The sequence below is a fragment of the Drosophila nasuta genome, chromosome 2R (genome assembly GCF_023558535.2).
Source record: "Drosophila nasuta strain 15112-1781.00 chromosome 2R, ASM2355853v1, whole genome shotgun sequence".
NCBI lineage: Eukaryota > Metazoa > Arthropoda > Insecta > Diptera > Drosophilidae > Drosophila > Drosophila nasuta.
In genome coordinates, this window is record NC_083456.1 from 8,502,994 (window position 1) to 8,563,941 (window position 60,948).

The following is a 60,948-nucleotide window of genomic DNA, read 5'->3' on the forward strand; positions in this document are numbered from 1 at the left end:
CAATTAAGTAATGGCGAAAAAGGAACCCCTCAAAAAGCTTTGACAACTTTGCTTTGCCCGAACGAATTCATTTGAATTCTTGACATTTCGTTAGGCATACGCATGGGGGAGATGTCAAGCATGGAATGCACGAAGTATCCTCTGGATTTGAAGCTCCTTTTGCTGTCTCTCGAGTGTCCTAGGCGAAAAAAGAGAGGGAGCGAGAGGAATGAGAGACTTGACTCTGCTTGACTTCTCCATCTCTCCGCTCCTTTCTTTGCTCGAGTTTAAAGCTAGCTTTGTTTTGTTAGCCTGCTTTCCGAAATGTCAGTTACATGTGTTGTAAGTGTTATGAGAGAAAGTCAACTGGAAGTGTATGAGACAGAATCAACATTACACATACGCAGCGTGGGCTGCGCACAACACAGCACAAAATTTTTGAAAATTTAAGAAGTTGCTTTTTATTGCTCCAACTTCTTATCTGTAATGAAACATACGTCCCATACCCATTCTATATACACTTGCAGTACGCCATCTATTTGGGTCTAATCAAAGCTAAACAAAGGTCTAAAGAAATTCTCATTACATGCGCACACATTTCATTTTGCGCGCGGGGGGTGGAACACTCTCCGGGCCCATAAAAGTCAAATGTGGCACTTAAAGTGGTCCATTTCACTAGACACGAACGAGGGTCCCACAGGTGTGTTCCCCACACAGCGTCCGACGCCCTTCAAATTAAATGAAATGCGTAAAAATGGCAACAATTTGATTTTGTCAGATTTTTAGGCCAGACATGTTTTGGGTGTCTGTTGTTCTGTTGGACACGTAAATAGCACAATGGTCGAAATCGAGCAGCCGCCTTCTCCTCCTCCCCTCGCTGGAAACGCATCTTTCCTGCCTGTCTGCCTTTCTCCTCCTTCTCCTCCTCCTCCTCTGGCTAACTCAAATTGCACGCGCGGCTCCCAAGTTGCTAATTTAAGTGTAATAATCCTCAAAGCCAAGGAAACGTGAGCCAATTTATATGCAAGCATTAGAGGCCAGTCGAGAGCTGCGAACTCAGGGGATGTCAGACTGGGGTAGCTCGGAGTTTGGGCTTCGGGGTTGAAAGATGCTGCAATCACCTGCTCTGCTGCTTCGGCATTTCCGCACACGGATTTCACTTTGGCTAATAATATGTAGTGCGGCAGCCTTCAGCTCCAACTCCAACTCAAACTCCAGAAAATTATGAAACAACACAAACAGTAGACAGGCAACCGCAACAAAACAGTTTGCTGCCCCTCCTCTCGACCCCTGATCCCATGTTAAAATAAATTTAATATTGATTCAGCTTTTGTAATGAGAAACGCGACGTCATCAAAAGTCCACTTAATATCCCCTCGGCCTAGTTTAAAAGCGTTTCGGAGGGAAATGTTTGTCATGTTGTTGTTCAAAATTATATCTAGGGCTGGGCCTTTGTCTATATTGTTGTCTATGCTGTTGACCAAAAGCTCCATTGTCGCTGTTGTTGCATTTTTGCTGCCAAATTAAAAACCTCTTAAATTATGCTGATGACCATGGATACATTTAGCAGCTCCTCTCCGTACAGCTACAGTGTGTGACAGGTGGGGGATTTTATGTTATGTCAGGATAGGCTTGGGCTTTTCATTATACGTAATGCTGGTCATTGAGAGCAGACACCAAAAGCACTTAACACGTTGCCCGTTTTCATTACATTTCCCCCTCCGTCATAACAGGAATGCCAAAAAGGGAGCAAACACACACCACGCAACCAATCTAATGAAAGAAAGAGGTAGCTGTGGGTAGCGAAATGTTGTTATTATGAATATTGCTGAGCGTCCCTCTGAATTCTTCCCTTCCCTGGTAGAGTAGACTTTCCAAAGCGTAACTATTTCGGTAACCATTTCTGATCGTATCTCCTTTGAAACCGGTTCCATTTGTTGCCAGAATTCCATTTATTGCAGCTTAAAGCGCTGCGGGCGTTTGTTGTTTACCGTTAAGTATTATGCCACGCCCACACGAAAATCCAGTTATTTACAGAGCAGCTCATTAGCCAGACACACACACACACACAAACACACACAAACCACAAAAAGGGTTTCAGTTGCCGCAAACGCTGAGGAACTTGAGGATTCAACTCGGCAGTTGTCGCATTCCAATTTTCAGATTTTTGTGAAACGCCACCCGCTGTGTCAGCCCAAAACGAGTTGACAGTTGTCTATCGGTCTGACTGTCTGTCTGTCTGTCTGTCTGTCTGTCTGTCTGTCTGTCTGTCTGTCTGTCTGTCTGTCTGTCTGTCTGTCTGTCTGTCTGTCTGTCTCTCTGTCTGCCCCTTTTAATGATGGCAAATGCTGTGCTGACAAAACTATTGCCCAACGTTTCTTAATTTTGATAGCCCCAACTCCAGCTCCAACTTCAGCTGCTGCTCGAGAGGCATGAATACCTAAAATAAGTCCTTCAAGTTTTGTTGGCAAAAATGCAATTAATTTGAACGCCAAAACTCATTAATATCTGTGAAGAAGACACTCGAAAGTTGTTTGTTTCGTCCTGTTTCGTCCCAAAAAAAAGTATGCAAACCCTTTTCCCTTGTTCCTTTCTCATTTCAGTTTTTTTTCCTGATTTTCGTTTGGCCCTTTTGCTATTTACCTCAGGTTAATAATAAAGCAGCCAAAGGCTTACGTATTATTTGCACACAAAGATGAAAACAAACTTGTTGCTTCACTTGCCACTTGCCACACACTACGCCTTCGACTTGAGTTGAGTTGAATTTAGTTGAGTCAAAAGCGAGCTAAGCCCAGCTGAGTTTTCATATAAAATTTACCTTTTTCGGCGCAATGATTTATGGCCAAAGGGCAGGCCAAAGCAAAAGCAAAAGGGCCAAGGATCTTAGGCTGGGTGGCAGCCTGGCAAGGAAATGAAGTTCAAGCCATCGTAAGTAGTTTCGGAAACGAAGTAACGTTTCGAAGTGTAAAAATTCTCATCGTCTTACCTTACTCAAATTGAAAAGCGCACTTGACGCTGTCCAGGTTTGTATTTTCTTTATTTTCCCTCCTGTTCTTTTCTTTTTCTTACGTTTCTTTGCATTTTTTCTCTCAGTTATTTATAAAGAGTTTGGAGACCCTGCCGCTAGGCATTGGGAAAGTTTCATTGTAGTCCTGGGATTTGGGCAAACAAAATTAAGCAGTCTGCAAGTTTTTAATTAAAAAAGGACGCGAGTGTGCATTAAACAGCTAAGACACGGTGAAACGCTAAGGAGAACTCAGCTTTAAAGCCAATGATAAATAAAAATACTTTAACGAATCAAAAGCTTAGCGAACTTACCTAGAAAATGCAGATACATCTTCAGGGAGGTCTGTCGTAATATTAATTAAGAAAACCTACACAAATGGTGTGATATAGTTTTCAAAGACTTTATAAGTCCAAAATTTCATCAACTTTTAAGGAAAAACTATTACAAAGTCCAGAATAATTATCTTTTACGAAAATTACCTATGAAATGTTATTATACTGCAAGTAAGTATACAAAAACAGATATATTTCTTTATAAAATTAAAGTTGTTGATTATAATTCTATTCGATTTCCCCATATTTATTTATATTTCGTACATATTGTGATTATTTTTTTTAATTTTACTGTACTATATCTTATTAAGTAGATTATCAGAATAGTAAATTTAAATATAGATACTATATTTATTCCAATACAATTTAACAAAAATAAGTAACTCAGATCAGTCAACTAAGCTTAACAAATTTTGGGCAAACCATATTTTGAATTTTTTTTTTTTTTTTGATTTGGATTTATGCAAAACTAAAATCAATAGATAAAAATACCATATATATATATATATATAAATATAGAAAATCAAGAATCAAATCATTATTAAAGAATTTAAATATAGTTAGCTAACCAAATGCGAAACATATTTTGTAGTAAGAATTTTGCTAAGATCGATTCTTAATGATCAAATCAATAATGTTGAGAAATTGCTTAACTTCCTCGATTCACGCCTGATAATTATTGAAAATCACAGCCAACATAGAAGAGGCTTTTTTTTTTTTTAGCTAATAGGAGAACTGGAAACAATCATTCAAATGTTTGGACTGCGAGTGTGCAATGATCACACAAACGAGTGCACGTGAATAAATTGCGTGGCTGTTGGCAGGAAATTTGTTTAATCTGACAACAAATTGTGGAAGACACGCAATTGGAATCGCCACGCCAGGTTCGTTCGACCAGTTTTCTTAACCAAAGCCAAACCAAAATGTGTGCTGAGCTGAAAGTTGATGAGATGCAAATGGATTGGCGCGATAAGGCGCCAGGTGAGACGACCACAAGACTAAGTCAGACTAAGAGTTTCTCAGTCTCAGTCTCAGTTTAGGTCTCTGGCTGAGTCTGAGTCTTAGCCTGACTCTGAGTATGAGTCTGGGCTAAAACCAAAGACTTGGACGTGGGCTGTCCTCGAGCTGGTAACGCCAGCTTATTATTAACTGTATAATTTAATGTGTAGGCAGGAAATTGATTTATTATCAGCGTCAGTTAATTTTTTTCTTGCCTCTTTCCTTTTTGCGCATTTTATAAATTAAGCAACTCGCATGCCGTATGGTGTATGCTGTATGCCGCATGCCGCATAAATCTTGCCACTTGGAGGGCAACAAAAAAAATAAATTACAAATTAAGTTGTTGGCTCCCACAGTTAACCAACCGACCGGGTGACAGCAACTTCAGCGGGCTGCAATAACGCTTGTCATCTGAAGATAAGGATAAGGCGACACTGCCACTCGCCACTCGCAACTCGTGAAGCTGTGTGGCAACTTCTCCGTTCTTCATATAATTTATTGCGCCCACTTTTTCTGCTGCTTCCTTATCAACGTTATCGTTGAATTTAGCTGTTTAACGCCCAAACCTATCTGCATAGGAAGCCAACATTTTGATTAACTAAAGCTACAACAGATTTAGCCAGGTTAAAAAAGTATTAGAAGCAGTTTTGTCTTCTCCTGAAATGCGACTAGACACAAGGAAGTTACACATCAATTTCTCCAGCTATCACATCGGAACTCAACTCAGTCTCAACTGTCAGTTGGCTTTCCAATAGTTTGTCAATGTTGTTCCAAATTATTATTGTTGCAGAAGTTGTTGCCATTGTTACGATGTGCAGTCAGTCATTCAGTCAGTCAATCAGTCAGTCAGTCAGCAAGCTAGTTATTGAGTGAGTTGTCCCATGCACAGGCCGTGACTGTTTCCAATTGCATTTCATCAAAATTTCGTCAGTTTTTGTGAGTTTCCGTTGCGAAGGGACAAATTGCTATTAAATTGCCTCACAATTGCGAAACACCATAAATCGACGAGTTACCAATAAGAGTCGATATATGTATGTATATAGTTGATAGACCAGACAGTCAGTCAGACTGTTGGAATTGGTATAGTAGACACCCCCTAAAACGATCCAATTTTAATAGTCTGGTTTTCCGCTTGGTTAACTCAATTTGCGTGGCTACTTTCAATTAGATTTCCGTTCGCTTTTCCCGTCGCTACTTTTTTTCGTTGTTCGTTGTCGTTATTCAGTCGATTTCAGTTAAATGAAAAGCTGTAACTATTATTTGTTTATTTGTCGCAAATAAAATGTCAATCGAAAGAGAGAGTTCAGGGTTCACAAGTTGCGTGCTGTTTTCTTTTGTATTTATGGTCTTTTCGTTGAACTCGTAAAAATAGAATTGTTATAGTTCCCATTTAGTGCCTGTGCCGCAAATGAGTTTAATGACAGTTTGCTTCACTGCCTCGCGTGGGCGAAGATCGGGACGGGGATGGGGGCGTGACAGGTGCAGCTACCATGCCTTAGCTACTTTAAAGGGTGTGGAGTCGATTGCCAAAAACTGCATCTTGGTGGTCTCTCCTGAGTAACAAATGTGAAACCCAACTCGACCCGCCCAAGAGTCATCAGTCGATTGACTAATGAATCAATTAAATGCATTTTTAAGTGTGCCATAAAAACCTGAAATCTGTTCTCAAGTTCCTCTCAAAGTGAATGTTCGTCATGGCCACAACAAAGAAGCAAGTATGCTCGACTATAGACTACCTCAAGATATTTAGAGACTACTCAGTGTTGTCATATAATACATACATATATCTTAACTGCAATTAATATTTTAAAATAATGGAAATACTTAAGTTATTACCATGAGATTACACCCCATTACTTTTTTATGTCAAGTATACAGAATAAAAAGTTGAGGATAAATGCTCAGAATCGAATCTGAATCGGTGTCAATATCTGGATTATACCCGATTTTCTTGATGACAAAATTATAATTTTGAAATCCTGAAATTTTTAATTTTAATACAATATATAATATTTAAAAAAATTAAATAAAATCTTGTTCATTTTTATTTTACTGAACATGCAATGTATGTAATTTTATTAATTAACATTATTAATATTCATTATCACTAAATTCTTGGGACATACTTATCATCCAATCGGGTAGCATTTAAACCCACAATGTAGTCCACATAAAAAGATTGCATTAATCCGACAATGCTATAACCTAAATCTAGTATTTCAGCCAATCCGAAACTACTTTATTTTAGTAAGTATTTTTGTCCTGTGTATGAAATTGCAACAAAAGTCATCACAGACCTTATCAATGCACATGCATCACCCGAAACAGCAATTCGGCGAAAGATAATCGAGAAATTATTTCAAGCAAATAATGGAAACTTAATGTGGCATCCGACAAGCGACAAGAAAGCTGAGCCAAAAAGCCAATGAAAGCTGAATCGATAGGGAAACAGAACTAAGACAAGAAGGAAGAAACTGTTTGCTCAACATACCGAATTACGTATACTCTCTACTTTGCGTTTCACCCGTGTTGACGCAGCTGGCGACACTTGGAATATACCTTTTTTATTCTACCTGTCAAAGCACAAGACGGGGGGAAACATGTTCCCGCTGCTGACATCGGACCAAATGACGCATTATTGAACTGTCAATGGACGTGACAAAGGGTTAACAGTGTCAACATCGAGAAGTTGTTCATTCTTTAAATTGTCTCGCCCAATGCAATAATGGTTTTGACTTTGGTTCCATATTAAATATTAATGGAGAATGTACACAAATATTATTGTATTTTACTTGACATTTTTAGTATTGAAGCGCTTAGAAGTATAAATAATTGAAATTGATGATCGGGATTGAATTTGTATATGTGTTTAATTTCTCACCTCTTTCGATTGGCATCGACTCATGAATAATAGCTTAGCCCCTAACAAAATGGCAAAAAAAAGGAAGAAGGCAATCGCAACCAACAAATATTTATGGCAGTGGAGCTGAGACAAGGAACAGGCAACTTTTGTTGGGCTTGGCGGCTTGACGCTTTTGTGGGTCAGTGTCGCGAGACGTTGCGGGGGGGCTATGCTAACCTGGACCTGAACCTCAACTTGAATTCGAATCTGAACCTGGACCTCGACTTGAACCTATGTGCATCATCATCTTTGGTAGTTGGACACGTCACTTTTTTTGTATTTGATAAGGATCCGCAAAGAGAATGAAACTAAAGGCAAGGCGAAGGCGTGCATTCGAATTTTATTATGCATGACAGCTCCATGAACAACAAAAACTACAGCAACAATAACACCGGACACTCCCACTGCCCCGTCACGAACTCAGAACAGAACAGAACAGAAGTGAGGAGAGCTTGGGGTCTCTGGTTATGGATAGGGGTCTGGGTACCTGTTTGACAGCTGGATACCTTTTTTTGGGGGAGCTACACCCGAACTGAACTGAACCGAATGCTTAGCCATGTGAAAAAAGATTGCGTTTTTCATATTTTAATTTTACTTGTTTAACGTTCGAATACGATTTTGGAATATCGATAAGGTGCGAGGCGGAACGTTTCCTTTGTTATTGTTTGTTCTTGCTTGTTGTTATTCTCCTTCAGTTTGTTCTGTATGCATGATTATGTAACATTTACTCCAAGAGAGCGAGAGAGAGAGCGCATCGATTTATATTTTGACAAATGATTTCTAAATGAGTGGACAGTTTTTTTGCCTCCCTCTTTCATTTGGAGTTCATAAAAAGAGCCGTGTAAATATTTTTGACTCATCGGAAAACGAGCTTGTCTTTAATTAATTAAAACGCGTCAAGCCAACAAGATCAACGATAAGAATATCGGTATATCAATAACCCACAACAATTAATTTGATTTGATGCTGAATAATGCAATAACCAAGAATCAAGACAGTTTCTCTGTAACTCTGTATATGAAATATGAAGTGAATACAAATTTAAATTGACTCACATTAACATGCAATTTTCAAAACAAACTAAATCAATATTTTGAATTAAGATCATTATCGCCATAAGTATTGCAATTGTGTAAAATGCTTTAATATTTCAAGTAAGAGTCAATTGCACCTTTATATTGCACTGCAATTCAAATTTTAATAGCCTCGCGTGTTTGTTAATAAATAAATCTAATTCACAGCAGGCAGAATTTCCAATTTAACCGGTTGTCCAATTGCACTTCATTCTCTATACATACGAACAAACATATGTTTGTATGAATGTCTGTATGTTATTATATTTTTAGCATCAAATTAAATTACGCCGGCTTGCGTTCAAAACAAACTCGGAGAGTCTGCTGAATGATTCACCGGTAAACAGACACAGTGTCCGTTAAAAAAATTGTCACCCAAAAAAAAATATGACAAGTTGGAAAAAAGAAATGCCTTTTTTTCCATTTAAAAATATTAAAAACAAAATCTTTGTTGTTGAAGATATTTTAAACAATGGTTGGGTCAAAAAAAGAATACTATGTTCCTTATGGTACATTACTTTTCTTTTAATGTTTAATAGAAAAGCTTATTTACTTGTTCTTATAGTTTCAAAAACACATTCTTTTATTAAACTGAATTTTGCAATTATATTAATAAACTATTAAAGTTAATAAATCAAAATATTCACAAACATACTCTTTATTTTTACAAATGAACTTGATTAATATATATATTTTCTTTAAAACGCTAAAATATCTTGATTTTATTTAAATGAATATTGTTATATTATATAAAATAATCTTGAACTATATTTTAATATACAAATAAATACTATATATCTGTATGTTGTATGTTAAATAATATTACAAAACTATTATATTATTTGCAGATGATAAACAATTGTGTGTCACTGTAGTTGCTCTAATCAATGTCGTTGATTGTTGCTCACGTGCAGCATAAAATTATAACGAAATCTATATAACACAAAAACCTGCATAGATATGTGTATATGTATATATGTATGTATGTGGTATTGTGAAATCCAAAAAGTGGAATGGTGAATTAAAGCAAATTAGCAGCTAATACTCGTAAGCATGGAAAGTTTATAACAAAACGTATTCTCTAGTTTCATTGTTTACACACAATGCACACAAATACATAGGTGTGTGTATGTGTGTGTGTACGTGTCAGTAGCAATAAAATATAATGTAAATGTGGGGGAATAAATAATTTATGTGATTATTTGTTTGCAGGTGCCTTGCAAAGTTATTTTAAAATGTCCATTATTTGCAAAAACATACGTACATATGTAGTATGTACGTATAAATATGTGTTATCCACAACCAAATCGTTAAAATCAAAACTAGTCACACTACAGTTTGTGTTGTTGCTATTTTCGTGACTCCCAACTGACGAACGATAAAACAAAACAAACCCGAGCAAATTACAGACAGCATCACAACAACAGCAACAATAATATTCATTAAGGTTAAGCAACAACAGCGTTAGACGTTAGAATTTGAATGAAAAACACGTTAATTTATGCAACACAAACAATGTTTACATACATACAGCGGCGCATTGAATAAAAATACAATCAATTTTCTCAGCTGAGCAGAAAATTGCAGAATTGAAGCTGGCTCGTTGATCGTGAGTACGCAAAACGAAGATCAGTTGAGTGCAGACGATCGATGTGAAAAGAAGCAAAGTCAGAAGCTAACGGACTGTCTTCATACATAGAGCATTTACAACGGAACTATTTTTAGCAAAGAATAAACACTTCCATATTCATTTGACATTTGTCTGCTCAGACTGTTCCCAGCTGACGTTTGCCTAATTGACTGTTCCCAGCAGACGTTTGAAGGTTTGTACAGCAGCCAAGTTAACTGTTCACAGTTGACAGTGTCCCACTTTACTAATCACATTCGACAATTGCCTATTTGACTGTTCCCAGCTGACGTATACAAATATATAAAGTACTCAGCAGACTGTAGACTAATTGACTGTTCACAGTTGATATTTGGCTGTTGCGTACTAAACTATTCCTATGTAGCTGACGTATGCAAACTTCAACTGTACCCATCCTGCTCTTTAACTATATAACTGTACTCAGCAGTCATTTGCCAGTTTTTGCTGTGCCCTCCTATTGAGCGGCAAATTGCCTATAAGACTGTTCTAAAGTTTATTACTTGACTGACGTGTGCAAGTTTTTACTGTACCCATCTAATTGTTGCTTATTTAACTGTTCAAAATTGGCTCCTCCCGATGCTTACAATGGAAATTTCCTTTTTTATACCCAGCTAACGACGTTTATCTTATCCCAAGTTGCTGCACCAACATGTCGACGACATTCACCATCAATGGCCAGCCCTACACAGGTGAGTGGTTAAAGTCTGCTCAACTTTGAGTTATCCTAACTCACATTTTGTTACTCTCAGTCAATCTGAGCACTCTGCCATCGGACATCACGCTTAACACGTTCATTCGGGAGCATGCGCAGCTGACGGCCACAAAGTTCATGTGCAAGGAGGGCGGCTGCGGTGTTTGTGTGTGCGTGTTGCGCGACGGGAAGCGCACCTGGGCCGTCAACTCGGTGAGTATTCACTCCACGACCTCCACATCGATCATCACTAAAAACTCAATTGCAGTGCCTGACACTGTTGAATAGCTGCACCCAGCTGGAGATCATCACGGCTGAGGGATTGGGCAACAAGAGCAGCGGCTATCATCCCATACAGAAGCGTCTGGCCAAGCTCAATGGTACCCAGTGTGGCTTCTGTTCGCCGGCATTCGTTATGAACATGTACGGACTGCTTGAGTCCAATGGTGGTCAGGTAAGCATGGCCGAGGTGGAGAACTCCTTTGGAGGCAACATTTGCCGCTGCACCGGCTATCGACCTATATTGGATGCCATGAAGTCCTTTGCCGTGGACAGCAACATTGCGTTGCCATCGGATTGTGTTGACATCGAAGACTCCTTCGAATTGTTGTGTCCACGCTCTGGTGCTCAATGTTCCGGTAAATGCGCTAGGAAAACGATTCCCTGTGACGATAATGGCCATTGGTATTGGCCCAAGACAATGGAAGAGCTCTTTGAAGCCATCGACAAGGATCCCAGTGGAGACGAGTTTATGATCGTTGGAGGCAACACGGCACATGGTATCTACAGGCGTTCCATGGACATTAAGCACTTTATCGATGTTCGTGGCATCGAGGAGTTGCAGCAACATAGCATCGATGCGACTCAACTGAAGCTTGGCGCCAATCTGAGTCTCACCCAAGCAATGGACATCTTCAAAAAACAGCTGGCGGCAAACGGGATTTGAGTATCTACAGGAGCTGTGGCAACACTTTGATCTGATTGCTAATGTACCAGTGCGCAATGTAAGATTCGCATTCTTATCGTCGATCTTGATTTAATTTCTTGTGATACTGTGCAGACTGGTACACTGGCTGGAAATATTAACATCAAGAAGCAGCATCCTGAGTTCCCATCGGATATCTTCATATGCTTTGAAGCGCTCGATGTGCGTGTCTTGGTGGCCAAGAATGCCAAAGAGGAACAGGAAGTATCCCTGGCGGATTACCTCAAGTGCGGAAACAAGAAAGTTGTTCTCAAAACCTTTCTGCTGCCGTCATATCCGAAAGATAAATTCATCTACGATTCCTACAAAGTAAGGATATTTCTCTCTTATTTAAATATCTGAACAACTTTTTTTGTTTGAAACTCTTCTCAAGATCATGCCGCGTGCTCAAAATGCTCATGCCTATGTGAATTCCGCCTTTCTTCTTGAGCTGGATAATCCCACGAAAGTGAAGAATGCACGCATCTGCTTTGGTGGCATTCGACCGGACTTTGTGCACGCCAAGCCAATTGAAGAGCTGCTTGCTGGACGCAATCCCTTTGATGACACCCTGCTGGAGCAGATATTTACCAAGCTCTCGACCCTGCTTCAACCGGATGAAGTGCTGCCTGATGCTTCACCCGCCTATCGCTTGAGCCTGGCCTGTGGCTTACTGTACAAGTTTCTCTTGAAATACGCGCCCCAAGCGGAGGTTAGTGATGCATTCAGAAGCGGGGGTCAATTGCTACAGCGACCGCTGTCCTCGGGATCACAGGTGTATCAAACCCAGAAGAAGAACTATCCCGTCACCCAGGCAGTGAATAAAGTAGAGGGCATGATTCAATGCTCGGGAGAAGCGACTTATATGAACGATGTGCTGACCACAGCGAATACGCTGCACTGCGTCTTTGTGGGTGCCACCAAAGTAGGCGCCAACATCGAGCAGATCGATGCTAGCGACGCCCTACGTCAGCCTGGAGTGATTGCTTTCTACAGTGCCAAGGATGTACCAGGTGCGAACACTTTCAGTGATCCGACTTTTGGGTTTGAGGCTGAGGAAATCTTTTGCGCCACTCGAGTGCGACACTTCAAGCAACCCGTGGGAGTTGTGGTTGCCTTGAGTTCGGATTGCGCAGGTCGTGCTGCACGTCTGGTGAAGGTTAGCTATAGCCAGCCCGATCCCAAGCTAACAATTAGGCCCAGCTTAAGCGATGTACTGGACACGTTGCCCCGCGAGGATTCCCGCATATTGCGCATTGTCAGCGAAACACCCGGCAAACTGGAGTACTCAGCTACACCCGATAAAAGCGTTAGAGGCGTCTTCCAGATGGGATTGCAGTATCACTTCACGCTGGAGCCGCAAACAACAGTTGCACTGCCCTTCGAGGATGGGCTCAAGGTCTACTCGGCCACTCAGTGGATGGATCACACACAGTCGGTGATCGCGCATATGCTTCAGCTGAAGGCCAAGGATGTGCAGCTACAGGTGCGACGCTTGGGCGGCGCCTATGGCTGCAAAATATCCAGGGGTAATCAGGTGGCCTGTGCCGCCTCCCTCGCCGCATACAAACTGAATCGCCCGGTGCGTTTTGTACAGTCTATCGAGTCCATGATGGATGTTAATGGCAAGCGTTGGGCCTGTCGCTCCGACTACGAGTTTCATGTGCTGGCAAATGGCAAGCTGGTAGGATTGCAGAATGATTTCTACGAAGATGCTGGCTGGAATGGTAACGAGAGTCCCATCGATGGACACTCTACGGGCACGGCGTCCAACTGTTATGACTTCTCCGACAGCAATTTCAAGATCAACGGTAATGCTGTGCTCACGGACGCGCCCAGCTCGACGTGGTGTCGCGCACCTGGATCCGTTGAGGGAATCGCCATGATGGAGAACATTATCGAGCATGTGGCTTTTGAAGTGCAACGCGATCCGGCGGAGGTGCGATTGCTTAACATGGCCAAGGGTAACAAACTGGCCGAGCTGCTGCCACAATTTTTGCAATCAAGGGAATACGAAGCACGTCGCAAGGAGATCGAAGCGCACAATGCCGCCAATCGATGGATGAAACGTGGTCTTGGTCTTGCCGTCATGGACTATCCGGTTTTCTTCTTTGGGCAGTATCCGGCAACGGTGGCCATTTATCATGTAGATGGCACCGTAGTTGTTACCCATGGTGGCATTGAAATGGGTCAAGGTATGGCAGTTAATTCATATCTTTATTTACTTTCCCTATCTTTTCTGCTTTCCTCGGATAGGTATGAACACAAAGATTGCTCAGGTTGCCGCCTACACATTGGGCATCGATCTAAGCTACATCAAAGTGGAGGCCTCTGACACTATTAATGGAGCCAATTCAATGGTTACTGGCGGCGCTGTTGGTAGCGAGAGTCTTTGCTTCGCGGTGCGTAAAGCTTGCGGTGTGCTAAACACACGACTACAGCCCGTAAAGAAGGAGAAAGCGAGCTGGCAGGAAACGGTACAAGCTGCTTACACCGCCTCGATCAATTTGATAGCCTCAGATCATTATAAGGAGGGTGACATGCAGAACTATCATGTCTATGGCCTGGCACTGACCGAAATCGAATTGGATGTGCTCACGGGAAACAATCAAATCAAGCGTGTAGATCTTCTCGAGGATGCGGGAGAGAGTCTAAGTCCCTACATCGACATTGGCCAAATCGAGGGCGCCTTTGTCATGTGCTTGGGCTACTGGCTGAGTGAACAATTGGTTTACGATCGGCAAACTGGACGATTGCTCACGAATCGCACCTGGAACTATAAGCCACCGGGTGCCAAAGATATTCCCATTGATTTCCGCATTGAAATGGTACAGAACCCGCAGGCAAATGGAGCTGGATTCATGCGTTCCAAGGCAACTGGAGAGCCGCCTTGTTGCCTGGCCGTCAGTGTATTATTTGCACTGCAACAGGCTCTGCAATCGGCCAGAAAGGATGCTGGTCTGCCTAGGGAATGGGTTCGCTTGGGTGCGCCCACAACACCTGAAACATTGGTGCTCAATGCTGGTCACGATGTCAAATCGTTTAGACTTAAGTAATACCATATTTTTGGTATGCATATATTGCAAAATAGCACTCAACTGTAAAATGAAGAACTGAGCAAGCAAAGGCTACCAATTCATTAAAAAAAAATGGTTGCGGGTAAACTTAGATTGAATACTATTCATACAAATAAATATTATTGAAACTGTCTGTATAGTGTTTAATGAAAATTATAGTTGGGTAATTCTCTGGTAAATGTCGCGTGCGACCAGCTTTACAGTTACAAAAAAAAAACATACCCTGAAACAATTTTAAACATAAGTGAAGGTTATTCTTAAAGCTTCGGATTAGCACTATTTTTAGAGCTAAGATTGATTTTAGAAGCTTGTTCTGTTTTACGATAAAATATATAAATTCGTTCATTTTTTGGTTTTGCGTACGAATTTAGTAATTTTTGCCATTATCAGAACAGAAAACAAAACAGAAAAAAAATTCCAAAACCATTCTTAGCTCTAATTAAAGTACTAATTTAGAGCTAAAAAAATAACCTTTTCTTATTTTTAAAATCGTTTCAGTTTATGTTTTTTTTTGTAACTGTAAAGCTGGTTGCACGCGACATCCCTCAGAGAATTACCCAGTTGCAAATACCAAAATACACCAAGCTTTCAGTGTAGATACGAATCGACTTGTCAACAATATCTGTTTGCATATTACTTCAACGGAATGCTTAGACGATTCAACACCACCAATTTGATTATTAATAAGAAGTAAGGTGAAGACAACAGCATAAAATTCCAAACCACGCTCTGAATTCATTTAGCTTAGCTTCGAAAGAATTTATCTACACCTCAATATACTATGAAAACATCTGCTTGCTAATAATAAAGTGCAAGCTGTCGGTATATGCGCGGCTGCTGTGTGCTCTCTAGCATTCTACAAGTCTACAAGCAACTCTCACCAATACAATTTTAACACAAGACGCCACACTGTCCATCTGATCATTAGAGCAAGTGCCTGCATTGCTGCTGCTATTCTGCTAGTATTTCTCTGTTCAGTCAGAGCAGACAACAAAGCCACGCAATCTACAGAGCGATGGGAGAAGTGACAGTTGTAAATAATGCGCGATCATCAGCAAGCTTACGGTGAGGAGGGGAAATAAGTTATAAAATATAAAATACAGATTTTACCAAAAATTACATGATTGATAACGTTGTTATTACTTACTGTCAATAGAAACTAGGTATATATTATATTTTTAATCAGCAGGTCCAGAAAATCTAATTCTAAGTATTCGTGATAATACGACTGTAGCTTTTACTCTGTGTGCTATATAATTTGAAGGCGCCTACTTCCACCCTCTCAAATTACATATTTACAATCATTTATATGATTAGTTTTCATTACAATCACACTTTTTTTTAATATTTGTTATGTACATACTTAAACCTAAAATACATTGATTAATTCGAAGCACATTCTGGTTTTTATCAAAACGATTAAGTGAATGAAAAGATAGGTTTGCGCTGGAAATACCTTATGCATTCATAATTGTAGTACGACAAATGTAGTAAAAATGTTAAATATGCAAATCAGCATTAAAATGGAATATTATAAGTCGGAAACTTCGTATGCAAATTTTATGCAATTATTGATTTTATTGTTTTATTATTTACAAAAGAGGTATTCAACATTTGTCGCGCTTTTTGTAGCAAACTCAATACGTTAATATTATTTACTGAAAAGAAGTTGTCTATTAAAGTCTTTAATGCCGTCTAAAGAATTTAGCAAGATAAAATCGGACGTAATTAAATACATAAAATGAAACACATAAAACAAAAAAAAAGAAATGTATAAACTCGTATTATAAAATAAAATCCAAATAATATATTTGTCGTTTGACTTATTCTCAGTTCTAATTACTTGGGGTATTTAATTATTTTCGTTGTACCTCATACCTCGCAATTCTCAAGGCAGAAATTGTATTACAAACAGAAAAATTTTGTTGCTTCACTTAAGGTTTTTAGCTTTCAAACCTACATTTTCGATCCCAGTTGAAGTAAGATATATTTTTCACTTGCATTTTTTTAATAATTACCATCAATTAACGAACTTTAATTTAGCTTTTTTTAATTTTTCGTATTACTAAAACATTGTATAAGTATCTCACAGTCGAGTCCAATAGACTAACGTTTTTTTTTTGCTTAATTTTAAATACTTTAAGCTTAGGTAAGCCGAAACATTGCAAGAACCAGCATTTAAGTGATAAGCTTATAATTGAAGTTGAAACAGTTCTACATATGGATTCCGATGGGACAGAGAACACAAACAGAAAATAAACTTCAAAGACAAAGCAAGTTTTTTATTGTCTTGTAAAGTTTATGCACTTTTTTTTTGCACAATTGGTTTGTTTTATTGCTATTCACTATCACTGCGAACCAGTTTAGCTTTTGGCTAATTACTGCTAATCAGGTTTCACTCGGGGCTTTAAATAGAGGCGCTTGGTCAAGAGCTTCGCACTTTGCGATTGGATGCCAAACTAGCAGGAATGAGTATCAGATTCAACGTCAATGGATTTCCATACGAGGTCCAGCCGGCGGACTACGCCGTGGACATCACACTCAACACTTTTCTTCGAGAACATCTCCACCTGACTGCCACCAAGTACATGTGTCTCGAGGGCGGTTGTGGCTCCTGTGTTTGTGTAATCCAGCGTCGTCATCCCGTTACTGGAGAATTAAAAACGCACGCCGTCAACTCAGTAAGCAGCGAGTAATAAAATGTAATGCAATTATTTCAAGTAATCCCTTCTCTATAGTGCTTGATGTTGCTCAACACCTGCAATGATGTTGACATTATCACGGACGAGGGATTGGGCAACAAAAGCAGCGGCTATCATCCCATACAGAAACGTCTGGCCAAGCTCAATGGCACTCAGTGTGGCTACTGCTCGCCAGGATTCGTAATGAACATGTACGGACTCCTCGAAGGTAAGGGAGGCGTGGTCACCATGTCCGAAGTGGAGGATGCTTTTGGCGGAAACATCTGTCGTTGCACCGGCTATCGACCTATATTAGATGCCATGAAGTCCTTTGCCGTGGATAGCACCATTGAGGTGCCAGCAGAATGTATGGACATCGAGGATTCCTTCGAGTTGCTGTGCCCACGAACTGGTCAATGCTCAAGTGGAAGCTGCTCCCGGAAGATGCTTCCATGCCAAGACAATTGTCAATGGTATTGGCCCAAGTCGTTGACAGAGTTGTTCGCTTCCTTAGATCAAGTTCCCGCAGGAGAAGAGTATATTCTGGTGGGAGGAAACACAGCTCATGGTGTCTACAGAAGACCGAAGAGTATTCGGCACTACATCGATATCAATGAGGTGCCGGAGCTGAAGCAGCACAGCATCGAGTCTGATCATCTGCTACTGGGCGCCAACATGTCGCTGACAGATGCGATGCAGCTCTTCCAACAGGCCACAAGTCGCGCCGGTTTCGAGTATTGTACTCAGTTATGGCAACACTTCAACCTGATCGCGAATGTGCCAGTCCGAAATGTGAGTGCTGGCCATAAATCCAGATGATCCAGTTCGAAACTTGTTTTCTCGCTACTGACTGATCGTGATTGCAGTGAGAAAGTGAATTTGAACTAGAAAGTAATCGAAGTGGTGTTGCTCTAAACTCTGTATTCACAGAATGGAACTTTGGCTGGCAACATTTCTATAAAGAAGCAACATCCCGAATTTCCCTCTGATGTTTTTATCACGTTTGAGAGTCTTGATGCCCAAGTCCTGGTGCATCATAACGCACATACCCAGAGAGTGATGACCCTATTGGATTATCTTCAAGATCGCACTCCCAAATTGGTTATTGGTGCATTTATTCTGCGAGCGTATCCCAAAGACAAATACCTTTTCAACTCATATAAGGTTAGTTCATCATGTCTATGGAATTCATTTTAATATACTCTTCTGCTTGATAGATTCTTCCCCGAGCCCAGAATGTTCATGCATATGTCAATGCAGGATTTCTCATTGAATGGCAAAATATTCAACGTCGCATAGTCGGATCGGCTCGTATCTGCTTCGGAAATATTCATCCAGGTTTTGTACACGCTCAAAATGTAGAACAGTTCCTGGTGGGTCGTGATCTTTACGATAATGGCACAGTGGTGCAAGCTTTCGAACAACTTCTGACGATTTTGCAGCCAGTTGAAATGCCACCAGAAGCATCTCCTGAATACCGCCAGAAACTGGCCTGCTCTCTATTTTATAAATTTCTTTTGGGGTCCGCCCCTAAAGAGTTGGTTCGGGAGCGTCTTCGAAGTGGAGGACAATTGCTTGAACGTCCTCTCTCCTCGGGCAAACAATCGTTTGAGACTATTCCCAAGAAATACCCGGTTGGTCAGGTGGTTCAGAAACTAGAAGGTGAGTCTTAAATACTTTAATGTCTATGGAACTCAGCAATATTCTGTTCAGGTCTGATTCAGTGTTCTGGTGAAGCAAAGTATATGAATGATCTGATGACCACTTCCAATGCTGTCTACTGTGCCTTCGTGACTGCAAAAAGAGTCGGAGCCACGATCGAAGGCATCGATACCAAGGCTGCCTTTCAGTGCAATGGTGTTGTGGCCTTCTTCACACTGAAGGATATTCCTGGAGATAATAACTTTTACAATTCGAATTTACTGGCTGTTGAGCCCGAAGAAATATTTGTTAATGGTCGTGTCAAGTACTACGATCAACCCCTCGGGGTAATTGCTGCAACTACCCATGATGTGGCTGTCTATGCGGCTTCCTTGGTGCAGGTAACTTATGCTAATGATCAGGTGAAAATCTACACAAGTATAAATGCTGTGCTCGCATCCAAGAAGCAAGATCGAATGTTTACAATGACCAAGAAAGTGGAGGAAGTACAAAAACCAATGCCAGAGGCAGGTGATATAATTGGTCGAGGAATAATAGAGTTGGAGTCACAATATCACTTCACGATTGAGCCACAGACCACCATTGTGGTACCTGTCGAGGAGGGTATTCAAGTGTGGTGTGCCACTCAATGGATGGATGTGACTCAGACTAGCATTGCTCGTATGTTAAAAATAGAGTCGAATGCGGTGCAGTTGCATGTGCGACGTGTTGGCGGAGCTTACGGTGCAAAGGTGACTCGATGCAACCATGCAGCCTGCGCCAGTGCTTTAGTTGCTTACAAACTAAATCGGCCAGCGCGATTTGTGCAAACTATTGAGTCCATGATGGAGACCCTTGGCAAACGATGGGCTTGCAGATCCGACTATGAGTTTCAGGTTCGTCCGAATGGAACAATTCGTCGTCTAACAAACAACTACTATGAGGATGCAGGTTGCACTCTTAATGAGAATGTTGTCGACTTCCTAACCCAACCTGCATTGCCAAATGTCTACAATCTTAACAACACAAACTTCACAGCGAAGGGCACAGCAATCCGAACGGATGCAGCGAGCTCTACATGGTGTCGAGCTCCAGGATCAGCAGAGGGTGAGTTCACAGAACATTACTAAAATCCATATACAAACTTTTATTATTTATATCATAAAAAGGTATTGCCATGACTGAGATTGCACTGGAGCACATTGCCTTTACTTGCAAAATAGATCCAGCTGATGCTCGGCTGGTCAATCTTCGACCGGGCAACAAAATGATTCAGTTGCTTCCTCGATTCCTTGCTTCAACGGAATATCGCAAGAGACGCATCGAAATCAACTTGTTTAATGCACAGAATCGATGGCGCAAACGAGGATTGGGACTCTCTCTCATGGAGTTTCCTCTGAATGTGAGCATAGCCTTAGCTTATCCGACAACAGTAGCAATTTATCATGCGGATGGATCTGTGGTCATTACCCATGGAGGCATTGAGATCGGCCAAGGAATAAACACGAAGGTGGCCCAAGTTGCTGCTTTTGTTTTGGGTATTCCACTGGAACGTGTGCGAATTGAGACAAGTAATACAATTACAGGAGCGAATTCCTTTTTGACTGCCAACTCAATGGCTAGTGAACTGGTAGGAATTGCTGTTCGCAAAGCCTGTAATACCCTGAATGAGCGACTTGAGCCGGTGAAGCGTAGATTGGGCCCCAATGCAAGATGGGAAGAGATAGTTGAGGCGGCTTTCACACAATCGATCAGCCTCATTGCATCAGAAATTTATAAAATGGGTGATCAGCAAAATTACAGTATATTCGGATTAAGTCTCATTGAATTGGAGCTCGACATTTTGACTGGCAATCATTTGATACGACGCGTGGACATTTTAGAAGATGCAGGCGAGAGTCTCAGTCCCAGCATTGACATTGGTCAAGTAGAAGGAGCCTTTGTCATGGGACTAGGCTACTATCTCACTGAACTTCTGCTTTATGATCGCCAGACAGGTCGCATACTTACGAATCGAAGCTGGAACTATCATCCTCCGGGCGCTAAAGATATACCCATTGACTTTCGCATTGAATTATTACAGAAAAATCCGAATCCAGTTGGATTCCTTAGGTCGAAAGCCACTGGGGAGCCAGCCTTCTGTTTAGCTGTCGGAGTTCTCTTTGCAATGCAACATGCTATACAATCTGCGAGGGAAGATGCTGGACTTCCCAGAGAATGGGTTCGCCTTGGAGCACCAACAACACCAGAGACAGTTGTGCTCTCGGCGGGAAGTGATGTCCGTCAATTCGCTTTAAAGTAGATAATAAATTATAAAATAGTATCAATAAAGAAAATCAATAGGATAGGTTTTCAAATAACTATAGATTTTTGGATTATTACTTAATGTCTTCTATCTTAGTAAATTTATTTTAATATCTTTGTAATTACAAATAAATTCACTTTTATTATATTTAAAATTTTAAAGATTCATGTTTTAGGTAAATACTTTAATATCATATCAAATATAATATTTGGAACAATATTAGTCGTTGAGGGTTTAACCCAGGTAATCCAGGGTAAATTTAAAACTGAAAATAAATATTTTTGAACACAGACTAGCTTATGAAGTAGATAAATAATCCCCAATAAATAATACATTTACATGTTATTAAAATACAATAATATATAGCAAATACTTTTAAAGCATTTTTATAAAATTTCCTTACTTATGAACCTTAATATTGAACATTTCGAATTGCTCTCACGTTGTTGGTAATAAAATTTTATTATCATTTGCAAAAATGAGCAAAGAATATTGTACGCACAGTGGACTCTAACTTTTTATTTAATTAAAAATTAAATGGATTCAAAATAAACAAAAAAGAGCTTTTTCTCTTTAAAAATGTTACTACTGCTTCCGATTTCAATGAGTTAATACCTGGTGAATATCTTTTTGCAACAATTATATTTTGAGCAATTTATACCACACTAAGTTTATTGACTTCAACATGAACGGAGTTTTCGCCACTGTATCAGTTAGATCGTATTTGTCTATCGCTGCGAACCCGTTTAGCTTTTGGATAATTACTACTAATCAGGTTTCACTCGGGGCTTTAAATAGAGGCGAAAGGCTAAAAGCTTCGCACTTGGCAATTGGATGCCAACGGAGATGCAATGAGTATCAAATTTAAGGTGAACGGATTTCCATACGAGGTCCAGCCGGCGGACTACGCCGTGGACATCACACTCAACACTTTTCTTCGAGAACATCTCCACCTGACTGCCACCAAGTACATGTGTCTCGAGGGCGGTTGTGGCTCCTGTGTTTGTGTAATCCAGCGTCGTCATCCCGTAACTGGCGAATTAAAAACCCACGCCGTCAACTCAGTAAGCAGCGAGTAATAAAGTGAAATGCAATGTATTTTAAGCAATCCCTCCTCTATAGTGCTTGATGTTGCTCAACACCTGCAATGATGTTGACATTATCACAGACGAGGGATTGGGTAACAAAAGCAGCGGCTATCATCCCATACAGAAACGTCTGGCAAAGCTCAATGGCACTCAGTGTGGCTACTGCTCGCCAGGATTCGTAATGAACATGTACGGACTCCTCGAAGGTAAGGGAGGCGTGGTCACCATGTCCGAAGTGGAGGATGCTTTTGGCGGAAACATCTGTCGTTGCACCGGCTATCGACCTATATTAGATGCCATGAAGTCCTTTGCCGTGGATAGCACCATTGAGGTGCCAGCAGAATGTATGGACATCGAGGATTCCTTCAAGTTGCTGTGTCCACGAACTGGTCAATGCTCAAGTGGAAGCTGCTCCCGGAAGATGCTTCCATGCCAAGACAATTGTCAATGGTATTGGCCCAAGTCGTTAACAGAGTTGTTCGCTTCCTTAGATCAAGTTCCCGCAGGAGAAGAGTATATTCTGGTGGGAGGAAACACAGCTCATGGTGTCTACAGAAGACCGAAGAGTATTCGGCACTACATCGATATCAATGAGGTGCCGGAGCTGAAGCAGCACAGCATCGAGTCTGATCATCTGCTACTGGGCGCTAACATGTCGCTGACAGACGCGATGCAACTCTTCCAACAGGCCACAAGTCGCGCCGGTTTCGAGTATTGTGCTCAGTTATGGCAACACTTCAACCTGATCGCGAATGTGCCAGTCCGAAACGTGAGTGCTGGCCATAAATCCAGATGATCCAGTTCGAAACTTGTTTTCTCGCTACTGACTGATCGTGATTGCAGTGAGAAAGTGACTTTGAACTAGAAAGTAGACGAAGTGGTGATGCTCTAAACTCTGTATTCACAGAATGGAACTTTGGCTGGCAACATTTCTATAAAGAAGCAACATCCCGAATTTCCCTCGGATGTTTTTATCACGTTTGAGAGCCTTGATGCTCAAGTCCTAGTGCATGATAACGCACATACCCAGAGAGTGATGACCCTATTGGATTATCTTCAAGATCGCACTCCCAAATTGGTTATTGGTGCATTTATACTGCGAGCGTATCCCAAAGACAAATACCTTTTCAACTCATACAAGGTTAGTTCACCATGTCTTTGGAATTCATTTTAATATACTCTCCTGCTTGACAGATTATTCCCCGAGCCCAGAATGTTCATGCATATGTCAATGCAGGATTTCTAATTGAATGGCAAAATATTCAACGTCGCCAAGTCGGATCGGCTCGTATCTGCTTTGGAAATATTCATCCAGGTTTTGTACATGCTCAAAATGTAGAACAGTTCCTGGTGGGTCGTGATCTCTACGACAATGACACTGTGGTGCAAGCCGTCGAACAGCTTCTGACGATTTTGCAGCCAGTGGAAATGCCACCAGAGGCATCTCCTGAATACCGCCAGAAACTAGCTTGCTCTCTGTTTTATAAATTTCTCTTGGGGTCTGCCCCTAAAGAGTTGGTTCGGGAGCGTCTTCGAAGTGGAGGACAATTGCTTGAACGTCCCCTCTCCTCGGGCAAACAGTCGTTTGAGACTATTCCCAAGAAATACCCGGTTAGTCAGGTGGTTCAGAAACTAGAAGGTATGTTCGGAATACTTTAATTATCTAGAAATTTATTAATTCTTCTTTTAGGTCTTATTCAGTGTTCCGGGGAAGCTAAGTATATGAATGATTTGATGACTACTTCCAATGCTGTCTACTGCGCGTTTGTCACTGCAAAGAGAGTTGGAGCTACAATAGAAGACATTGATTCCAAGGCTGCCTTTCAGTGCAAGGGAGTAGTGGCCTTTTACTCACTGAAAGATATTCCTGGAGACAACAACTTTAACAACACAACGGTATTTACAGTAGAGCCAGAGGAAATATTTTGCGCTGGCCTTGTCAAATACTACGATCAGCCCCTTGGAGTCATTGCTGCAACCAGTCATGATATTGCGATTTATGCAGCCTCATTGGTACAAGTCACTTATGTCAACGATCAAGTAAAGATCTACACAAGTATGAATGCTGTGATTGCAGAGAAGAAGGAGGATCGCATGTTTACAAACTCCATAAACATAGAGGAAGTATCTCAACTTATGCCAGAAACAGGCGACATTACAGGCAAGGGAATCTTACAGTTGGACTCCCAGTACTATTTTACTATTGAGCCTCAGACCACCATAGTTGTGCCTATAGAGGAAGTACTTCGTGTGTATTGTGCCACACATTGGATGGATGTAACTCAGGCTAGCATTTCACGCATGCTTAAGATAGAAACCAATAAGGTGCAATTGGAAGTCAAACGCGTGGGAGGCAGTTATGGTGCAAAGCAAACCCGGGCTAATCAGGTGGCATGTGCTTGTTCACTTGTTGCTTTCAAGCTGAATCGACCAGCTCGGTTTGTGCAAACAATCGAATCTATGATGGAATCGAATGGCAAGCGATGGGCTTGTAGATCGGACTATGAGTTTCAGGTGCGTGCCAATGGATCCATTCGACGATTAACGAATAACTACTACGAGGATGCGGGATGTACTCTCAATGAAAATGTCGTATTTTATTTAACACAAGCAGCTATTAGAAATGTTTACAATTTAACTGATGCCAACTTTTATGCAAATGGAACGGCCATTAGAACAGATGCTGCAAGTAATTCCTGGTTTCGTGCACCAGGCACAGCAGAATGTAAGTTTACATAACAAGCAACATTAAAAAGTGCTATAATCTCTTAAACTCCTTCTTTCAAATAGCCATCGCAATGACCGAGACTGCGATAGAGCACATTGCGTTTGCTGCCAAATTAGATCCAGCTGATGTTCGCCTGGCGAATCTTCGGCCGGGTAATAAGATGCTACAATTACTTCCTCGATTCCTCGCATCCACGGAATATCGAAAGCGACGAACCGAAATCAACTTGTTCAATGCACAGAATCGATGGCGCAAACGAGGATTGGGATTATCAGTGATGGAGTTCCCTCTGAATGTGAGTTTTGCTTGGTGCTATCCAGCAACTGTTGCCATTTATCATGCGGATGGATCTGTGGTTATTTCACATGGAGGTATTGAGGTTGGACAAGGATTAAATACAAAAGTTGCACAAGTTACTGCCTTTATTCTCGGAGTGCCATTAGATCGTGTGCGTGTCGAAGCTAGCAACACAATCTCAGGTGCCAATTCTTTTGTGACAGCTAACTCAATGACCAGTGACTGTGTTGGACGAGCTGTTCGTAAAGCATGCGATACCCTCAATAAGCGTCTACAACCCGTGAAGCAGAGGTTGGGAGCCCAAGCCCAGTGGGAGGAGGTGGTGGAGGCTGCATTTTCACAATCGATCAGTCTGATTGCAACCGAGTCATACGAACAGGGGGATCAACCTAATTATAGCGTTTTCGGTTTGAGTCTCAGTGAACTGGAACTGGATATTTTGACTGGCAATCATTTGATTCGACGCGTGGACATTTTAGAAGATGCAGGCGAGAGTCTCAGTCCCAGCATTGATGTTGGCCAGGTTGAAGGAGCCTTCGTCATGGGATTAGGCTATTATCTCACGGAACATTTAGTTTACGATCGTCAGACAGGGCGCATTCTGACAAATCGTACATGGAACTATCATCCTCCAGGTGCTAAAGATATACCTATCGATTTTCGCATTGAATTGTTGCAGAAGAGTCCTAATTCTGTTGGATTTCTGCGTTCGAAGGCAATTGGAGAACCACCTTTCTGCTTAGCTGTCGGAGTTCTCTTTGCTATGCAGCATGCTATACAATCTGCGAGGGAAGATGCTGGGCTTCCCAGGGAATGGGTTCGTCTTGGAGCACCAACAACACCAGAAACAGTTGTACTTTCCGCAGGGAGCGAAGTTCGCCAATTTGCACTAAAATAGAAATCGAAATATTTTTACACGCCTTACTTATAAGACATGTCTGCAATTTATATCATTATCCATTTGCTGTTCATTCATTTTACCCATACGGTAGAAGGGTATTATAACTTTGTACCGGCAAGAAATATATGTCACAGGTAGAAGGAGGCATCTCCGACCCTATAAAATATATATATTATTGATCAGCGTCAACAGCCGAGACGATCCAGCCGTGTCCGTCTGTCCGTATGAAACACTGGATCTCAGAGACTATAGAGCTGTAATTTTTAGACAGCATTTGTTATGTTTGCACGCAGATCAAGTTTGTTTCAAATTTTTGCACGCCCACTTCCGCTCCTTGGTAAATCAACAAAAATCGAATAACAAGCGCAATTTTAAAGCTAGAGTGGTATATACAATAATAACCATAGTATGTTAATTGTGATTCCTGAAATTTGGTTGCGATCAGATACAAAGTCTTAAAGCCAAAACGCGTCAGAGCGTCAACTCTTGCTTCAGGAAAAAGCTAATTTTTGAAAAATTGAAATTAAATATCTTAATTGTTCTGTTAGTTGGATAAGTCGATTTAAGGTCAGGCATCGTCGACGGAACAGTCAGTGCAGAATCTTTGTCTGTAACTTTCGCAGAACGTATTTTTAAAAATATATTAGATGACGGACATGATAGCGACGACAACGTCGATGATCAAAATAAAGATGTATCAGCACCTAGCGTTTTGGAGCCATTCAAGGCTGCAGAAATACTGAATAGATTTGTCCATTCAAATTTGAATAACAAGAGTTTAACGACTGTTTAATATGTCAAAAACTACTGCTAAATATTAAAAATTCACTGATTTTTTAAATTAAGACTAAAAATAAAAACATACATAAATTACTCTTGTTATATTATGCTTATGAATATGCATTATACGACTTATTATGAAAAACCCATGTTATTAAATTAAATTTATTAAAAAAGACGCTCTGCCGGTAGCAAAGTGCAAATAGGGAAGCACACACTTTTTTTTATTCATTTTGTAAAAATATTCATACTTTGATGGTTATCGGTGCCATTATAAAATGTTATTAAATCTTTAATTTTGCGCGTAAAATTGTAGTGTCGCGATTATTACGTAGTATAATCGATTAATGATTCAATTAATCGAAACCCATTTTTTGATATAATAAAATCGCTAATTGAAACAAATTAATCGATTAATATGTATCATATGATTAATCGTGCGATCACTAGTTATATTGCTATTCGCTATCACAGCGAACCAGTTTAGTTTTGGCTAATTTTTGCTAATCAGATTCCACTCGGGGCTTTAAAAAGAGGCGCCTGGTCAAGAGCTTCGCACTTTTCGATTGGATGCCAAACTAGCAGGAATGAGTATCAGATTCAACGTCAATGGATTTCCGTACGAGGTCCAACCGGCGGACTACGTCGTGGACATCACACTCAACACTTTTCTTCGAGAACATCTCCACCTGACTGCCACCAAGTACATGTGTCTGGAAGGCGGTTGTGGCTCCTGTGTCTGTGTAATCCAGCGTCGTCATCCCGTAACTGGCGAATTAAAAACCCACGCCGTCAACTCAGTAAGCAGCGAGTAATAAAGTGAAATGCAATGTATTTTAAGCAATCCCTTCTCTATAGTGCTTGATGTTGCTCAACACCTGCAATGATGTTGACATTATCACAGACGAGGGATTGGGTAACAAAAGCAGCGGCTATCATCCCATACAGAAACGTCTGGCAAAGCTCAATGGCACTCAGTGTGGCTACTGTTCGCCAGGATTCGTAATGAACATGTACGGACTCCTCGAAGGTAAGGGAGGCGTGGTCACCATGTCCGAAGTGGAGGATGCTTTTGGCGGAAACATCTGTCGCTGCACCGGCTATCGACCTATATTAGATGCCATGAAGTCCTTTGCCGTGGATAGCACCATTGAGGTGCCAGCAGAATGTATGGACATCGAGGATTCCTTCAAGTTGCTGTGTCCACGAACTGGTCAATGCTCAAGTGGAAGCTGCTCCCGGAAGATGCTTCCATGCCAAGACAATTGTCAATGGTATTGGCCCAAGTCGTTAACAGAGTTGTTCGCTTCCTTAGATCAAGTTCCCGCAGGAGAAGAGTATATTCTGGTGGGAGGAAACACAGCTCATGGTGTCTACAGAAGACCGAAGAGTATTCGGCACTACATCGATATCAATGAGGTGCCGGAGCTGAAGCAGCACAGCATTGAGTCTGATCATCTGCTACTGGGAGCCAACATGTCGCTGACATCGCTGAGATGCGATGCAGCTCTTCCAACAGGCCACAAGTCGCGCCGGTTTCGAATATTGTACTCAGTTATGGCAACACTTCAACCTGATCGCGAATGTGCCAGTCCGAAATGTGAGTGCTGGCTACAAATCCACTACTGACTGATCGAGATTGCAGTGTGAAAGTGAAAGTAAGTAAACAAAGAGATTATGCTCTAAACCCTGTATTCACAGAACGGAACTCTGGCTGGCAACATTTCTATAAAGAAGCAACATCCAGAATTTCCTTCGGATGTTTTTATCACGCTTGAGAGTCTTGATGCCCAAGTCCTAGTGCATGACAACGCACATACCCAGAGAGTAATGACCCTATTGGATTATCTTCAAGATCGCACTCCCAAATTGGTTATTGGTGCATTTATAATGCGAGCGTATCCCAAAGACAAATACCTTTTCAACTCATACAAGGTTAGTTCACCATGTCTTTGGAATTCATTATACCCGCTACCCATAGAGTAGAAGGGTATTATGACTTTGTGCCGGCAGGAAATGTATGTAATAGGTAGAAGGAGGCTTCTCCGACCCCATAAAGTATATATATTCATGATCAGCGTGAACAGCCGAGACGATCTAGCCATGCCCGTCTGTGTGTCTGTCCGTCCGTCCGTATGAACACCTAGATCTCAGAGACTATAAGAGATAGATCTATAAATTTGTCGATAGCATTTGTTGTGTTTGCACGCAGATCAAGTTTCAAATTTTTGCCACGCCCACTGCCGCCCCCGCAAATCAAAAAAATCGAAAACCAATCGTAATTTTAAGGCTAGAGTTTCGAATTTTGGTATATACTATAATAATAATAAAAACTATAGTAGTTATGATTCCTGAAAATTTAGTTCCGATTAGATAAAAATTGTGGAAGTTATTAAAGAAATACCTTTGTATGGGTAAAAACACCTACCTTCTAGGGGTCTTAGTTGCTTTGTATATTTACTTTGTATATTTTTAGTATTTTTGTAGTATATTTGGTATATTTTGAGAATAATACCGCAAAATATATTTCTTTTATTCAAAATGGGTAGCGGGTATCTCAGTCGACCACACTCGACTGTAGCTTTCTTACTTGTTCTAATATACTTTCCTGCTTGATAGATTCTTCCCCGAGCCCAGAATGTTCATGCCTATATCAATGGAGGATTTCTAATTGAATGGCAAAATATTCAAAGTCGCATAGTCGGATCGGCTCGTATCTGCTTCGGAAATATTCATCCAGGCTTCGTACACGCTAAAAATGTAGAACAGTTCCTGGTGGGTCGTGATCTCTACGACAATGGCACTGTGGTGCAAGCCTTCGAACAACTTCTGACGATTTTGCAGCCAGTTGCAATGCCACCAGAAGCATCTCCTGAATACCGCCAGAAACTGGCCTGCTCTCTGTTTTATAAATTTCTCTTAGGGTCTGCCCCTAAAGAGTTGGTTCGGGAGCGTCTTCAAAGTGGAGGACAACTACTTGAACGTCCACTCTCCTCGGGCAAACAATCGTTTGAGACTATTCCCAAGAAATACCCGGTGGGGCAGGTGGTTCAGAAACTTGAAGGTAAGTCTTAAATTCCTGAATGTCTAAGGAACTCATCAATCTTCTTTTTAGGTCTCATTCAATGTTCCGGGGAAGCCATGTATGTGAATGATCTGCTAACCAAGTCGAATGCTGTTTACTGTGCATTCGTCACTGCAAAGAGAGTTGGAGCTACAATAGAAGGCATTGATACCAAGGCTGCCTTTCAGTGCAAGGGTGTAGTGGCGTTTTACTCACTGAAAGATATTCCTGGAGACAACAACTTTAACAACACAACGCTATTTACAGTAGAGCCAGAGGAAATATTTTGCGCTGGCCTTGTCAAATACTACGATCAGCCCCTTGGAGTCATTGCTGCAACCAGTCATGATATTGCGATTTATGCAGCCTCATTGGTACAAGTCACTTATGTCAACGATCAAGTAAAGATCTACACAAGTATGAATGCTGTGATTGCAGAGAAGAAGGAGGATCGCATGTTTACAAACTCCATAAAGATAGAGGAAGTATCTCAACTTATGCCAGAAGCTGGCGACATTACAGGCAAGGGAATCTTACAGTTGGACTCCCAGTACTATTTTACTATTGAGCCTCAGACCACCATAGTTGTGCCTGTAGAGGAAGTACTTCGTGTGTATTGTGCCACACATTGGATGGATGTAACTCAGGCTAGCATTTCACGTATGCTTAAGATAGAAACCAATAAGGTGCAATTGGAAGTCAAACGCGTGGGAGGCAGTTATGGTGGAAAGCTAACCCGGTCTAATCAGGTGGCATGTGCTTGTTCACTTGTTGCTTTCAAGCTGAATCGACCAGCTCGGTTTGTGCAAACAATCGAATCTATGATGGAATCGAATGGCAAGCGATGGGCTTGTAGATCGGACTATGAGTTTCAGGTGCGTGCCAATGGATCCATTCGACGATTAACGAATAACTACTACGAGGATGCGGGATGTACTCTCAATGAAAATGTCGTATTCAATTTGGCACGAAGAGCTATTAGAAATGTCTATAATTTAACTGATGCAAACTTTTATTCAAAAGGAACGGCCATTAGAACAGACGCTGCAAGTAATTCCTGGTTTCGTGCACCAGGCACAGCAGAGTGTAAGTTCACTTCAGATTATTTATTTATTGTCGTGTTTAATTATTATACAGAAATAATATAATAACTAAAAGAAGGGAGTGCAAACTACTAAGGCCATCTACTCCAATTTTACTTAACAATGAAAATTAATACTATTATAATTTTTTAAACTATCTCTTTCAAATAGCCATCGCAATGACCGAGACTGCAATAGAGCACATTGCGTTTGCTGCCAAATTAGATCCAGCTGACGTTCGTCTGGTGAATCTTCGGCCGGATAATGAAATGCAGCAACTACTTCCTCGATTCCTGGCATCCACGGAATATCGAAAGCGACGAACTGAAATCAACTTGTTCAATGCACAGAATCGATGGCGCAAACGAGGATTGGGATTATCAGTAATGGAGTTCCCTCTGAATGTGAGGATTGCTTGGTGCTATCCAGCAACTGTTGCCATCTATCATGCGGATGGATCTGTGGTAATTTCACATGGAGGTATTGAGGTGGGACAGGGATTAAATACAAAGGTGGCACAGCTTACTGCCTTTATTCTCGGAGTGCCACTGGATCATGTGCGTGTCGAAGCTAGCAACACAATATCAGGTGCCAATTCCTTTATGACAGCTAACTCAATGACCAGTGACTGTGTTGGACGAGCTGTTCGTAAAGCATGCGATACCCTCAATAAGCGTCTACAACCAGTGAAGGAGACGTTGGGAGCCCAAGCCAAATGGGAGGAGGTGGTGGAGGCTGCATTTTCACAATCGATCAGTCTGATTGCAACCGAGTCATACGAACAGGGGGGATCAACCTAATTATACCGTGTTCGGTTTGAGTCTCAGTGAACTGGAACTGGATATTTTGACTGGCAATCATTTGATTCGACGCGTGGACATTTTAGAAGATGCAGGCGAGAGTCTCAGTCCCAGCATTGATGTTGGTCAGGTTGAAGGAGCCTTTGTCATGGGATTAGGCTACTATCTCACGGAACATTTAGTTTACGACCGTCAGACAGGGCGCATTCTGACAAATCGTACATGGAACTATCATCCTCCAGGTGCTAAAGATATACCTATCGATTTTCGCATTGAATTGTTGCAGAAGAGTCCTAATTCTGTTGGATTTCTGCGTTCGAAGGCAATTGGAGAACCACCTTTCTGCTTAGCTGTCGGAGTTCTCTTTGCTATGCAGCATGCTATACAATCTGCGAGGGAAGATGCTGGGCTTCCCAGGGAATGGATTCGTCTTGGAGCACCAACAACACCAGAAACAGTTGTACTTTCCGCAGGGAGCGAAGTTTGCCAATTTGCACTGAAATAGAAATCGAAATATTTGTACACGCCTTATAAGACATCTATTCAATATATGATATTAGTTCATATCACGATGAATAATGCAATTCATTATCCATTTTCTGATCGTTTTTTTAAACAAAAATTTTCATTTAGCTTATTTTTTTATACCCGCTACCCATAGGGTAGAAGGGTGTTATAACTTTGTGCCGGCAGGAAATGTATGTAAAAGTTAGAAGGAGGCATCTCCTACCCTATAAAGTATGCATATTCTTGATTAGCGTCAACGGCCGAGACGATCTAGCCAAGTCCGTATATCTGTCTGTCCGTATGAAACACTGAATCTCAGAGACTATATGAGATAGATCAACAAAAAAAATTAATATGTATTATTTTGGTATATTTTGCGAATATTTCCGCAATATTTTGGTTTTACTCAAAACAGTCGAATGTGGCTTTCTTGTTCATTCATTAAATAAAACGAAGGTCAAATACATAACAACAAAAACATTTAAGATTGAATTTGTTAATGGTTCATAAAATTTTCTTTTACGTTGCCGATTTTAACTTCTGCCAATAATATTATAAGTTTTTAATATTTGTAACAATTTTGTTCATATGTTATTAAATAATTTATATTTTGAAAATAAACGTGTATCAATAAACAAGTAAGAAACTGGTGTTATCATCATTAACACAATTCTAATAATATTTTGTATTCCTTTCTATACACCCCACGACACAGTAATTACAGTTAATGGAAAAATACGCACCAAAACTTAACGACAACATACGAAACCAGTCGATATTTGATGAATCAATGTTTTCAGCTCTCCAAGAAAAAAAGCGAGGAGAGCAAAGCTTTTTACCGATTTGTTTGGAAACGAAACCAAAACAAAATTGTATAAACATAAACAATAAAACAACAACTCGCACATGTCGCGATAAGCCGGCTTCAGGTTTGAGATACCGTGTGGATGTAAAACAAAATAGAGAGAGTGACAAAAAGAATGAGAGAGAGAAAAAGCTAACGAAAGATAGTGAGAGGAGGAGAGAGAATAAGAACTTAGACGAGAGCATGATACAATTATACAAGGCATGGTACAAGGTAGTCTCGTCGGAAAAAGCTTCCGTCAGTACGCATTCGTATTTCGACGCAAGAGGTTGTCTGCGGACGAATTTTTTTCTGCAATTAACCCTTGTGCAAATTACATTTTGCAATGTATGCCGCAGATACGGGTAGAATTAAAACATTTCGAGAATTAGAGAATTCTCATACATATTGTTAATATTATTCATAAACAACTTACATTTTAGAAATATGTCAAAAAGACATTAATATTAGCTTCAAATTATGTAAATATTAATATCATCGTCTAAGGGTTAATGCGCATTTCATTGTCGTCTCGCTCACACTGCTGTGCTGAGACTCTTTCACTCGCACTCATTGTTATGTTTAAAGTCGGACAGCTTTTTCCGACGAGACTACCTTGTATAATTGTATCATGAATATAATGACTTAATGGAGAATACGACAAATATAGAACTCTTAACGAGAGAACATTGAGTCTCTCTGTCACTTGAACTTGACGAAAAATTAAACACATTTTGAGTATGAGTATTAATCGAAGTGGTCTCGCCATATAAAAGCACAAGCTCGTGTACCGAAGGCAACAGTAGAGTTGAAACCAGCGTTGGCCGTACATTGGAATCGCAGATTATTACTATATATACCCCGTATAGTAATAGTATGTTAAATTGTTTCTGCGCATTGTGAAATACATTCCAGAACAATATTCTAACAGGCGGCTTTTACCCTACTACAATATATTTCTCCCGATTATATAACACAAACATAGATAATGGTGGAAAGTATCACGATCAACGGCGATAGCTATGAAGGTATGTACACACATTTCAACAAGCAATTATAACCCAACACTAGCGTACATATATCTACTATGAAAATTCTCTAAGGCGTAGGTAGCCTATTCGTGTTATTAATTGAGAATAATTACATATCTATTTTCTTATATGAAAATATAAATAAAAGCAAACAACTTTGTTCGACAAAGCTTCTAGAAAATACTACAATCTTAACTAGTTTCACCACAGAACATTTGATTGTACATTTGTAAATGATGAAAAGGTGTTAAAACTATTTGAGCAACAGCAGAGAATAAAGTAAAGTTAGAACAGTTCGACTTTTGGTTACCCTGCTTTATACCTCAACAATAGCACACAAATCTTTGGGATTATATCATTTATTTATCTTTAGTTTAAATAAAGATCTTTCTTTATTAGGAGTATATATGTGACTTGCAAGACTCAAAACAAGAAAAAAAAAACTTTTTAATATGCATAATCATAATATGATTATGATTGGTTCTCTAGAAATAAATAATCAGCCTTTGTAATTACCCTATAGTTGACTCTAAAAAATAGATTAAAAACGTTTAAGCGTCTGCGCATTTTCAATGAAATGCGGAATATATTGAGAGTATACTATTACATAAAAGATATACAGTAAACGATATAACCCACTAATCTAGGCACTTTCATGGTATGATTGATAAGATTGTCTTTTTTGAACTCTACTTATTTAATATCGAGCTGATCGAATGATCAAAGAAAGGAGTAATTTCAAATTTGTTTGAATTTCCATTGCTCAAGACTCTAGGCAAGAAATATTCGAATGCCTTAGCATTTATGATGAAATTCAGTTATATAAAGAAAATTTCTTATCAAGATTGTTCACAAGTTTTGCAGCTCTCAAAATAAAATTAAACTTAATACGATTGAAACTTTCATGATATGATTAAGATTGTGTCTCTCCGAACTCTATGAAAAAACGTTAAGATTACGAATAATGAAACTCTTCCGTTATATTTCATTGCTTTCTTAGTTAACTTCGCCAATCTGCCGGCGGACATCAGTCTGAATACTTTCATCCGAGAACATGCCGGACTCACGGGCACCAAGTTCATGTGCCAGGAGGGCGGCTGTGGTGTCTGTGTTTGTGCCTTGAGTGGCATTCATCCGGTGACGGGCGAGCTCAGCACTTGGGCAGTTAACTCGTGCCTAACGCTGTTGAACACTTGCCTCGGCCTCGAGGTGACCACCACCGAGGGATTGGGCAATAAGCGCAAGGGCTATCATGCCATCCAAGAACGTTTAGCCAAAATGAATGGCACCCAATGCGGCTACTGCTCGCCGGGCTTCGTGATGAACATGTACGCCCTGCTTAAGAGCCAAGGAGGCAAGGTGACCATGGCCGAGGTGGAGAATTCCTTCGGCGGCAACATCTGCCGCTGCACCGGCTATCGCCCCATTCTGGATGCCATGAAATCCTTTGCCGTGGACAGCAACATTCCGGTGCCCAAGGAATGCGCTGACATCGAGGATCTGAGCACGAAGCAATGCCCCAAGACGGGACAACTTTGTGCCGGCAGCTGTAAGAAACAGAGCCAAAGGAATGTGCAGCTGTACTCTGATGGCAGTCGTTGGTCATGGCCTCAGACGCTGCCTGATCTGTTCCAGGCGTTGCAGGATGCAGCCAAGGAGAAGTTGCCCTACATCATTGTGGCTGGCAACACAGCGCATGGCATCTACAGGCGGGATGTAGAGATCAAGGCGTTCATCGATGTTCGTGGACTGGCTGAGCTGCGAGGTCACACCGTCTCCGATAAGGGATTGACCTTGGGTGCCAATCTGAGCCTCACCGAGACGATGGCCATTTGCCGCCAGCTGGAGCAGACCAGCGGATTTGAGTATCTGGCCCAGGTGTGGCTGCACCTTGATTGGATCGCCAATGTGCCAGTGCGCAACGTGAGTTGAATTCCAAGTTGTTAATAAGCCGGCGACGCAATTTGTTATCTACGTGTTGATAGCAACAAGTGCGCTTTTATCTAATCTGAAGGGCTTTTGAATTGAATGAGTGTTTATTATTGTAGAACAAAACACTATCTAATACTCTATGTATGATATTCATTTATAGGCCGGCACCTTGGCTGGTAATCTGTCCATCAAACATGCCCACCCCGAGTTCCCCTCGGATGTGTTTATTGTGCTAGAGGCTCTCGACGCCCAGGTGATCATCCAGGAGTCGGCGGACAAGCAGCGGACTGTCAGCTTGGCCGAGTATCTGAAGACGCCAATGCAGGGCAAGATCATTCGCGGATTTGTGCTGCCCGCTTTGTCAAAGGATAAAGTGCTGTTCGATTCGTATAAGGTAAGACTAGGGGGAATCTGCATCTATTTAATCTATCTTTAGATTTACGATTTTGATTTATCATATCCAATAGTTTGTTACGATTTTTTAAGTCGTTTTATTAACAAGACAACAAAATACATATATTTCAACCATGCGATGCACGACAATTATCAAACTTATTTTTCCTTCATGCAGATCATGCCGCGTGCTCAGAATGCTCATGCCTATGTGAACGCTGCTTTCCTCCTAGAACTGGATGCCACATCGAAGGTGAAGAACGCCCGCATCTGCTTTGGTGGCATTCGCCCGGGACTTTGTGCACGCCACTGCCGTGGAGCAGCTGCTGATCGGACGCAATCCCTTCGAGAATGCTTTGCTGGAGCAGGTCTTCAGCAAGCTTTCCACGCTGCTGCAGCCGGATGAGGTTCTGCCTGACGCATCGCCCGCCTACAGGCTTAAGTTGGCCTGCGGCTTGCTCTACAAGTTTTTGCTGAAGGCTGCCGCACAGCGGCAACAGAAACTGAACAGTCGCCACACAACCGGTGGCAACTTGCTCGCACGTCCAGTGTCCAAGGGCGAGCAGATTTTCGAGACCTTTGAGCAACACTATCCGGTGACTAAGCCCACCGAGAAACACGAGGGTCTCATCCAATGCTCTGGCGAAGCAACCTACGCCAACGATCTGCCCACGCAGCACAATCAGCTGTGGGCTGCCTTTGTGACCGCCAAACGAGTCGGTGCCGTGGTCACCAAAGTGGACACAGCTCCCGCCTTGGCGCTGCCCGGTGTTGTGGCGTATTTGGATGCCAAGGACATTCCTGGACCCAACAATCTAGGTCCGCATACTAAGGATGACTTTTTCTTCAAGGAAGTGGAGCAACTTTTTGCCACCGGACCCATTAGGTACTATCAACAACCTATTGGCATTGTGCTGGCTACTTCCAATGCATTGGCTCAACGATCCGCGGAGCTGGTGCAGATTAGCTACGAGGGAGGCGCTGAAGAGGTGCTGCCCAACATGAAGTATGTGCTGGAAGCCGAAACCGCTGGTGATCGCATCAAGCAGCCGGTCAAGTCGATGATTGACAAGCTGGACTTGCAGGAACCCTTTGAGCTTCAGGCAAGTGGCAAGCTAGACATGGGACTCCAGTATCATTACTTCATGGAACCCCACACGACTGTGGTGCTACCCTTCGAGGGTGGTCTGCAGGTCTATGCGGCCACACAGTGGATGGATCTCACCCAGGACATTATCGCCAGTGTGCTCAAGCTGAAGAGCAATGAGGTGCAGGTGAAGACACGTCGCATTGGCGGCGGCTACGGTGGCAAAGCATCGCGTTGCAACCTCGTCGCTGTGGCAGCTGCCTTGGCTGCCCATAAGCTCAATCGCCCCGTGCGCTTTGTGCAGTCTCTGGAATCCATCATGACCACAACAGGCAAGCGTTGGGCCTTCCACTGCGACTACGATTTCTTTGTGCAACGCAGCGGTAAAATTGTGGGCCTCAACAGTCGCTTCTACGAGGATGCCGGCTATCTGGAGAACGAGTCGCCACTCGGTCACACAGTGTTGTTGTCGAAGAACTGCTACGAGTTCAGTGACAACTACAAGCTAGATGGTTTCTTGGTGCTCTCGGACTCACCCACAAATACTCCAGCTCGTGCTCCTGGCTCCGTTGAGGGCATTGCCATGATTGAGAACATCATTGAGCACATTGCCTTCGAGACCGGCGTAGATCCGGCTGATGTGCGCTTTGCCAACATACTGCCAGGTCACAAAATGGGCGACATGATGCCCAGGTTCTTGAAGAGCACCCTGTATCGCGAGCGTCGGGCTGATATCATTGCCCACAACAAGGAGCATCGCTGGCGAAAGCGCGGACTGGGTCTCTGCATCATGGAGTACCAAATTGGCTACTTTGGACAGTATTCGGCCACGGTGGCGATCTACCACAGCGACGGCACCGTTGTCGTCTCGCATGGTGGCATTGAAATGGGTCAAGGTAAGTTACCAGAACAAAACAAAAGTGCTAAATCGAGAACAAATCTTGAGTCAATAAGAAATCATGTCAAATATAAACTCAGAATTCGTGAAGCAAAACCAACTCTTAGAATGATTCAAAGAATTATCATTCTTTAATTCATGAATGCAAAAATGTCAATTGAATCCACAACGAAATATCTTAATTCAAACCAATACATTTTTGGAAGTTCAGAAGAATTCAAGAAGTTCTAAGATTGTTTAAAGAATTTTTAGTGTAATTACTTTCTCTATTTAATCTCTATAAATTTCTAACTCTATAAATCAATCTCTCTTTATCTGCCCAGGCATGAACACCAAGATCGCTCAGGTAGTGGCCCACACGCTGGGCATTCCACTGGAACAGGTGCGCATTGAGGCCAGCGATACCATCAACGGGGCCAACTCCATGGTCACCGGTGGCGCTGTTGGAAGCGAAACACTTTGCTTTGCCGTTCGCAAGGCGTGCAACACATTGAACTCCCGTCTGGAGCCACTTAAGGAGGAGTTGAAGCCAGCTGACTGGCAAACGCTCATCAATGCTGCGTATGATCGCAAGATTAACTTGATAGCCAGCGATCAGTGCAAACAAGGCGACATGGAACCCTATTCGGTGTGTGGCCTGTGCCTCATCGAGGTGGAGCTGGATGTGCTTACTGGCAACTATCTGGTTAATCGTGCTGACATTCTTGAAGACACTGGCGAGAGTCTGAATCCCAATGTAGACATTGGACAGATCGAAGGAGCCTTCATGATGGGTCTGGGCTACTGGACATCTGAGCAAATCGTTGTGGATAAACAGACTGGCGAATGCCTGACGAATCGCACCTGGAACTATAAGCCTCCAGGTGCCAAGGATATTCCCATTGATCTGCGCATCGAGTTGCTGCCTAAAAGTCCCAACAAGGCGGGCTTCATGAGGTCGAAAGGTGCGTAAGCAAATTTCCTGCCATTATTTATTATTAGCATGCTTTAATCTCTGTTTTTTTTTTTTCATTTGTAGCCACTGGTGAACCAGCTATTTGTCTGTCCATAGCTGTTGCCTTTGCCTTGCAGCAGGCGCTGCAATCTGCTCGAGACGATGCTGGTTTGGCCAAGTCCTGGGTCACGCTCAATGCGCCCATGACACCGGAGTTGCTCGTGCTGCACGCTGGCACCCAGCCTGATCAGCTGACGCTCAACTAAGCTCGGCTAATGCCAAAGCCAAAGCGTCTTGCCTCGTCCTGACCCCCAGAAAGCGAACAGAACGAAGACAGCGCGTGAGAAAACGGCACGTGGCCACAAAAGCGCCGATGGCTGTGCGGCGATAAGAAGAAAGAAGCATACTTAAGTATGCTCCACACTCCATTCCATTCCACTCTACTCTATATAGTAGAATATATTGTAGTACGTATAACCAACCAACTATACACATACCTTGTTGTTTTTTGTCTGTTTTTCTGGCGCAATAAATTAGAAACTTATCCAAGGCAAATCCAAATGACATTCATTGCGAATGCCGCTGGCTACGCCAGCTAACGTCCAACTGACCAAGTGGCCAAGTTGGCTCACCCCAGAAGGTATTTACATTTTTCCCATCGTCTTCTTAACGCTTAACACCTCGACACCAGCAGTGCACATCCCCCACACTCCCTAGTTGTTGGCACCGGATCCGTGCCTTGGTTGGTGTGCCGTTGCTCGTACTTCGAGCAATCCACTACTCGAAAACAACAACTTGTAGTGGATCAATATTTGCTGAAATCTTTATTATTTTCATTACATTATTAACATTTCATTATAATTTCATAATTTTACTTACATTCGTGCTCTGCGCACACCTTCAAATCCCTATTTTATTGTTAACAATTATTTGCCTCTGCTTGGGCTCAAATACAAATTCAAATTAAATCACGCTGCCGAAATTTGCAGCTGCATTGCTACTTCTAGCGAACGTAACGGTGAAATTCCAATGCACAAAAGAGAATCACCGATTACAAATGCCCAGTAGGAAATGCGCTGGCAAAGCCCCAGTAGAAAATTTAGTTCGCCCGCCAACATTCCCCACCCCGTAATTCACTAGCATTCGCGTTGTGTATTACCAATTTTCAAATCTAATTTGGCTAGCTTTACGGCGGGGCGAGTCATAATACCTTCTGGAGTGCGCACAACGGCACTCCTTACCTGACCGTCTCTCGATCGGTGAACATCTACCACAACTCCTTTGGGCCAGCTGTTTCGTTTGCCATTCTCATCTGCGATAACAACAATGTCATTCACGGCGATCGAATCTGGCGGCGGATGGAACCATTTGGTACGGCGCGTAAGCGTTGGCAGATATTCTCGAATCCATATTTTCCAGAACTGATCGGCTAACTGGCTCGAAATTCTGAATCCTTTGGCAAGCTTGTTACCATTTTGTATTTCGCTGTCTCGTTCACGAATTCCACTAGAGTGGCCCAAGAGGAAATGGTTCGGTGTAAGCGCTTCTGAGTCTGCCGATTCCAGTGGTACATATGTAAGTGGGCGTGAGTTGAGAATACCCTCCACATCAGCCAACGCAGCACGAAGCACTTCTTCTCGCAATCCACCAGGCGGCAAGATCTCCGTTAGAATGGACTTTGTTGAGCGTACCAATCTTTCCCATGCACCGCCCATGTGCGGTGAGCCTGGCGGAATGAACATGAACTCCATTTCTGGGTATTTGGTCTCCACATTCCTGGTCGATTTACGCTCCACTTCATCTTTTAACACTCTACTCGCACCTCGGAAGTTAGTTCCATTATCGGACATCATTCGTCGCGGGCAACCACGTCTCGCTATAAATGCCTTTAGAATACAAAGAAAAGAGTCGGTTGACAGTGACGTTGCGATATCCAGGTGTACGGCACGAATTGTGAGGCATGTGAACAGAACACCCCAGCGCTTCTCGTGCCGTCGTCCAACGATGATGTCGATGGGCCCAAAGTAATCCACTCCTGTATAGGTGAACGGCGCCATGTGGTGCGCCAAACGCTCGCGCGGTAGACTTCCCATTTCTGGAGGCCTAGGACGCGCGCGCCTCATCCGGCATGCTGGACAAGTTTGAGAAACCTCTCTCACCAAGGCTCTCAGACCAAATATCAGGAACCTTTGCCGTAGTTCATTGACCACGATCTCGTCGTACAGATGATGGTACCGGCGATGATACGACTCAACCAGCAGAAATGTAAATCGATGTCTTCTTGGTAGGATTATGGGTCGCTTTAGGTTTACTTCGACTCCTTCTATTAGGTCGATTCTTCCCTTGACGCGCAGTATGCTTACTTCGTCCAAGTACGGAGAGCATTTGAATAGCTTGCTCTTCCGATCTATAATACTGCTTCCCATTTTCAAGCATTTCATCTCGCTGAAATACTCGGTTTCCTGGCACACTCGTATTAGAATGATATCCATCTCGATTGGCCGCTCAAGTAATAGTAACTTCTTTAATTCCGATCCCATGCTCTTCTTGACAATAGATCGCAAGAAATCCAATACTCGCAACTGTGCGGCTCTAAATCTCTCCAGTTTGCTGAATCTTTCTGGGTCTGGTGAGATACAGCTCAAAGGTGACATGGCTTCCAATTGCTCTTCGACGTGTTGCAGAATAGTATGGCTATGTTGGCTCGCATCAATGTTCATCTGCGGCCACTGAGAGTCATCCGAATATAGAAATTGAGGCCCTCTGAACCACCTATTCGCTTCGTTAATGACAGGCGTTCTTGTCCATTTGGTACCATCGTCGGCCACATTTTGCGCTGACGGGACCCATCTCCAGTTACTCACATCTGATCCTTCTAAGATTTCGCCAATGCGGAGTGCAACAAATTGGTGAAACTTACGAACATCCGAACGTATCCAGTATAGAACGTCTCTAGAGTCTGTCCAGAACACTTTCTTGGCAACGTGTACTGACATTTCAGACTGGATACATCTGGCCAACCTCAGTCCCAAAACAGCAGCCATGAGTTCCATGCGAGGTATCGAAATTGGTTTCAATGGAGCAACCCTTGTTTTCGACGCTACAAGACTGCAATGAACTTGATCTTCTACTTCAGCTCGGATGTATACGACGGCAGCGTATGCATTAACACTTGCGTCTACAAATGTATGCATTTCCAGACATCTAGCTGCACTAACTCCTTTCAAACATCGGGCTATACGCAGATTGTTTAACGTTGGCACCAAATCCAACCAACGACGCCAGTCTGCCTCGTCTTCTTCTTTGAGCGGCTCATCCCATCCGACTCCACTCCTCCATATATTTTGCAGAATGATTTTTGCGCGTATGTTGAAAAATCCAACAATTCCAAGGGGGTCGAATATGGTCATAATCATGCTCAGGACGCGGCGTTTAGTTGGCCGACCATCCAGAGCCTTTGCGATCGTATCTGGCTTCACCATAAACGTTAGACAATCTTCACCAGGTTGCCACCACATGCCCAGAACCTTTTCCGGACCAACGTCTGGGTAACAAATTGGCTTGTCCAACATGTCATATTTATTCTCAAGAGCACAGACCACTGCTTGAGAATTGGATGCCCAGTGTCGCATGTCAAATCCTCCATCAGCATGAATTAGTTTTACAGCCTGGGCCAGCTTTGTCATCTCAGCTACTGAGTCCACAGACTGAAGCCAGTCATCGACGAAAGTGTTGCCGCAAATGGCTTTACGGCCTCGGGATATTCAGCTTCATATCGTTGAGCATTGCGTTTCAAAACGTAACTCGCCAAGGAAGGTGAACACGATGCTCCAAAAGTCATAACTTGCATGACATATACCTCCGGTGGCCGTTGCGAGTTTCCATCACGCCAGAGGAATCTCTGAGCTGCCTGATCCTCTGGTCGCACCCTCACTTGGTGGAACATTTCGCGTATGTCTCCCGAAATAGCAATTGGGCGTTCTCTGAAGCGTATTAGAATGCCCATCAATGATGCAAGTGTATCAGGACCTTTTAGCAGGCAGTCGTTTAGAGACACTCCTTGGATCTTCGCTGCGGCGTCCCACACTAAACGTGTCTTCTTCTTGTTAGGGTTGGTGACGGTAAAGATAGGAAGAAACCATGTTATATCTTTACGCGCCAACTCACTATCATCCAGGCGTCTGATGTAACGATTTTCCTTATAGTTTTTCATCGTCGTTAGCATGAAGTTGCGTAACTGCGGATCTTTCGACATTTTCGATTCAAGACATTTTAGTCGCTTAAGACACATTTCATAGGAGTCAGGCAAGACCACTTTGTCGAATCTCCACAGTAATCCAGTTTGCCACCTTTTCTCGTCTGCCAAGAACGTTGTCGTTGCTTCCATGATTTGCATCGATCGCTCATCGTCTTTGGATCGTAATGGATTGATCGTAGCGACAATTCCCATTGATTCCAAAGAAAAGTACTCTTTCAATGCAACATCCAAACTGCCAGTCTCACTACATTGGCAAATATGTAGCAGGCGTGGAATCGATGAGTATTCCTTTGCTGAGCGGCCGTAAACAGCCCAGCCAAGCCTGCAACGGGCTGCAATAACATCGTCGTCTTCACTTTCATGCAACTCCAGCGGAATAGTCCACTTAATGTTGTCGAGTCAATGATGATTCGTGCTCGTACGTTGGAATAGGGATCTATAGGCAACGTACAGAGGTGACTCGAGACTCAATAATTGCTGGTCGAGGCTTTGCTCTGGTAGGTCGAGATCAGACACTGTTCGCACACTTTTCAGAATGTATCGCTGCGATTCCATACTCATAGTTGATACAGTGATGTCCAACGATTGCGAATTGTTTTCAACCTTAGAAACATCACCTGTCCATTTCAGGCACAATTGAGTTGCCGGTCCTTCTAGCTCGAGCTCGTCAGACAAGGATCTTTCAATTAAAGAACAAGCAGCTCCTTCATCGGCCAAAGCAAATGTTTTCACAGATTTGGATTTGCCGTGGATCGTTATCGGGATATAGCGAAAGAGAGGGCTACTCGCAGTCCTTCCATGAAACATGATTGAAGACTCCTCCTTGTTGGCAAATCGAGGCACTGTTTGCCCAGTCAGCTTGTTTCTGCCATCATTGCCTGCGGCGGTATGCAGCAGTACGTGGTGAATTGATTTGCATCCATCGACGCCACAGGTTTCTTTAGCTTTGCAGTTTCGTACGAGATGCCGCCAGAAACAACAGAAACATAACCGTTTCGATTTCACAAACTCCCAGCGCTGTTTAACGTTCAATGCTCGAAAGTCGACACATTCCGACAGTCGGTGCGTGCCTCCACATTTTGGGCATGTAGTCTTCTCTGATTCTCCATGATGCTGTCGCTGTTGAGTCTCCTCATTGTTGTCGCTAACACTGTGCACAAACAACCTTTCCTTTGAAGCTTTGGCTGAGGTCGTTCGTCCGACATCATACGGAGTTACCATACTGGCACACATTGCCACATTAAAAAGCCAATTGTCGAATGTGGCCATGTTGACGCTTTGATTCGCCAATCGGTGTCGACCCCAGTCCAACTTCATACTGCTCGGCATCTTTGCGACCAATTCGTTCAACAAGACAGGATCATGCAAAAAGTCATGAAGACCCAATGCAGACATAGTTGCGCAGTAATTTTGGACAGCAAGGGCTAGTCGAATGACGGAGTCCAAATTATCTGCCTTTATCGCTGGCTCGTCTCTCAATTTTCCTTGTAACGCGGCGTGTACTATTTCTGGTCGGCCATACAGCATTCTCAATGTTCCAATTGCATACGGCACTGTATCTGGCACCATCAATTTTCCGCGTACCGCTTCCAGTGCCTGGCCCTTAAGACACTTCTGTAAGCGTATAAGATTTTCCTCGTTACTGAATCCACATCTTTCCGTAGACTGCTCATAATTGCTAATGAACAGCAGCCATTCGTCAGGCTTTCCAGAGAAAGTAGGTAGATCTCGGCTGATGACATGTCGTGCACTAATTTGAGCGGCCGTCAAAGGCCCACTCCTAGCCAATGAATTGGCAGCGTGCATGTCATTTGGTTGTTGAAGATTACTGGGCAATCCCATTGATCCCGGCTGTGGCAATCCATTGATTATACCACCCATCGCTGCTGCAGTGTTCGCTTGATATGGCATTGACAATCCTCCACGAGATGAATCCATATGGAGCTTGTTGACCACCGTGCCATATCCCGAACTATCGAAGTTCATTTGTGTGTTTGCCGGTTTATGCTGGATAGGAGTTGATGAACTCGACGATGTGCTGATTCCATATGACGAAGATGAGCGGCCTATATTTGCTGCTCCATTGCGCTCAAAACCCGCGACAGCTGCCTGCACATTAACGGCTTCATGTAAACCATTGGCAGGTCAATTGGATCTTGAGGAGCAGCTCCATCTAATTGCTGACCATCACTCGTCATCTCTTTTCCAGGCACGTGTTCCTCCCGATTTGCCATAGTCGTAGTTGAGGTTATGTCGCGACTCCAGTTGCAAACTTTCAAAGTGCTCCACACACAATATGTTTGTCTCCAAAAAACTGATATTATTCCAGATTCAGACTGATATTCCAAAATAAGACTGAATATTCGAGTCTTAGCAAGAATATTTCAGATTGAGACTGAATATTTCAGAATGTTGGCACCGGATCCGTGCCTTGGTTGGTGTGCCGTTGCTCGTACTTCGAGCAATCCACTACTCGAAAACAACAACTTGTAGTGGATCAATATTTGCTGAAATCTTTATTATTTTCATTACATTATTAACATTTCATTATAATTTCATAATTTTACTTACATTCGTGCTCTGCGCACACCTTCAAATCCCTATTTTATTGTTAACAATTATTTGCCTCTGCTTGGGCTCAAATACAAATTCAAATTAAATCACGCTGCCGAAATTTGCAGCTGCATTGCTACTTCTAGCGAACGTAACGGTGAAATTCCAATGCACAAAAGAGAATCACCGATTACAAATGCCCAGTAGGAAATGCGCTGGCAAAGCCCCAGTAGAAAATTTAGTTCGCCCGCCAACACTAGTTGTTGGTGGAAGGAGCTCTTCATTAATTTTAAAATACATTATTGTAAGGAACATTTTATGCCACACGAAGCGTTAAGTGAATCCTCACTGACAACGGGGGTTATCATCGGGGGTTGCATGTCAATTGAGAGGCCGAGGGCTAGAGCAGGGGTCAGTGATAGCGTGTTTCTCACTCTGTTTCTCCATAACTAGGCTGTTAATGAGCAAAGCAAAAGCATAAATTGAAATAATAATCAGACATGCATTAGTTGGTTATTGATATTTACGAGAGCATAGCATATTATGTCTCATTGTGTACATTCGGATAATCATTAAAATAATTCCAAAACAAGGAAGAAAGCTAAGGTCGATTGTGCTCGACTGTGAGATACCCGCATCCCATTTTAATAAGACAATATTTAGTATATCGATATGAAATTAAGTTCAAAATAGAGAACAAATTATACCTGATTGTCAAACAATCTGTTGGAAAAACACACAAAAGGACAGACGGATGTTGATGCTGATCAAGAATAAATATACTTTAAGGGATCGGTGATGCCTCCTTTTGCCTGTTACATACATTTTCTGTAGGCGCAAAGTTATAATACCCTTCTACCCTATGAGTAACTGGTATACGAAGCATTCTTGAATTTGAAACTGGACTCCAGAAGTCGACTCAAAGTTTGCCTAAACAAGATGCAGATTGTTTTCAGCATAAGGACTTTAAATTAATGAGGTATGTATGTTAAACATGTACTTCATTTAAAGAAGTCAATGGCAAGTTTGCCTAAGAAAGATACAAATTATTTGTAGTATGGAGGCTTTAAATTTATTGTAGTAAGTTCTTGTAAATAGTTGGTGAAAAGTATTTGAAATTCGAGCAAACACTTTAAAAAGGGGTTCTTACAATTAAATTAACTTCAAATTAACGAGTTAAGTTCTATATTTACTTTATGTAATAAAAATGTGTTTTAATTTATGGAACTTTCTGCAGACACCTGACAACCTAAGGTAAGTGGAATATAAAAGCATGCAATGCTTTGCTAATAATATAATTATATCTCATTGATAATAATCTATTAGCATTAATTGAAGATATCTCTCGGATAGAAATGCATGTAATAACAATAGTAGCTGAGAACTATTTTTAATTCGAACAAGAACTTCAATTGCATTAATTTTTAGTTTATTAACGAGGTAGGCTCGTCAAGTATTTTATATAATAAAGATATTTTATTAATTGTATAATATAAATTGTAGTGATTAATCAATTTATAACTATTTTGCTACCAATTTACAGCTTAAACGAATAAGAATATTTAAGCATGGAATAGATATCATATTTGATAGAAATTATTCTCATCAATACAAGTTATAATTCCGAGAGACCATTAACTTGCTTATTGTATCATTTGTTGTTGAAAAGTATTTTAAATTCAAGCAGGAACTTTAAATACTGCCTCAACTGGCCTCAACACTGTGAGAATCGTAATAGTGCAGAAATGCAAAAATATCTGATGAAAACGGATGAACAAAATCAGCGCACATGAAAAACAAATAGTTAAAATCCAGTGAACACAGCACGGACAAAGGACGAAGTGCGGAGATAATAGAGGAGGACAGTCTCGATAATCATAGGGCGCATTTGCATGTAAACATGCTTCCGGCGTATGGCGGGGACAGTGAGTTGAGGGGAAGGGAAGAGTTTGGCGGGATGCTGTCCGCATGCAAATGAAAACATTAGCGGCACACGCGTAGCTACAACTCTGTGTGAGATACAGATACATTTGCAGTCGCAGTGGCTGATGCAGATACAGATGCAGATGCACAGCTGTGCGGATACAGATACAAGTGACATTCGTCGTACTCTATTTCTCTATTTCCCTTTCTTCCTCTCTCTCTCTCTCTCTTTCTCTCCCGGTTTTTCTCTCACTGTGTGTGCTGCTGTCTGCGAACCCGGCTTAAATATATATTTCAATTAAAATTTTACACACGAATAAATGCAAAGCCACGCCCGGCACATTAGACGCTGCCCCAACACTCACTTCCCGCTGTCCAACAACTCGCTTCTCATTCTGTTTAAACTCATTGCTCTCCTCCTGCTGCTGCTGCTTGTCTCGCATTTGTTTATGAGCATCTGAAGGCCAACATCAGCTTGGCAGACATCAGACAGACAAACACACAGCAAGCACTAAAAGGACAGCACATGGGTCCAGGTTGAAGTTCAGGTTCAGGGATCAATTCTGCACTTTAAAAAGCATAAAACAAATAGCCTCGATTTTTGTAGTTATTTGACAAAAGAATTAACTTCACTAACTGCTTTTAATCTAATTGGTTATCAATTTCCGAAAAAAAAAATAATAAATAGAAATATTCATTCAACATATATTTAACATTAAATTTCGACCCAAGGTTTAGAATAACAATGTAAAATAAAAAAAAAATAATTAATAATTACTTATGTTTTTTTTTTTAATCATTCATGCATTTTTCAATTCAAATCCACCCTTTTGCTTAGAATAATATAATATAATGCTTAAAAAACGCAGATTAACTATTAAACAAAATAAATTGAAACCCCACTTCAACAAACAATAATCAATTCATGGATCAATAAAAAAAGAGGATTTGACTGTGAAATGCACTTTTTCAAAGTTCTTCTTTAAATGCCTCTAACAGCTAGTAAACTAGTTAATATCATATATTTAAAAAATCTGGTAAATGAAAACGCATGTTGAACGTTTAACTATTACAAATTTTAATTTGACTTTCGCCTCTAGGTAAATAAAAAACATTTTCTAATTATTTAGTAAAAACCAACTTAAATTCAATTCGTGTCCCTTGGCTTAGTATAGTATAGCAAATAAAAAAACTACTTTCTAGATAAGTTAAAACACAAATTGAAATTAATTGTTTTTCAATAAAATAAGCTATTTCGTGATATGACAATAAATAAACAAACATCGGATGGAGAGACAATCTTTGGAATTAATTCATATAATAAATCAATGTTGAAAAAGTTAACTGAGTATCTCAAAATTTAAATACAATTTATTCTAAATTTAAGTAAAATCGTATAATAATACAACAAATTGAAGACATGTCTGGAAGTCACCTGAAGAAGATGGAATACAATGTCTAGAGATTGACAATAGAAGCTAAGTAACATTTACTTCCTGTCACAACTTGAGCTGTCTGAATTGCTTGACTATACAGAAAAAAAAGGTTTCCATTTCATGCACGTTCTGAACTTGAACTTGCGAGTTGCAACTGTTGTGGCATAATGCGCTTCAAGCAGGCAATGGGAGAGAGCTTCACTTTTGGGCCAAAACCAACTGCAACCGGTTTCGACTATTTCTTTTTCGCCCATTTCCCCGTCACCCAATGTCCAGTCTGTCCGTTTGTCCTGCTGTCAGCCGCTGTGCTTTGGGGGCCATTGTCTGCATGCCATGCTTTCAAATTCTAAGCAAATTTGTCGTCTGGGGGCGCCGGGCGCAACATTTTATGAGCGTGCGCGCGATGCAGCGCCTCAGATATGGCTGCGAACCGTCTGCTCTGCTGAAACTGGAGCAAATGCAGCAGCAGTTTAGGGGCAAAGCGAAAATAGAGAGAGAGAGAGAGGGAGATGACTCTGCGTCTGCCTGTGGCACACACACAAAGATGTCCTGGTGTGATTTATTGCCAACGTTGCTCGGATAATGGCCACGTATTATAATAATGCCGCGCCAGGCGTATGCTTATCGCTGTCGAGGACGCAGCGTCAACGTCTAGACGTCCTGCGGTGCAGCCAGGCAGCCGAAGCAGCCCCGTCCTGGACAAGGATTATGCATTTGCATTACGTATACGTAATATTCTTATTCGTCGTCGTATTGGACGCAGCTGCCTCTGCATGCAGTTTATTAAATAGGAAAACCAAAATTAAGTACATCATTTTAGTCAAGTTTCTTGTTGATTGTGCATAAGTATGCATGTATGCATGTGTGTGAGCTTGTGTGTGTGTGTGTGTGTGTCTGGCGCATATCCTTTGGGCAACATAATTTACAGGCTCTGCATGAAACCCGTTGTTGAATTTTACGCCGCAACGAATGTCTTTCTGCAACGAACGAACTCGAAATCGTGAGCCAAATACATAAGCTCTTTACGCAGTCTTCACACATAGGAGCCCGTCTCTTCTCTGTACCTACGAGCATATCCTTGCCTTCTGCCTGCTGCCAGACAGCAACCACACACATCGTGAATACAATTGCAAATACTATAGTTTATAATACATGCCATTAAAATTGCGAGCTGCCATTGCCTGTCCTTGGCTCCATTGTTATCCTTTTTACCACCACAAAAAGAAAGCAAACGTTTCAAGCACGTTTGGAAACACACACAATGATATTTCAGTCTGTCTTTAAAGTTGCTTTATTCCGAGAATTTGCATTTCTAAAGTAAAGTTTGTGTCTTAATTCCAAATCGCACTCAAATTGCAATTGGAGTATTCATAATTCGAATGAAGACGCACATAATCCAGCAGCTGCATGAAATGATGATAATCCTTTGGAGATTTCCCTAAATTAACATATTCCGACTTGACGCGATACAATGGGCGAGTAGTATCGCTTTCAATATGCATATTCTTCCATAGAGACGCATCTATAGCTACAAAGACATTTTGAGTAAGAACCTATGATCAAATACATTCAAAACTTACGCAAAGAATTCACTGACGACAACGAACTTTGAACTCGAGCGAGTTGTTGATTTAAGGTCAGTTCGTTGACCATTTAAAAGTTGTTTGAAAAATTCACAAAGTATTTTCACTGAGCACAGAAAATAATATTCTGATATTCGAGACTATTCAAGTTGTGAGTAAAAACACAAGGCTATACAGATTCGTATTCAACTGCCAAATAAGTGAATGATGGGAAGGAATCGACGTACAAACAATTGCCCCGCAGCGGAGTTTAATTAAATTTAAGTCCAAATGGGACTTCATAACCCATCGCTTCGTTTGTAATTAAATAAAAATATGCAATATTCGATTTTTCCATAACAAATCCAACTCCCTCATTCCAGCCACATTGCGATGGATAAGCGTCGACAACGATGCCAACAACGTTAACGTTAACGTTCACGTTAACACTGGCGTTATGGAGGAGGCAGAGGACAACGGCAGCAACCGTAACTCAATCTGCAAACACTTGTATGCAGAAAGGAGTAGCCAGCCAGACACACGGCCGCAGGACAATTATATCACGATTGGTTCACCAACATGAAAATAAGAAAGAAAGTAGCCCAACAACAGCAGTGCCTGAACATTTCCTGCGCCCTTCAGCAAAGAATTCAGCACAGTGGTTAGTACTAGCATAATCTATGCTAATATATAAGAAGAGTATTTTTATTATTGGTTATGATCTAAATAATGAAGAAGCTTCTTAAAGAAAAGGAGCTTTAAAACTGAATTTAAACTGTAAATGAGTGCTCCCAAGAAATGCTTACTTTCATTCCAAGCACTTTACCGAAGTCAACAAAAATTAAACTAATGTTAGCCAATACCTTTTTAAAGTCGTCACTTTACGCCTACAAAGTTTAGTCAATGAAACATTGAATTATCTTAAGTTGTTCAAGCAAATGTACAAAATTTCATAAACCGAGTAATATTTTCAAATTTATATACAAACACTTCTTTTTCTTTTTAATAAGAACATTTAATCTTTTTCTTTATTAGCATTACATTTCACATGAACTTATTGAAAATTTACTATAGATAATAGACTAATTTTCCAAACTAAATTTTCTTTTAGCATTGCCAACAGTATAATTTTGGTAGGACTTAAATAGTTTATTAATACTTCCAAAATAAAACATGTAGATTTCTTTGGAGTTAAATATAATACTTTTTTAGTGAAAAGACATTTCAGTTGGCTGCGTAATTACTCCACAAATATTTTTTATTATTTCAATGAATATTCTTATGTTATTTTCCAAAGACAAAAGCAACAAGTTGATTTTACGTTTGTTTTAATCCATTGTCTAGACTGTAAGATTGCATTTTACGTAAGACTGTCTGTGAGCTGGCCAATAATTGAATTCATTTGCCGAAAGTAGATTCGCTACCTCGGGTTTCGACACCGTGATCCTTGAATCCCATCGCTTTGTGGCACTCGTGAGCACACTCTGAAATTTCACAATGCCCACAATCATTAATATTGCAACTTTTTGAGCGGTTTCGCCGAAGGCGATGTTGTAATTAATACAAAATGCTATGGCCACATCACGAAGTCCCAAGTCCTTTGCCACCCCAATCCGATTCTCATTCTCATTTCCATTTCCATTCCCAATTTCATTCCCAATTGTGGCGCACGCACAAAAGTCCCATGCCCAGGGCAGACCAAAAGTTGGGTACTTGGCCCAAACTCAATTTGATAAAAGTACGGCATGAAAAAAAACACACACACAAAATTCATTTACGATTGCCATCGCTCGCTGTCAGCGCCGTGTGAGTGGACAGTTGTTGTCTGGCCAGACTTCAGCTTCTGCTTCGGCTTCGGCCGCGACTGAGGTCCGGAACTGAGGTCCGTGCCAATTGTTGTGTTTATTAATTTAATTTTGACAGTCGCGTTTTCGACAGTGTGCCCCCCACACGTAGAGCACGTCGAGCGCCTCGAGGCATCCGCAGCAGCTGTGGACAGTTCTCTGCTGCGAAATGCGGCTTTTGCAATGGACAGTTTTCATTCTGTGGTTAACCATAATGTGATGATTTGCTGGGAGATTCACAGAGATAATTCGTTGGATAGTATCTGAATTAAACTGAAGTCCATTCGTCTGTCACCTCACTCACTTTTCAATTAATGTAAATTGCAATAGTTTTTCAATTCTTCGATTCTCCTTTGCGCTAAGACTAAGCCAAGGCTATTAACTTGGCTCACTTCCTGATTCTACCCACATCAAAAACTCATGTGCAACGTGAAGCACGTGCCTTCAGCTGAAGTTTCACGCACTTCGTCTTCGTTTGCTAATCAAATGCTAAGTGGTTATTCATAATCACGCAATTCCGACAGCAGTCGGATCATTGATTTGCCTCGCTGAAATATTCATGCGAAATGCTCAATAAATCAGCAAAGCAATGCTAAGAATAGACAGCAAATAATTTCGATTATTTCGATGATATTTATATACTCTGCATCAACAAAAGATCTGCGTTTATTAACTAACTAGTAAATAAAATTATTATTGTTATTAATTTCTCTTTATTATGAATTAAAAATTAGTTTCTCAAAATGTAATAGCAATTAAAATATAAATTTTAAAAGATTCAATTGAACAGCTTTCAGGTATTCTAATTAAGATTATTTAAAATACGTTTTATATAAATTTTGTAAATATAGTCCCAAATTCGCCCCATTCCCATTTAATCTTTTGCAATGAAAATATCACTAAAATTTATGACTACTTTCAAACCAAACGCAATAGTTCAGTTTAGTATCGAATTCTATCTTCATATGATGAAATAAAAACATTACTCTTCATATAAAAGATTCCCTTCTTAAATATCATGGAGATTTCAAAAAACCAAACTCAAAGGATTAGTTTAGAGTTAACACCAGATCCAATATAATAATATAAAAATATAAAAGGAATATATAAAAATACCTTAATATGCATACTTTATCTTTTAACTTTATAATTCTTAATTTAAATTCATGTTTCCTTGAAATGAATAATATTATGCGGGTTTTTAGTACATTCAAAATATTTCCAACATAATGTAAATTTCTTCATAAAATTATACAAATATATGGATACATATATGTATCATATGTACATATTTAATAATATACTTAAATAAAATATAAAAATATAATCTTATAAATACTTTTATTTAAAATTGTCATCGAAATTATATTAATTTAAACTTTCACATATAATCTGCTTTCGATGGATTATTTTTTTCCTTAACAAACTCCTTTAAAAATATTGCTCAGCTTCGCAGTACAACAGAGTATTGAGATTAAGTTTCTTTCGTTTTTTTTTTTTTCTTGGCTGTAAAATCGAATTGCATTTAGCTTTGATTGGACGGCTTTGTGGTAGGTAGATAACCAGATGCAAGTTAAACGAATACACATGTATGCTAGTAGTATTCGTAGTATGTGGTTAGGTGGTTAGGTGGCTAGATTGGATGGATGGTCGCGTTCTGAAGTCAGGTCCAACACTTTTAGTTAACAGCGCATGTGGTTGGGGCATTTGTCAACGGCAGCGACGTGTCGGCAACTTCAACGCCAACGCAGGAGACGTCAACTAAATCACGTTTTAAATGTTGCTGCCACCGACAGCCCAAGAGGCAAGTTGGCCACCCCCCGCGGACGTCTTCCTCACAAAACTTGCACAGTTGTGAAAAACAATAAACAATTTATGCGTTTGGGATGTCTTCTCTTTCTCTGTGCCCCCTCTTGCTCCTCCAGCAGACATGCAACGCATGCCAAACGCCTTTGCATTCGCTGTCAATTGCGTTGTGGTGGCAGTGGCACAAAACTGTGGCAGGGGCAACAAGACGGTAAATACTGTCAGCTAGACAAAGACATACGGCAAGTAAGTGAGAGCAAGAGAGCGAGGAGGGTATGAAGGGGGACACTGAAAGGACTTGTAGTCGTATTGCATTACATCTGCTTGAGAGAACTTCATAGAGAGAGAGGGGCGAGGAATGCAGTTTGGGGGCAACATTGTGAACTAGTTTTTGATTTGTCTGCGCAGCGCCACTTTGTTGCACATTGTTGCACTTGAACTTATGCCCCACGGTTATTTTCGGGGCTAATTATTCGCCAGGCACTCTTGGCAACTTTGTTTGTGCTGCGCTCGTATAAATTACAAAATTTGCAAACAACAACAGCAACAGCAACAACAGCAGTGGCAACAATGAGAACAGCCAACACAGAAGCAACAATGGCAACAACGACCCTCGTTGAAAGTTTAACAAGTGTTAACTTTGCCATTTCCATTTTCATTTTCATTTCTTTGCTTTTATTCATTTGGCAGATAAGCGCCAAAGCGAAACGAGCCAGCGAATAATACAATAACAACAATAGATGAGCTTACAACGAGGGGGCAAGCTGCAAAGCGCGACGTGCGATTTGTGGCAGCTGCTTCTCTCTCTCTTGCTGTGCAAACAACTTGAGCCAAATAATTTTAAATGACCGCAAGTGTATAATTAAAGTGCAGCGCATAATAACAAAAATCACAACAACAATAACAACAACTCTGACTGCTCCTCAGTTGCAATTAGAAACGAGACTTGTGGCAATCAGCTTTTGCCACAGTATCTTTACTTCATCACTTTCTTTGTCTGCATTCTCTTCTTGTGGCAGCAAACTGATTAAGCATTCAAGTTAATCAATGAGTAAGTAAATAGTTAAACAAATTTCTACGTTTTCTGCATGCAAACTAAGATCGTATAAGCCAGGGAGATAAAGCCTTAATATAGTACATAAAAATTTGACCAAAAAAATATCTTTTGTAGTAAAGTAAAAACTTACATCAGTTTAGAAGCAACTGAAGTATTTTTATATTTTTGATTTAACATATCTGTGTGTATTTTGAAAAATAAATTGATGTTTTCTATTAAAGGATGCATCAATTATTTATTTATTCATAAATATTTAACCGTGAATAAACTTAAGTAACTAAACTAACGCCATAAATATCTTCTTAGCATAAAATAAAATAAAATTTCTTTACATATGAAAATGAATCCAACAATATTGTTCCGCATTTAATCATAATATTCGAATTTAAATGGTCAATGGCGACTGCAATCTTTGTATAACCTTTAAACATATGTGACAGACTGATTGATTTATCTATTAAGGAACCATTTTTACTCATAAATTTCTAAATATTATACAATAACATAATATTTACATACATTATACAATATATCAGTCTGTATATGGTGATTTATGTGGTTAAGTTATTACATTGCAATGTAAGAATAATGTAACTAAATTAACTTAAAAGTAAATATCAATCAACTCAAATTATTAAATGAGACTTTAATTGAAAAGGTATGCACCAAGGTCAATTTTTGATTAATAAATTCAAATTAATGAAGAATTCTGTTAAAACGTCCCATGAAAATGACTATTAAACTAAATATTTAATACCCAATCATAGTTCCCGCTAACACGTAAGATGAACAAAAGTGTGCTGAAGAACACCATGCGTTATTAATTTACGAAGTTTGACATTGTATTTGTAAGAATGAAGTCTGCATTTAATTAAATGAATATTTAAAGAATTTGTTAACAAGGTTTTAAAGCATTATCTTGACAGATTTCATGGAAGTCAATGCTCAGTTAGCGTTGAATTTAGCATTATTGGTTTAATTACGAAATCAGTGAAATGTCGAGGCAGACAATCGATTTGATTTGCCGCCATAAAAGTCACAATTAATTATTTTCATTTGTTTCAAATTTGTGATTTCAGATTTTGTGCATTCATTCGCAGTGCTATTATTGTCATTTGTTTAACCAGCCAGCCAGCCAACCAGCCACACAGAGCATCTCTCTTCTTTGTCCGTATATTGTACTATATATGCGTATGGTATTCATGTTGGACTTCCGTGGGGCAACTGCGACAGCTTCCGTTGAAGGGGGCGTTGCTACGTTTGTGATCCATTTGAGTCTGGTCACAAGCCACGTTTCATGTGTATTTAAAATCGTTAAAAATAATCTGGAAATTGTGAATTTTTAATGCATTGCATGTCTGCGGCGGCCTGTTGTGTTCACTGTTCGCCCGCCAAAAGAGGCGTGGCTCAAAGGCAATAATGTTGTCTGATGGGGCGCGCCCGACGTCTGGTCATCATCATCATCATCATCAACAGCAGCAGCAGCAACAGCCGGGAAAACAGAAGCAACAGAAGGAGTTGGAGCTGAAGTTGAAGTTGCTGCAAAACCAGTGACCAGGATCAACATCATTTGCATTTATTGTTTTTATGCATTTGTGTGTGAAAAGTGATCAGTGATTGCCTTGCACTTGCCACCCAACTGCAGCTGCAGCAGCAGAGGCGTTGTGAATATGCCACACGCAGAACGCGTGGCATGCCCCATTGCGCCGTTGCCTGTTGTGCATTGATTGCACAACGGAAGTGTTGTGGCGGAATTAAAATAAATAAATGCATTTCATTTCCACTGGGAACCACTGCAGCTGCAACAGCAGCACACACACACAAACACGACTGTTGCAGCAAACTTTTGAAGTTGTGAGGCTTTAAATTGCATATTGAACTTGCCACCGCAATTCTAATCAATAATATTCCAAAATGTAGGCTACATTTTCACATGTGATACGCACCCACACACACACACACACGCACACACATGGAGCGCAGAAAAAGGAGTTTACAAATTCACGCCTCATTTAATCAGGAAACGGAAGCACACATCTGTCAATCGCATTAGTTGAACCACCTCAAACTGAAATCAGTAACGTATCAAATCTCTCTCTGGTTGCTTTGATGTCTCATTAGGCTCGCGGTTGCCAGGTGACAAACACGAAGACGAGTCGAAGCGAGTGGCAACCTGAAGGATACATTCACCCATTAAGTTGTATGTATCTGTATTGATATCATATTGTGTGCTTGGAGATATCCAAACATAATTTGATACTTTTCCTGTTTGTTCTGAGGGGCAAAATTGCGATACGGGTCGACCACGGGTCGTTGGTCGTTGTTCGTTGGTTTTGGTTTCGTATAACCTATTAAAGGTATTTTCCTCTCTCTATCTCTGCCTCATTAAAGCTTTAAGAACAACTGTCGAACTATAAAAGTTGAGGAGAATGCTTCGACTGGCATTTGTAACCGCACTTAAATTATGACAGCACTTAATGGTAAAATTAATTACCATAAATATGCCAATATCGGGACGAGAAGTACGGCCAACCATCGTCAGGCATCATTGAGTGGAACTTTTGACTGCCCAGGATGTGAATGGATATGGATGGCCGGAATGTCCGTATATACTTCAATGAAGTGTTGTGGCGCCACTTGCGATAATGAAGCATTGAATATGTATTTACATATTGCCAATTAAATGTTTACTCTCTCTCTCTCTCTCTCAGTTTTAAATCGATATCGATACATTCGTCAATATCACATTTAACTCTGTTGAAAGTAGTGTTAAAGTGTCGCTATTAAAGCTCATTTACTTAATACTGCTGTCGATAGTGGAAATTATTTTTACAAATATAGGATTATTTTTCTGAAGTCAATATATTCTTTTGTTCATATGTAACCTTTTCCAAGTGTGCAATTAATCCTTTTCACTATTCTTTTCTTTTCACTCTTAACTTCCTTTTTTAAGACTATTGCTATTTATTTGTATATAAGTTACGCGATGAAGCCTTGCATATAGGTGAAGAAAAAGTATTTGCACAGACGAAAGGTAATATGAATTGACTAAAAAACTAATTCTTGTCAAACGTTCTTTATTGAAATATGTTTAAATAACTATATTTCAACTTATAATTTAAGTAAATTTAAAAGGTAGTGGTCTAACTTTACAAATATAACTGTACATGTAATATATGAAATGCACAAATAAATATAAATATATGTTATGCAAAAAATAAATTTATAAATTTAATAGAATGTATAAAAAAACAAATAAGAATTAATTTACAATGTTTAATATATTCCCAATTAATGTACCACAAAAATACTAAAATATACCAAAGACTATATCGATACATTTAAAATATAACACAGCTCAAAATATTACATAAATATATATATAAAGTAGAGGAAAGAGAAACTATACTGCACAAACTATTAATATTCAAATATGCATAATATCAATATTCAATAAATATCAATTAATTAATAAGACATGTTTGTTGTCCAACTTTATAAATTTTGATATAAATGTAATGGGCATATAATATTTTAAAGTAAAACACATTTTAGTTTAAAAGCTATTAGTAGAAAATTGAAAAAATATTAAATGCTTCTTGTCAAACTTTAATAAGTGAATATAACTATACCACAATAAATAAATTCTAATGAATACAAGATCTACAAAAGAAGATAAAAAATATATGCTTCTTGTGAATCTTAAATGTATAAAATATATTTAAATTTATATGTAATGTATAAGTAATAATATTCCAAGGTACATTTTAATTGAATTTTAGGCATAAATTCAAGTTTCTTGACAAACTTTCTATATTTAAATATAAATATAATGTATGGTTTTCTTGTTGAGCCTTGGGCGTAATTCATTTCTGTGAATATTTTCCGAATTCGGCATTTATCTCTCTGCTCACAATATTTGTTGCAGTCTGCACATTTCCTGAGAGCTCTCCGTCAGAATTGTGTACAACTGCCCACAAGGGCTTTCGTCTATAAATACCCATAACAAATTTCTTACCTCAACAACAATTAAAACTTTTTTCGTTCATTATTTTTTTTTTTTTGTGAGGGAAAGAAATTTTTTTTCTTTTTTGTCTGTGTTTTGTTTTGTCGGTTGGCGCAAAACTTTTCACACAACAACAAAGAAAGTTTTCAATGTTACCGCATATTAAATAAAATGTATATATGCAACTATATGTATAACTATGTATGTATATTTATATGTATATGGTAAGTATAAACCTTTATTTATATAGAAATGAAAGAAGTGCTCTGCATTTTTCGGCTAACTTTTGCATTTCGGGTCTAAAAGTTGTTTCAGTTTCTCTTATTTTTTTTCAACTGAGGCTAAATCTGGTGGCTGTTGTTTTTGTACTAGAAGTAGCAACTGTAATTGTTGTTTTTGTTGTTGTAAGGACTCTCCGCATTTACTTTAATGCGCAGACAAATTGGCAAGAAAAGTTTACGAGCCCGAGCTCAAGCTCTAGCTCTGGCTGTAGAGTCCAGCTCTCATCCCTCAGCTGCAATCTAATAAAGCAGGTACAACATTTCGGGCAGTACCTAAATTCCAACTTTTACTATGGCTAATAATGCCGCATAAACTTTGCCACAGGTTGGCAGCGCTTTTTCGCATACCCTGCGGTCTCAAATACTGATGGGTGTGATGTGAAGTTAACTCTCTCGATGATAGAGCACATCACCTGAATGTCTTTCAAAATGTTTTTTGACCAAGATAAACCAAAGTAGCGGCACAGAAATCCATCTAACTTGAAAACTAAAAACTGTTTATTATGAAATTTTCTTGAAATATTGATATGAAATATTCGCATAGAAATTCATACAAA

At 40.7% G+C, this 60,948-nt stretch overlaps 5 protein-coding genes, 1 long non-coding RNA gene and 1 pseudogene across 6 annotated transcripts; 5 read left to right on the top strand and 2 right to left on the bottom strand.

Moving 5' to 3' along the window:
* Positions 1-9,912: 9,912 nt before the first annotated feature.
* Positions 9,913-14,805, top strand: LOC132784955 (uncharacterized). Its single transcript, XM_060790887.1, is given in 8 exon segments — positions 9,913-10,115; positions 10,552-10,629; positions 10,690-10,844; positions 10,900-11,558; positions 11,560-11,635; positions 11,692-11,925; positions 11,990-13,790; positions 13,852-14,805. Coding segments are annotated over 7 exon segments (3,765 nt in total). The 5' UTR covers positions 9,913-10,115; positions 10,552-10,589; the 3' UTR covers positions 14,652-14,805.
* A 2,284-nt stretch (positions 14,806-17,089) lies between these two features.
* LOC132785451 (uncharacterized) lies at positions 17,090-21,359 on the top strand. Its single transcript, XM_060791557.1, has 6 exons — positions 17,090-17,353; positions 17,411-18,145; positions 18,284-18,517; positions 18,571-19,015; positions 19,067-20,101; positions 20,164-21,359. Exons 1-6 carry the CDS (start codon positions 17,141-17,143, stop codon positions 21,294-21,296), a joined length of 3,795 nt encoding a protein of 1,264 aa, XP_060647540.1. The 5' UTR covers positions 17,090-17,140; the 3' UTR covers positions 21,297-21,359.
* A 761-nt stretch (positions 21,360-22,120) lies between these two features.
* On the top strand, positions 22,121-27,285 carry LOC132785452 (uncharacterized). The gene is made up of 6 exons (XM_060791558.1): positions 22,121-22,363; positions 22,422-23,156; positions 23,295-23,528; positions 23,582-24,026; positions 24,078-25,112; positions 25,178-27,285. Exons 1-6 carry the CDS (start codon positions 22,151-22,153, stop codon positions 26,308-26,310), a joined length of 3,795 nt encoding a protein of 1,264 aa, XP_060647541.1. The 5' UTR covers positions 22,121-22,150; the 3' UTR covers positions 26,311-27,285.
* Positions 27,286-27,555: 270 nt separating this feature from the next.
* LOC132786404 (uncharacterized) lies at positions 27,556-33,111 on the top strand (annotated as a pseudogene).
* A 1,069-nt stretch (positions 33,112-34,180) lies between these two features.
* Positions 34,181-40,340, top strand: LOC132784651 (uncharacterized). Its single transcript, XM_060790409.1, is given in 7 exon segments — positions 34,181-34,418; positions 35,422-36,344; positions 36,514-36,747; positions 36,925-37,038; positions 37,040-38,729; positions 39,055-39,675; positions 39,750-40,340. Coding segments are annotated over 7 exon segments (3,804 nt in total). The 5' UTR covers positions 34,181-34,378; the 3' UTR covers positions 39,932-40,340.
* A 69-nt stretch (positions 40,341-40,409) lies between these two features.
* On the bottom strand, positions 40,410-41,433 carry LOC132784652 (uncharacterized). The gene is made up of 2 exons (XM_060790410.1): positions 40,545-41,433; positions 40,410-40,487 (listed from the first exon to the last, which is right to left on the bottom strand). Exon 1 carries the CDS (start codon positions 41,414-41,416, stop codon positions 40,802-40,804), a length of 615 nt encoding a protein of 204 aa, XP_060646393.1. The 5' UTR covers positions 41,417-41,433; the 3' UTR covers positions 40,410-40,487; positions 40,545-40,801.
* A 9,150-nt stretch (positions 41,434-50,583) lies between these two features.
* Positions 50,584-51,553, bottom strand: LOC132786515 (uncharacterized). Its single transcript, XR_009632449.1, has 2 exons — positions 51,416-51,553; positions 50,584-51,363 (listed from the first exon to the last, which is right to left on the bottom strand). It is a non-coding gene; the product is annotated as an uncharacterized LOC132786515 (long non-coding RNA).
* Positions 51,554-60,948: the final 9,395 nt, after the last annotated feature.

Coding starts and splice junctions, on each gene's coding strand:
- LOC132785451 (XM_060791557.1), top strand. CDS start 17,141: ATGAGTATCAGATTCAACGTCAATGGATTTCCATACGAGGTCCAGCCG. Junction 17,354..17,410: donor AAACGCACGCCGTCAACTCA/GTAAGCAGCGAG, acceptor CCTTCTCTATAG/TGCTTGATGTTGCTCAACAC. Junction 18,518..18,570: donor ACCTTTTCAACTCATATAAG/GTTAGTTCATCA, acceptor TCTGCTTGATAG/ATTCTTCCCCGAGCCCAGAA.
- LOC132785452 (XM_060791558.1), top strand. CDS start 22,151: ATGAGTATCAAATTTAAGGTGAACGGATTTCCATACGAGGTCCAGCCG. Junction 23,157..23,294: donor CGAATGTGCCAGTCCGAAAC/GTGAGTGCTGGC, acceptor CTGTATTCACAG/AATGGAACTTTGGCTGGCAA. Junction 24,027..24,077: donor GGTGGTTCAGAAACTAGAAG/GTATGTTCGGAA, acceptor TTCTTCTTTTAG/GTCTTATTCAGTGTTCCGGG.
- LOC132784652 (XM_060790410.1), bottom strand. CDS start 41,416: ATGGAGTTCATGTTCATTCCGCCAGGCTCACCGCACATGGGCGGTGCA.